We start from the raw sequence: 60,948 nt of genomic DNA on the forward strand, positions 1-60,948 counted from the left end.
GGAACCGCTGAGGCCCCCTCAAGCAGGGAGTGCTCTGGAGAATGCCTCAGGGCCCTCAGCTAAAAGGGAGTCTATAGCTTCTTGATGACAACCTGGAATTGAAAGGCAATGTCTCAAAAAGAAAACTCCCCCCCACCCCCAGTCCTACAGGAAGTCAGCAAATTAACTGGGTGATATAACTATGGCTACTTCCTTGTTTGGATCAAGTGGACTCCACAGGAGCTGATCCTGAGCGCTCAACTCCCGCTAAAAAGCAGAACGGTTCCATGTCAAAGGAACACAGTAAGAATAAAGTAACCTCAACCTGCACCGGCTGCCGCAGTCATCCAGGAGACAGCTGAGGTCAGATCCCTAAAGAATAATCACCAACAGAACCCAACTCAAGTCATGGAAGACTCCCATTAGACAGTAGCTCACGGATTTCAAGGAAGTTTCTGGCCCAATAAATTCAAGTCCAATCAATGAAAGTGTGCAATCCTTAATGTTATAATGAATTTGGACTTGGATATGCTAAAAAAGATAGCAATTATTAGTGATTATTAACATAGGGCATGTGAGAGAACATTTAAGGATCACTTCAGGTAGGAAGACTGCTGGGAGCCATGCTACTCAAGCTGTGTAGCAAAGCTCAGGCTGGAGGAAGACCCCCACAAATCAGGGGCCTTCACAGCTGGCTCCATCTATTACCCACCTTGATTTTGTTATTTTCCATTATACTATTGGCTTTGTTTTTGCTTGCGTTGTTGCCAAGGATTAACTAACCTTTGCTGAGCAGTATGGAAAGGATGAGAACATAAACTTCCCCAAAGCTTTTCAGGACAGTGTTCCTGAAGAATAACACGCAGGGGCCAAATGGCAATCTTAGCATAAAAATACCAAAACCTGCTGTTAGTTAGTCAAACATTGACCACCCCATTTCCACTGAGAATGCCCCCCTTGTTTACAATGCTAGTGAAACTAGTGATGGAAAGTTTTATAGAAATAGAGTCATGAGAAAATATTGAATAGAATAACTCTGTTGACAATTAATCATTTCATGTTTTCTTCCCTCTACTACTTCTATAGTTTGTTTTTCTTCTTTCCTAATCACAGCCCTTTACTAGAATTTGTGCCTCATATGTGAAATTACCAAGTACCATAATTTTCCAGGAAGTAAAGATACCTCAAAACAAGTGCTGGGCATAGAAGCCACGGAGAATAAATCTGCAAAGAAGTGAAAAACTAACCTTTTCAAAGAATATTACTTCTCTCTCACTTACCAGCTTTACATCTCCCTGTATGGCCCTGTAAGATGGCTGGTTAGCCAGAGACGGGTAAGATTCCTCAAGGGAGGAACAACCTAAGACAGGCACAGTCGCAAGGGGGCCATTAGGTGAGAAAAAGGGGGCCAACAGAGGTGAGGCTTAGAACCTCACCCCCCAGTTTTAAGAGAAATCTTCTACACCTGTGGATGTTTTGTTGCCCTTGTTCAGCTTGGATTAAGACCTGGTCCGTAAGCAAAAAACTTGATCATCTACACCTGCCTTCTTACAGTTCTAAATCATGCTTTCTATCTATATCTTGCATTTACCTACTACATTAACATTTTATTAGATTCACATATAAAGTATAAAAATCAAATGAATAATTATACATCATATTTGACTTGTTTATAGTTTAAGGTTTGTAGTTAAAACAGAAACAGTTTCTATGATATGAATGCCCTTGCATTGTTCACCATGTAAGAACTTGTTTAGTCCCTGCAGTAGTGGAGTCTTGGAGACCTGTGTAGGGTATGTCAAGGAGATTTTGGTATCCACACAGAAGAAAGAGAAATGTAGATAAGAAGGGGAAATTTAGTTTGCTGCCTACTGTGCCCTATAAAGGGGTATAAAGTGAAGATATGAGTTTATGATTTTAGATTATAAATTTATTAAAGCCTCTAAGAAAATTTTTGTGGGAAAGAATCCTAGCTAACTGTGGCACTAGGTGACCTGTATTTCACCCTGAGCTGATAGACTCCACAGTCGCTGCTACATACTGCACACTCCTACAGTCACATGCACTTCTTAGAAACTGCATTGCATAGAAACATACAACACAATAGAGTACGTTATAAGAAAAGTTTCAGTCAAAGAACAGAAAAACAATCACCTGTCTAACGCTTGACCAACCATGAATAGATTAGAAAGTAAAAGAAAAAAGCTTGCCTATACTTATTAACCAACTGCCTTTACTAATTAATCATCAGAATAATAAAAAATAATCATATCCTTGTGCAAAATAGTATAAATAAAGCTGTCATCGACACTTTGTCGAGAGACCACCTCCATCTGACTCTGTGTCCTGTCTCTCCATACGCCGACTCCGTCCTGCACCTTCGGGCATCCCACCCCTAGGCTGGAGCTGGACTCCCGCAGAAGACTATATTAGGAGTTGTACATGTTTTGGGGGTGTTATTTCGTAGACAGGGGTGAAAAGTGGAAGAGGCAACTAACATTTATTGAGTGATTATGAGATCGAGCAATCGTCAGCACACCTCATTTAATTGTCACAGCAATCCTACTGAAAAGTAGTAGGGTTTTTGCCATCTTTCAGAGAAGTCACCAACACAGAAAACAGCTGATATATTTGTAGGTAGTATGAGGGTCACACAAGCTGATGTCAGAAGTCACTGTGTACCCTTTCCCTCAAACTATTCCCTCAAACTTACACCATTGCCTATTTTGAGCAAGGGTGTGAGTATTTAATAACTGAGCAAACCCAAGCAAAAGTGTCTTTTTCTCTATTCTCTGTTTTAGTTTGCCATTAAAAAGGAATCTCATCCCGAAACCCTCTATTATCTTGGGAGAGCAAATGAAAATGGGATTTATTGGACTTAGTACAAAACTAGAACTCAGAAAAATTACATCACTTCATTCAGTCATATTACATATATTTATTAGGTGCCTATGATGTGTCAGGTACTCTGCTAACTACTGTTACCTGTCCAAAGTCACAAGGTAGGTAGCAGAGTCAGGATTAAATTTAGGTCTTTCCGATGTCAAAAGCTGGGCATTTTTCACAAGTCAGTGAGTTACAAACAATTTAGAATCAAAGTCTTAGAAGGAATCGCAACAGTTGGAAAACCATATCATGCATCCTCACATGAGTTCTGACAAATGTATACACCCTTTGTGACACAAACTCCTACTGAGATATAACATTACCATTACCCCAGAACATTCCCTCTGGGCTCTTCCCAGTACCTTCCTGCCCCCAACTCCCGAAAGGCAACCACTCATCTGACTTATTCACCGTAGACTAATTTAGTCTGCTCTGCATTCAGTGTCACATTATGTACCATGTGGCATTTGGAAAACTCCACTGTACAGTCATAAAAGAACAAGAGTGAAAAGGCAAGTAACATTTTGGTAATATTATGAAAATACTTTTAACTTTGCAGAGGCCAGGGGCCCCCAACCCAAACTTGAGAATTCTTGCTCTATGGACTTTTTTTTTTTGTAAATGTTTGTATACTATTCTTTTTTTATCTTCTCAAGGCAACCTCTGCAGATCAAGCCTCATCATTCCAGGGAGTACAACAAACTTGCCCCAGGACAGCAGCCACCAAAGCTGACCTCAGTGCCTTCTGGAAAGGGCTTGTGGGCTTCTCAGCAGGACCTCTCTGGGTAGTGCCAACCCCCCATAGCTCTTATATAATTGTATGTGAAGGATGTCCACATGGGGAGCCTGGCCCAGCTTCCTGGCCACCTGTGGTGCTCTATTATCTAAGGCTTCCTTCTTCTCTATGTGACCCCCCAGTTCTGGGTATCTCTTTTCTAGCCCCCATTCTCTTCTTTATCACTGCTGCTATTCCTTTCACCCCAAATGTCCCACATTTAATCTTCCCAGGCTTGAAGGTCAGCCTCACCCACTAGTCTCTTTCTAATTTTATGACCTGAACTCTTCTGTCTACTTTCCTCTGCTCTCCTTTGCTGCTGAAGGGTTTAATTTATAAATTAAAAGAAAAAAAATCACTGCTTTTTTCTCTTTGAATTTCAGGTGTTAAACAATCCAAATTTCCAGCAGGCAGATGCAGATCTTGACACCCTGCCCTTATAATTCTGTTCAATGTCTGTCACCATTGCCCACTTCCACACCTCTCTTCCCACAAAAAATAAACTCCAGGAAAATGGGGACCACGTGTGTCTTCTCATTCACCATGGCATCCTCACCACCTGAGGACAGTGGCTAGTACCCTACAAGTGAACAATAACTTGGAGCTGAATTCTCTTATTTCCTTTGAGTATCAGGTATCTAATAGCCCTCATTTCCACCTAGCAGATGCAGATCTTTCAAACAACCCTAGGAAGTGGATTCAAACATTATTCCCTTTCACATCTGAGGAAATGGAGACACTACTCTGGCACCAAAGCCCTGTACCTAAAGCTACCTATTCAAACTTGTAAGTTCTCATCCCCTGATCTATGCTGTTTCCACTATTTCTGGCAGGTAGCTTAAAACATCTTGGGATTGGCAACAAATAGGAATACCTGAACAACCCTAAGTGCACCAAAGACCAAACTGCCAATTGTAGTAATGACACTCTTTCATTGTTTTGTTTTGTTTTGGAAAACAGTTATTTTTCAAATTAAAAATGTTATTTATATGTAATGGGTTTATTCTATTTTTTGAAGATTTTAAAATGGAGATACAATTCATATAAAATAAAATTCACCATTTTCAAGTGTACAGTTCAATGGTTTTTAATATATTCACTATTGAAAGGAAAGGAGCGACACATAGCAGCAATTCACCGGAGAGTTCCGCTTTATTAGGGAAAGGTGCTGGGTTATATAGGAGGGGGCATGAATTGATTGAGGTGTCACTTCTACGGGGCTGTTGGCTGTTGGCTAGGTGCTGGGATTGGGAGGGGGGCGAGAGGTGATTGGGCTTCAGGTGGCGCCGGCGGGAACTGAGGACCCTGAAGAGAAGCCGGAAGTTTGCCTTCTTACTGGTGGGGACCCTTCATTCCCCCCTTACTCCTCTATGGGTTTGTGGACGTTGCTTTCTCTCTGGCTGCTTCCTGCTGAACAGGGGCGGAGAAGGGAGTGAGGGCTTGAGGATTGGGAGGAAAGGGTTGATAGGACTCCCCGCAGTAAGGACGAGTAGATGTGGACTTCTTCAGGTTTGGAAATCAATGAAGGTTCCCTGTAACCATAGGTTGGCCAAGAGGATATGGGTGTCAGGAGCCAGGCGTCTGCGGCTATTGTTTCCAGGAACAGTTTCCAGTGGAGGGAGGGGTCCATCTCAGCGTGTGGTGAGGAGGTCACCTGAGGGTGAGGGATCTTCTGTGGCCAGAAGCTGGTAGTTCCTGAGTAAAAGCTGGTTGAAAGCTTGATTAGAGATTTTTCCGACTTGGGATTTGATGAACTTTATTATACAGGGTAAGAAGAGACAGGCGAGAAGAATGATTATTATGGGGCCTGCAATGGGCCAGAGCCAGGTGAGGAGGGGGTTTGTTAGTATTGACGAGAATGGGTTGGAATTGGAAGCAGAGTGGAGACTGGAGGCAAGGTCGGTGAGTTTGGTAATGTCAGTTTCTACAATGCCAGATTCGTTGATGTAATAGCAGCACTCTTCCCAGAGGAAGATGCAGGTGCCGCCCTTCTCGGATGTAATCAGATCTAGGGCCTGCCGGTTTTGAAGGGTGACTTTAGCTAGTGAAGTGACCTGTCTTTGGAGAGAGGCTAGAGAATCGGCAGTGGATGTCAGGGCTCCCTCAAGTTTGGCGTTGAGATCTCTAACTGCCTATAGAGAGTGACCCAAGGCTTCTCCCGAAAACCCTGCCCCAATGGCTGAGGTGATCAAAGAGCTACTGACTATGATGGGAAGGAAAGCAGCTCTTTTTGTGCACGAGGGCAAGGGAGGTTGGAGCTCAAGGAATTCTGCCATGCTGTAAAGTGTTAACTGTGGGATTAGGGTGACGAGAATGCAGGGTGTATCGGAGTTGAGAGGCAGTGAGTTGAAAAGACTGCCATTACACTAAAAGAAGTGTCCCGGTTGTGTAAAAGTCTTAGAGCCGGAGGTAGGGGTGTAGATAGAGAGGCAGTGAAGTGCGCTGGAGGGGGGTGGAGTTGGGCTTACACAGTGGTGGATGGTGAGATTATCTGCGTATTCTGGTTCCCATAGGGGTATGTCTGCCAGGGGGCAGAGGGGTTGTCTTTCTGCATGGAAGGAGTAGTTGGAAATATTAAGGGGCATGGCGGCCAGCAGTGGGCGCTGTAGTGATGCGCACAAGAAACAATTGTCTGTGTTAAGGGTGTGGTTGAGAAAGATGGTGGTGTCCTGAATGAGCTGTAATGAAGAGTAGGAGAAATGGGAAGAGGGGTGGGGATAAGAAGATGAAGAGGCACTATCAAGAGTTTGGATAATGACTTTTTCGGAATGTCTGCTATCTGATGCAACTTGAGAGATCTGGGAATGAGAGGGAACATACTTTCGAGAGATATGAAGGGTACGGTGGAGGGTCGAGGACCCCCCGTAGTAAACTGAGGCTGTGACTCTGGCAGCCCATCGAGAGTCCCAGGGATCTGGGATTGATAAGGAGAATGAGCCGTTGGGATATTTCATGAAACGGTTGGAGGAGTAATACTGTGGGTACTGGAAGTTACCTATGTAGTGAATTGTGCAAGACTAGTAGGGACATCTCCTGTAGGTATCTGGCCATTGCCTGCAATAGGCTTGTTTTTGGTCATAGAGGAAGCAGAGGTAGGGAAATAAGGGTAGCTGCTAGTGAACACTTCAGTGGAGGGAGGAAAGTGGAGGTATAAAGGCTCAGAGCAGCTTTTCAGAGGGAAGTCTGGTGTGGCAATGAGGGCAGTAACTTTTGTTTGATGCTGTGTGTAAGTCTGTCTGACTTTGAATCGCCATACAAAGGAGGCTAGGGTGGTGGGGAAGACAATAGGAATGAGGAAAAAAAGCGAGAGAGCAGTAAAGGAGGAAAAAGTCATGATTCGGGTATGGATGGCAAAGGGGGTGAACGGGATTTTGGAGGAAAGAGGACAGTAAGGTCAGGAGTCTGGAGGGAGGGAGAGTCTGTAAACTTTTGTAGGTTAAGAGATCTTTTAGGTGATGTGGGGACAGAATGGTAAGGGGCGCTCTGAATGTCAGTTTATGAGCTTCTTTCTGCAAGAGCTGTCTAGCGGCTAATGCTCGTAGGCAGGGGGCCCATCCCTGAACTGTGGGGTCTTATTGCTTGGAGATATAAGCTACTGGGGCAAAGCATATTGGCCTAGGACTCCTAGAGCTTGACTGGACCTCTCATGAATGTATAATGAGAAGGGCTTCGACAAATCAGGAAGATGGAGAGCTGGGGCTTCTACAAGGGCTTGACGGAGCTTAATGAAGGAGTGTCGGGGTGAGGAGGATAATGGTTTTATAGGGGGGCTCTTGCTGAGGTTGTATAGGGGTCTTGCCAACAGGGTGCAGGGAGAAGTTAGGGATCTACGTTCTAAAATATCTAGCTAGGCTTAGAAAGGGCCTAGAAAGGAAAGGATTTTTGTCTTGGTTTTGGGAATGGGCAGGTCAGAGAGGAGCCATTTTCTGTCTAAGGTAATGGACTTTGTTGAGATAGAAGGAATCTGAGGTAAGTGATAGGAGGGGAAGAGATTTGAGCTTTGACGGGGGATACTCGGTAACTTCTGGAAGCTAGAAGGTTAAGTAGGGAGGCAGTGTCAAGTTGAGACTCTTCCCACGAGAGACTGCAGAGTAGAAGATTGTCTATGTATTATAAGGTGGACTTGGAGTGATCATGATGAAACTGTTTGAGGTCCTGAGCTAGGACCTGTCTAAAAATATGGGGACTATCTCGGAAGCTTTGTGGCAAAATTGACCAAGTGAGTTGTTTAGAATGTCTTGTGTATGGGTCCGTCCAGGTGAAGATGAAAAAATCTTGGGAGCAGGGGTCTAGAGGGATAGAAAAATGGGTCTTTGAGATCTAGGACTGAGAAGTGGGATGCTGAGGCTGTATGGATTTGGAACTAAGAGATGGATAGGGACAATGGCTATGTTGATGAGGCGAAGGTCTTGGACAAGGCGGAAAGATCCGTTGGTTTTTTTAACAGCTAATATGGGGGTATTAAATGGGGAGTGAGTGGGTCTGCTTGAATGATGGGTTGGAGGCCTATGAGGGCTGAAGTGGTTAGGGGGTATTGGGCCTGACAGATATACTGAGAGGGGTCACATAATTTGATAGAGGCAGGGGGACATAGGGCCACGGAGGGGCTTGTAATGTCCCAAACTTTGGGATTTACAGGGTGTATGAGGGCAGAACCGGAGCTTTCTTTGGGTAGAGGGGGGTCGTCGGCTATGAGGGCCATCAGAAAGGGAGTACTGGGGGCTGTGGGAGTGGATATAGTTATGGAAACGTGGAGGAGGGAAAGGATGTCTCGTCCTAGTAAAGGGATGGGACACTGGGGCATAACCAGGAAGGAGTGGGAGAAAGGTATGGGATTGTCTTGGATTGTGCATAAAAGGGTGGGTGGGGGGTTTAATGGGAAAATCTGTTTACCTCCTACTCTGACTATAGGAGTAATGGCTGGCGTGGTAGGGCCCCGGTATTCTCACAAGACTGAGAAGGTGGCTCCTGTATCTAGGAGGAAGGAGATGGGGTGACCATCTACTGTTAAAGTAACCCTGGGCTCCTGTTTGGTGATGGAAATGGTCGGGCGAGAAGCCCCCAGGCCCCATCAATCTTCTTCTGCCAGCCCCACTACGGCGGGCTTAGGATGGGGGTTGTTCGTCCAGCCTCCCCTTTGGGTGGTTGGGCAATCAGACCCCCAGTGGCCCTTTTTGTGGCATCTGGGGCATGGGGTGGTAGGAAATCTGGGGGAGGGGCACGCCCTTGACCAATGTCCCTCTTTTCTGCACTTGAAACAAGCTCTTGGGGGGGCTTGTTTGTAGAGGGGCGCCCAGGTTGTGGTTTTATCAGCTGGGCCAACATCTGGAAATTGGCCTGATCAGCCTTTTGTTTACGGCATTCTTTCTCCTCCTCCCGCTTATGGAAGACTTTAAAGGCCACTGTTAGGATCTCAGTCTGTGGGGTAGCGGGGCCCTGTTCTAACTTTTTGAGTTTAGCTTTAATGTCGGGGTAGCCTTGAGCTAGGAAGTATGTCATAAGGACATGTCTTCCTTCAGGTGTTTCTTGGTCCAGGCTGGTATACTGTAATAGGGCTTGAGTGAGTCTGTCTAAGAACTCGGAGGGGATTTCATCTCTCTTTTGAATTATGTCTTGGAGCTTTTGAAAATTGACTACTTTACAAGCTGCCCTTTTTCAGACCTGCTATTAAGCAGGAGGCAAAAATATCTGGAGAGCGGAGACTCATGGCGGTGTTATAATTTCAGTGTGGGTCTTGTTCGGGGACAGCAGTGGGGCCAGGGGGATAGGTGGGGTCAGTCCTGTGGGTTTCAGTAGCCTGCATTTGGGCGAAGTCCTAAACTCATCTACGCTCTTCAGGGAGGAGAGTATTGACCAGGAGCATGAAAATGTCATGATGTGTGAGGCTGTAAGACTGGAGGGTCTATTGAAACTCCCTGATGTATGTCATGGGATCAGTGGAAAAGGAACTTAGGCGTTTCTCTAGTTAGGCTAAATCTCTTAAGGAGAAAGGGACGTGAACGCGCACGATGCCTTCGGATCCTGCTACCTCCCGGAGGGGGGCGATAATTTTGGGAGGCTCTCGGGACTGAGTCTGAGGGGGACTGAAGGGTTCTGGCTCAGTCTGTGGGGGAGTGACGCGGTCTAGCCGTGCCTAGTCGAGCAGGTCCTGAAGTGTGAAGGGGGGCAAAGAAAATAAAGAAAGATAGAATCGGACCCACATGTCGCCAGCTAGCAGCCCAGCTGCTTGCCTCTGCTGCTTTAGTTGGGCTTGAACTCATGACTCTGAGGTTAAGAGTCCCATGCTCTACTGAGCTACAGCAGCGCTCCAGTTAATTGCTTATGGAATGCGTTGTTTTCTATTCCTGCCACATCGGCAAGTGGGGGAAGGGCATAGCTAAAAGCAGGGGCAGTGTTTCTACACATCTTCAAGGTCTCCCTATTTTCAGAGTGAGGAGTCTTGGCAAGATATGTTTTTGTGGACAGATAACTTCTAAGGACTGCACCAGTTGTTCTCTAGCTTGTGCTTTCCCATGCTGCGTTCAGACATGGGGGGAGGTGCTTTCCCATTCTCTCTACAAACATGTGAGAAGACAAAGGCGGTCCCTAACAGGGGAGAAACAGATGATGAGGGCAAAGACGGAGGAGGCCCCTGGGACCTAGTTAAAGGGGGGCTGAAAGGCTCAGGCTTAATCTGCAGGGAATGAAGGTGGAGGACGTGAGATGGGGGAGGAGATGGTTGGGGAGGAAGGGAGAAGGGCTGTTGTAGGAGAAGAAGGGGAAGGGAGTGAACGGGAGGCTCCTGCGGGGGCGGCGGCTTGCAGGCTAGGAGAACTTGGGAGGGGGCGGGGAGAGGAGGAGGCGGAAAGCTTCCATATAGGGAATCTCCTTCCATTTTTTCAGGCGCTGGCAGTAGTTAAAAAGATCGCGAGTGATGTTAGGATCAAGAGTTCCCCCTGCAGGCCATTGGTTGTTATTGTCTAGGGGGTATGTTGGCCAATCTTGGGAGCAATATTTACGGAGAAGTTTTGGTTTTATATCAGGTATCAGGGAGAGGGTAGCCAGATGCTTAAGCAGGCATTCAAGAGGTGAACTTTCAGGGAGGGATGAGGAGGCTCCCATGGCTAAAGGACAGAGAAGGAGACAAACAGGGGAAGACAAATGTAGATCCTCGGACTGGAAGCAGACCACAAGGAGAAAAAGGGCGTCCCCGATGATCCTTGGTGGTCTGCGGAAACTCGTATACGAGTCGGAATTTCTTGGAAAGTGTGGGTCGTCACCCAGACTTCCCTAAGAAGGCAGAGTACCGGAGTCTCGAGGTACCTAGCGCTAGGCGTTTTCGGCGGACGGAACAGAAGGAGGAGGGGGGGAAAAGGGAGCGTTCTCATCCACAAAGGAGTCACCCCATTCATGGCTGTTGGAGGGGGGGTGCCTGAGAGTCAGCCGCAGCCGTGAAGGCCTGAGGCGGGGATTTATGACTGTCGGAGGAGGGGCCTGAGCGTCCGCCGCAGCCGTAAAGGCCTGAGGCGGGGAGAGTTCCCTCCTCATCCCCGAGCGTCAGGGCCTTGCCGGACGATCACGGTCAATGGCACTGCGATAGCTCGGGGAAGAGTGGCCCACCCCGGGGAAATTTTGCTTAAAAACTTTCAGCACTGATGGAAGGAATGGTGAATGCGTTTGACTGTCGGAGGAGGGGCCTGAGCGTCTGCCGCAGCCGTAAAGGCTTGAGGCGGGGATTTATGGCTTTTGGAGGAGGGGCCTGAGGGTCCGCCGCAGCCGTGAAGGCCTGAGGCGGGGAGCGTTCCCTCCTCATCCCCGAGCGTCAGGGCCTTGCCGGACGATCACGGTCAATGGCACTGCGATAGCTCGGGGAAGAGTGGCCCACTCCGGGGGGAAAACTTACCTAAAGGCCAGAGAGGAGTGGTGAGTGTGATGAGCCAGCGCCGGAAAAAGAGGACGAGAGCAAGCTGCTGCTGGTGTCGGGGGAAGACGGGGCCCAGTTGGGGTGTCCCGTCTCCCGGGTTTCGGCACCAATGAAAGGAAAGGAGCGACACATAGCAGCAATTCACCGGAGAGTTCCGCTTTATTAGGGAAAGGTGCTGGGTTATATAGGAGGGGGCATGAATTGATTGAGGTGTCACTTCTACGGGGCTGTTGGCTGTTGGCTAGGTGCTGGGATTGGGAGGGGGGCGAGAGGTGATTGGGCTTCAGGTGGCGCCGGCGGGAACTGAGGACCCTGAAGAGAAGCCGGAAGTTTGCCTTCTTACTGGTGGGGACCCTTCAACTATGTTGTGCAACTATTACCACTGCCTAACTCTAGACTTTTCCATCACCCCCCAAAAAAATTCCATAAGATAGTCCCAATTCACCAACCCCTTTCCATCCCCTGGCAACCATTAATCTACTTTCTGTCTCTATGTATTTGTTGCTGTAATTTTAGGTGTATTAATACATATTTCAAGTTTGCTTTAATTTCTAATACAGTAATTGTCCACAACACAATCCAGCCAGCGTGGATAGATAAAACCCACATAAACAGAAGATCTTTTGGGACTCAATTTTTAAGAATGTAAGAGAATTCCAAAGCCAAAAATATTGAGAACTACTGGTCTAATGTTGATTTTTCGCTTTGTTTTTAGGTTAGACATAAATGTCTAAATCAGAGTCCTACCAGGAGCAAAAAGATGGGATGATCATCCCTGGTTAAGTTTCTGGAGGGACAGAGAACTACTTAACAGAATATTTAACCTATAGGACATGGGACCTATGTGTGAAGCTTAGCAACAGACTGATGTGTGGAGTACTGAGTTACAAACTAAGGAACATCTGAGCTGGCCTCAACTCAGACATATGCCACCTGAGCTCTGCACCTCACAGGGTGGCTTTGGGCTCTGCAAGAGCTGAGTGCAATGTTGACTGTCCACAATCCAGCCAGTGTGGTCCACACCTGCAGAAGTGATCAGATGTTAAAGCACCACTGACTGGCACTGAAGTCAAGTCCTGAAATGCACAAAACGACCACCCCATCCACCTCGTACACCAGGCGTGCAAAATAACTAAAGACGCAAGAAACTGTAGAAAGATCACTACCAGTCATTTAGAATAACCCTGTTTTCACGCAACGTCTTCCTTATTCATATACTCACTGCTTCTGCCACTCAAATGGTGAAAACTATATTTAATTCAGCGAAATTTTTGGATAAATCAATTAAAGTATCTTCATTGTGTTTGACTCGTACCAATATTTGTAGTGCGAAAATTGGTAAAGCCTCAGGGACAAAGGAGGTGGGAGGCCTGCAAAGTGAGCTCTCATGCCCACCACTTCTGCTCAGTTGCAGACCCCACAGGGAGGAAGAGGACACTTTGCAACTCTATATTGGCTGCTTTACCATCCAGTAGTAGGGAAGAGTTTCTGACTATCCCAGCAACAGCCCAGCCAATGAGAGACTCTTACAATTCAACCCCGTGAGCCCCTATGACAGATGGGACTCCCAGTTTCCTCCAAAGGACGTTTTGCTTAGAACAGTCCACCAACGCTCCCCCTTTCTTCTATAAGAAGTCTCCTCTCCATTGTTCTCTGGACACGGTTGTGGTTTTGCCATAGTTGCTTGAACCGCATCGCAATTCTCTGCTCTTCCAGAGTAAACCTATCCTGCTGGTAAAATAATTGGCAGCTTTATTTGTAAGGTTAACAGTAGTTACTTGAAGGAAGAAAATGAGGTGGAAACTCTGCACTTAAACAAACCTACACCTCAAAACCCAAAAGCCAGAAGGCAAAGGGAGCCCAGTGATTGGCGAGGCTTCACACCTCTCCCACTGGGTGCGGGGACTCCCAGGGTTTGCACAGAGCGCGGGCTACAACGCTTCGGTGACCCCCGTGCGCGCATGCGTCCTCTGCCAGGGAACCCTTATCCTTGAAGGACCCAGAGGCGAACCCTTAGAGGGCGGGATAGTTGTGGGCCGGGGCTTCCGGCGGTGAGGAGCTGGGATTGGTGAAGCCTAGGAGAGGGGGCGGGGCACAAGGAAATTCAAATGGGAGAGGCGGTTCAAAGGAGGGCGTGGAGTGGACGCGGGGGTCACCGTGCAGCTGAGGCGACGCGAGATGGCGGCGCCGACCTCAGGTACCCGAACCTGGCGTGGGCGGGGCGGGGCCCAGAAGCCTGGAGCCTTGTAGGCTAATGCGTCGGAGTCTGGTCTGGGCTCTGGGGCTTGTCCCGAGAGGCCGAATTGGTGCGGGGGCGGGAGTGGAAAGGTGGAATTGTGGGAGTCGCAAGCTGGTCAGCCTTTCAGCTCTTTCCATCTCCTGTTTTCTACTCTGCACGGATCTTTTGAGACCTGGTTCCTGCACTAAAAGCTTCCTTTGAGCCCAGCGCACTTTATCTCTGTACGCTTCTTTGTCTGTAAAATGGGGACAGTGACCCCTATGTTAAGAGATTACCTGAGTAAGCGAGCGAAAAGTGGCTAACACTAACCCTAAGGACCAAAAGAAAGGAACTGGGTGCGCGTTTTGCGGGAAGGGTTCTGTGTATGACGTGTTGTTTGGGTGAGGGGAGATCGAGAGTGTAGGAGGGCAGGCGGAGGTTCAGATGAGCTGCAGCTGTGTGAGAGCTGAACACAAGATGTGCTGAGATCACAGAAAAGGGAAAAAAGGTACTGTTTCCTTTCATTCTAGCCGTTGAAGTCAATGCTATTTTAGGCTGTTAGACATTCATAATCTTGCATTTATTTGTTTACATATGTCTCTGCTCTCTTCTTCTAAACTGTGATTATGCGGGACACAATAGTAATTTGAGTCCCTTACTGTTAGGCCCTGTGGAGAAACATACAGTGTTTGACATTAGTAGAATCTCAAGCACATAACTGAGCCCTTGCTAGGTGCCAGGCACATAAAGTGTCAGCACTTTATGGTGATGAATCATTTAATCTACACACAATGCTATGAGGTGGTTTACTATTAATTGTCCCTGTTTTACAGATGAGGAAACTGAGGCATAGATGGGTTAAAGAGCTTGCTCAAAGTTAACACAACTGGTAAATATTGGAGTCTGATTTTGCACTCAGTTAGGCTGACCTTACCCATTATACCTAAATACATGATATTTCTGCTGTCTGAGCACAACCTTCCCAAGATTCACTGTGCCTCATACACAGTAGGTACTGTAAAAATGCTTGAATGAATATTGTTCCTTCAATATAATATAATAATCTGTTTCAGTAGGTAGTCATGTAAACATCATGAAAAGCAATGAGAGCTATGTATAAACTGCTATGGAGAGTGCAAAAGTAAACCCTCAGGTATTCTGGGAGGATTTCATTAAGGAAGTGATATTTGAGGTGGTTTTCAAAAGTTGGATAGGAGTTTGCTAGGCCTTGGTGGGATAAAAAGACCAACAAGTGTTTTCATATTTATGATGTAAAGAGAGGCCAAAGATGATCTCTCTGGCTCAATTTCTCCTCAATAAAGGAGAGAAGAGTTAAGACTAATAAAATCTGGGGATTGTGGGAGAGAGAAAAATTAAAAGAAATAAGTGCTAACCTCATCCAACCTCGAAGTTGCTTTTAGGGTACACTCTTGTACCATAAACAGTTGTTTGTGTGTGCTTCTCCGTCCCTCCTCCCCTGGACAAACTTTGGGACAAAAAAGGCAGTAAGCCACTTCATGATGAACTGTTTTATGTAAATTCATTCACCAGGTCTTAAATTGTTTAGCAAACAGACTCCCCAAGGGCCTACTTTGTGCCAACCATTGGGGATATAAAGGTGAGCAGAGTAAGACTTGTTTTCATTTGAGTTCAACAGTTAGAGAAGACAGACCAACAGTTACAGTAGAGTACAGAAGATATTCCAGGGAGAGAGAACAGCATGTGCAAAAAGGCCCAAAGGTGTGAGAGAACTTGGTTTGTTGTAGGAACTGAAGGGAGTTCGTTATAGCTGAGAGTTTACAATGCAGGGAAGGAAATGGAGAGAGAATTCTTGGATGGGAGTGAGACTGGAGGCAGAGAGACCAGTTGGGAGATGACTTTGGCAAAGACTGTGCAGTGCAGATAGAGGTGGACTCATTTAAAAAGGTAGAATTGTTTAAAGAAAAAAAAAAGATAGATGTTAATGAATAATTAATGTGGGAGGTGAGAAGGAAGATGGGAGTTAGGAAAGATTCTCATTTTGGGGTTGGTTCCATTCATCTACCTTAGAACAGAAGGAAGGTGAGATTGCAGAAAGATGGGGAAACGTTCAGTTTAGGACAGGTGGAGTTTGAATTACGTGAGAACCATGTAAGAGGAGTGGTCAGAACAGCAGCTTGGATCCAGAGTTCTGGATAGTGCTCTGTTGTGGAGGTTTCCATCAGGAGTCATCAGCTTTCATATGTAATTAAAGCCAAGAGAGCAGGTGACTGTGGACATGAAATGAATCTGAGTAGTGGCTCTCAACTGTTTTTGTTCCCCATGTGGACATTATGGCTTCTGGAGACATTTTTGAGTATTATAATGGGAGAGAGGCAGGAATGTTAACTGCCATTGTGTTTGGCCCTTATGTGCTGAACATTGTACAATGCGCAGGATAGCCCCAACCCAAGCTGCCCAGCCCAAAAGGTCGATAGTGCTGATGTGGAGCAACTCTGGTCTAGAGAGAGGACAGAAGATGCCTAGGAAAAGCACTGAAGGATGGCAGAAAGGAGTGAACAGAGAGCTAATGGGTAGCATGGAAATGAAGGGAAAAGTATATTTCCCAAAGGAAAGCAGATCAAGGGTGTTAATTACTGCTGGAAAGTCTAACAAGAGGGAACAGAAGCATCTACTGGATTTAGCAGTGAGGAAGGCATTGGTGACCCTGCTGAAAGGTGAGGGCAATAGCTAGCTGCTGCTTTGACAAAGGAGTAGCAAAATTGTAATAATCACAACAGGAAACCTTTACTGAACACTTGCTACCAGGCACTGTGCTAAACATTGTATGCTTATTGTTTCTCTGTCTCCCCACAGTCTTCCTAGGGTCTATACTGTTGTTATTTTATAAAGAGAAACTAAGGCTTGAAGAGGTTAAGAAGCCTTCCCAAGGTCACACAGCTAGTAGATGGAACCTGTCTCTGACTCCAAGACCCATGGGGATACAAAGATGAAGAGGCTGAGGAAGCCCAGGGACTCATATAATGAACTTTGGAATTAGACCTTCATTTGAAGCTATCACTAGCAAGCTGTTAATCACCAGCAAGTTAGCTAACCTCTCTATACTGAGGTTTCCTCATTTGGAAAATGGGATAGATAGAAAATAAAACACTTACTGAGCTTACACTAAGTACCAAATGCTGTCCTAAGCACTTTTACATGAATTACCTTATTATTGCCTGAACAACACAATGAGTAAGTATTCCCATTTTACAGGTGTGGAAATTGAGGCACAGGAATAGAAAATCATTTCCCCAGGCTTTTTAGTTAGTTGTAAGTGGAAGAGCTTGGATTTGAACCCAGGCCATCTCACCTTGAATAATGAACCTACCTACTATGTGCTAATTACTGTGCTGGCATTTTACATGTTACTTCTTCTGATCCCCATTAAGCCCTTTAAGGCACACCCCACCCCATTTTATAGACAAGGAAACCAGAGCACATGAATCTTAAGTCATTTGCCCAAAGTCACAAGCTAGTGTTAGAGCTGGAATTTGAATTCAGCTCTGTCTGAACAGAGTCTATACTTTCTTCATCACCGCAGACTTCCTTTCCCTTATATCTATCACTGCGCTTCCTTAAGTGCTTCTGTATCTGCCATCTTTCTCGTTCTCACAAAAACTTTGGGTGAGCTAGGCTATGGGAGGCCCCTGCACACATTTTTGACAAGTCAGTAAACTCTGCACTGTAGTTTTCAAATCTGCACAGGTTTTTGCTTACTTGCTACCGACTTTCAGGATTGTTATGAGGGTCAAATGAAAACCAGATGGCCAATTGCTTTGTAAACCATAAAGTGAGAAGTGTTGTTACTTGCTTCATTTATCAGATGAAGGAACAGAGGCCCAATTCTTGAAACAGGCCATCAGCTTATGGATATGTCTTATTTTGTATAATATTCTTTCCAGGGGTAGTCTGTTCACTTTTGTCTTGGGTTTCTCTGTTGGCCACCACAGCAGCCTCTTGCCTTATATGTCTGTGGTTCCCAACAACCGGCTGCTAACCACCGGCAAAAGAGAAAGAGTCAGAACTGCCAAGAATTTTCTCAATTAGTATATAGCAGAAAGGCAATATGGCATCCTCATTAAAAGCTAGCTTTTGCAGGTGATCTGTTTGAATTCTGCTGCTAGCTACATCTTGGTACCCTCCAATGTAAAACAGAGAAATATCCTCCTTATAAGATACTTCTCAGCTTTCAATCTGTGCAAAAAATAAAGAGGCTTTTTTTTTTTGCTTTTAGTTTAATGTGTTTTCTGGTGATAAAAGTAATTCATATATATTTTTTTTCCCAAATAACTTAGGTTGAAAGAAAACTAAACAGAAAGCTTATAATAGAGAAGGATTTGCATGTCAGTGCCTTTTGCAAACTGAGCAAGGACAGAAAGCGACTGAGGGCTGCCTCTCAACTTTATCCCTTCCAAACAAGGAATCCACAGTGTCTTTTTCTTTTTAATGCAAATATTATAGACATTACAGCATTATAGAACTGGGTAACAGAAAGTAAACCCACATAATCCCCCATCAAGGGAAAACCATTGTTTACAGTTTAGTGTGTGTGTAAGTATGTATCATAAACCTCAGGTAAGAAATAAAAGACACAGAAAAGTCAGGCAGTTCATTGACTGGTTTTGGGTGGAGAGCAAATGTCAACTATTTTAATCCTGAGAGCAACTCTGGGATGTTGGTCTGCAATACCTTGGCAGTCAGTGTGTCCCACCCACAGCATCCACCTTATCTGGGAGTTTGTTAGAAATGAATAATCTCAGGCATCACCCCAGGAACTGAAACCCAATCTGCATTGTAACAAGCTCTTCCAGGTTATTTGTGTACACATTACAATCTACACCCTGCTGGACCTCCTTGTAGAGCAGGGAAGGAACTGAGGCCAAGCTTGGGTTCACCTATACTATAGCTGGGGGAGAAAGCTCCCACAGAATGAGCTGTGGCCATGGCCCCTGGCACTCCCAATGGTCTCCAGGCCTGCTTCCCACCCAGGTCAAGGTTCTGGGGTCTCTAGTTTACTGAGATGCTGGGGTTTGTTTTGTTTGTAGACTATGCTTCTTCCTTCTTTGAAGAGCAAAAGGACAAAATGTAGGCTATGATACAGGACAGTAATGGCCACATGGCCCCAAGAATAAAATACCAACGTGTTCAGAAGAGCTGCTGCACCTCTGTGAGCTTCTTCGTTGGTAAATGGGACTAATAGAACCTACCTCTCAGGGGCACCATGAAGATTAAAGTGTGCCTGGCATGTAGTCAGTGCTTAGTAAATGTTAATGTTTGCTAAATACACAATATGGTTTACAGTCCCTGAACTATACATAATCTCCTCCAACCTCACACCATACTCCTCCTGAGACCACATATTTGATTCATTTTTTTCTTCTCTCCTGCCCTTCTGTGTTCACCCTCACTAACAGAACACACACAGCATGCTGCCTGACCAGTTCCTCGGGGAGGGCATGCTTTCACACCTCTGTGCTTTTGCACATGCCATGCCTTCTGCCTGGAAGGCTTGGCAAGGTCCCCTTCATCCTGATAGAGCTCAGCTGTATTAAGTACCTCTTCCTCCAAGACTTCTATTCTTATCTCTTAGCAAAGCTGGTCCCTGCTTCCTCTGTGCTGCCACCATACTTCATGCCTAAAACTTCTCTTCTCTCTAGGAGCTGGTCGCTGTCGGCTAAGCAAGGTGGGAGCTGGCCGGCGTCCACCTCCAGCTCGAGTAAGGGTGGCTGTGCGACTGCGGCCATTTGTGGATGGAACAGCTGGAGCAAGTGACCTCCCCTGTGTACGGGGTCTGGACAGATGTTCTCTAGAGATTGCCAACTGGAGAAACCACCAAGAAACACTCAAATACCAGTAAGGTTTAGGCCACTCTTCCCTTTCATCCCTCTCTCTCCTGGGTCTGCTCATGCTATCACTCACCCAGACAATTAGTTTCTCAGACCTGCCTCCTCAGGGTCCTTGCTTTTTTTAGCACAGCTTTTTTCCCCACACCTTCTTTTGTCCATTCAGGAAATGTACATGGGTGCCTGCTGTGGCAGGTCCTCTGTGGGCCACTGTGGGGAAAGACTGGAGGCTGAATCAGACATGCCTTACTGACCACAGCCTTGTGCGGGAAATAGGCACAGAGAGGAATGTGAGCAAGGGAGTCCCATCTAGGGTCTGGGGAAGTAAGTGAAAGGTTGGGGGAACACAGCCAGCTAGCCAACCAGGCTCTCACTTGGTGGTGTCAGGGAAGACCACCCAGATTTGAGGACAGAACTCACAAGGGTAGCTACTTTAAATTCCATTGCACATTTAAAGTTCAGGCTCTTGGCCTGTTATTCTAGGCCAGGGGTAGCAAACTACAGCCTCCAGGTCATATCTGACCAGGAGTCTTTTTGTAAATAAAAGTTTTATTGGAACATAACCACACTTATTTGCATATTGTCTGTGGCTACTTTCTGACTATAATGCCAAAGTTTAGTAGTTGCGAAAGGAGCCACATGGCCCACAAAGCCTAACTATTTGCTATTTGACTCTTTACAGAAAAAACTTTGCTGACCCCATTCTAGGCCCTTGATGATTTGGCTTCAGTTTCTTTCCAGCCTCAGCTACACTCCACTTAGACTAATCCATACTGTGGACTCAGCCACAACTTCTCCACCAGAGTGCAACGAATGGGCTATAGGTGTATAGAGTCTCATAACCAGCATCCACTGTTTACTCCATTATGGTGTACAAATACTACTTCCTAAATATACTGTCATGTGGAAAAGATTGGGAAGCCCTGCCCTTTCACACCAAGTCTTGTCTGTGTGCTATTTTTGATACATAGAATATCCTTCTCTTCTCTTTGGCAAAATCCTCCTTTCTCAAGCATAATCAGTTACACTTTCTAGTGCATTCTTATCTTCATTTCCTGAATCATAGCAAAGTATGGATATCTACCTATCCCAGTAAACTGCAGAAATCCCAAGAGCAGGGACCTCAGGTTCATCTCATATTCCTAATACCAATATAGGGAATGGGACAGAAGAGGTTGTTCAGGGGGTGCCTTCTAACTTTATTCAATAAAAGGGACAGATTCTTAAATCTGAGGCCAGTATTCTTTAGGTCTGGGTGAGAATGGCACCCTTCACTAATTCCCTTCTTTCTTCTTGCAGGTTTGATGCCTTCTATGGGGAGAGGAGCTCTCAGCAAGACATTTATGCAGGATCAGTGCAGCCCATCCTAAGGCACTTGCTGGAAGGGCAGAATGCCAGTGTGCTCGCCTATGGGCCCACAGGAGCAGGTGAGAGACAGACAGGGAACAGCTATGGGCCAACTAGGGAGTGGGGAGGAAAATCTCACAGCAATCTCCACTCTCCCTAGGGAAGACACACACTATGCTGGGCAGCCCAGAGCAACCTGGAGTGATTCCCCGGGCTCTCATGGACCTTCTACAGCTCACAAGGGAGGAAGGTGCTGAAGGCAGGCCATGGGCCTTGTCTGTCACTATGTCCTACTTAGAGATATACCAAGAGAAGGTGAGGCCCCACTCTTGTTGGGGAGGGAAGAAACAAAGGGTCAAAATAAGACCCAGTTCTAACATGAAGCTCTGCTCTAATAAGGAGGTAAGACCTAAAAGATGGAGGTTGGAGTAGCAGACAGTACAACTTTTGAGACTCCAACAGAGAAAAGGACACTGATCCCCAGGAAGTAAGCAGCTTTTGTCTGGAGAATTCACCCTGCCTCTCTCTGCTCCAACAGGTATTAGACCTCTTAGACCCTGCATCAGGAGACCTGGTGATCCGAGAAGACTGTCGAGGAAACATCCTAATTCCAGGCCTCATGCAGAAGCCCATCACTAGCTTTGCTGATTTTGAGCAGCACTTTCTGCCAGCCAGTCGAAATCGGACTGTGGGAGCCACCCGCCTCAACCAGCGCTCCTCCCGCAGTCATGCTGTGCTCCTGGTTAAGGTGAGGCCCACTGACAGGCATGAGGACCTGGGAAGCCCCTGGAGCCTGAACTAAGCCTGGGGCCCTTGCTTTTACCCCCAGGTCGATCAGCGGGAACGTTTGGCCCCATTTCGCCAGCGGGAGGGGAAACTCTATCTGATTGACTTGGCTGGCTCAGAGGACAACCGGCGCACAGGCAACAAGGGCCTGCGGCTGAAGGAGAGTGGAGCGATCAATACTTCCCTATTTGTACTGGGCAAGGTGGTGGATGCACTGAACCAGGGCCTCCCTCGTGTACCTTACCGGGACAGCAAGCTCACTCGTCTGTTGCAGGTCAGGCCACCCATCTTGGGGTAAACGGGGTTGGAGAAGGAGTTTCTTAGGTGTGATGGGAGGCTGGGGAACAGCAGTCAAGGAATAAAAATCTGGGGCTTCTGGTCCACCTATTTAGCCCAATCCCCATCCCTTAGGACTCTCTGGGTGGCTCAGCCCACAGCATCCTCATTGCCAACATTGCGCCTGAGAGACATTTCTACCTAGACACAGTCTCTGCACTCAACTTTGCTGCAAGGTCCAAGGAAGTGATAAACCGTCCTTTTACCAATGAGAGCCTGCAACTTCATGGTGAGGACTGGGGTTGGCAGGAGTGGAAAGGCTGTCTCTGGACAATTGGGGAGTTTGCTAAATCCACCAAGCATCAGCACAGAGGCTGATACTATCCCCACTCCAATCATCCCTAGTCTTGGCACCAGTTAAACTGTCTCAGAAAGAACTGCTAGGCCCATCAGAGGCAAAAAGAGCCCGAGGCCCTGAGGAAGAAGACATTGGGAATCCTGAGCCCCCAGCAGTTCCAGCCTCTGCCTCCAGGAAACTCAGGTGAGCAGGCAGGGGGTGGGCCTTTTCTGTTGTGTCTGGGTTGATTGCAGAGCAGCAGTGGGTTTAGCCTGTAAAATCCTTTGCACTGCTAACTTGTTCCTCTCTATTGAATTCACTCAAAATCCTACTCTATTGAATTTACTGAAGTGTGAATATTAATCTCTTATCTTCTGGACTGCTACCTGGGCCCTAAAAGGCTGCCTCTTTAAGCTTCTGGCCCATTCCCTTTTCATTTTCCAATCCCTTTAATGCCATCAGCAAAACCTCACATTTTGGGGCAGCTGTTTTGAGGACAAGCACTTTTGCTTTTGGCTCAAGGAGTAATCTAGGTGAGGTCTCTCAGGTCCAGAGAAGAACAGCAAAGCAAAGGAAACAAGAGATGAAAGAGCTGTGTCTTGCTGAGACCTCTGTTAAAGAGTCTAACCTCTCCATAACTCCAAGGAGCCAGTTGCTCTCCTAACTTTGCCCTGCTTCTACCCTCAATGCAAACAAAGCCTCTCTAAGTCCCTTCTGTGTGTATAACCTCCCTCCCTGGTTCTAACAGTCCTACCTCATAGCCCAGTATGAATTAATTGTCAGGTTACTTCTATTTAGTGGTCGTGCTTTCTCTGTCTGGCCACCTGGCCGTCCCTAACTCTAAGGAGCCAGCTGCAGTTTTAACTTTGTCCTGTTTCTACCCTAATGCCAAATAAATCCTCTCTAAACCACATTAAGTCCTAAGGCCACTGAACAGAAGTGCTTTGAGAAGGCCAAGGATTAGTACAATTTGCCCCAGGGGCTATTATAGTTGAGGAAGGATAGCATACATAAAAAAGGTGCTTGTTCACTCAGAACCCCATCTCTCGATCTTGTCCTCAAGCCATTTGTCAGCAATCCCCTTTCTTATGCACAAACTAGGGAAACATGCACATCTGTATTACATATGAACAGGCAAGATCTCTAACAGATATGCACCCTAGGTAAGCTCAGAGGAAGGGCACATCAGACCTAATCAGATCCTGCCCCTAGGGGCTCACATTTCAGTAGGGGAAATAAGATGGAACATAAGTATATGACACAAGGTAGATAGTAGGAGTGCAGTAAAGATGGAGGAGCTGATTGATCTGGGAGAGCCAGGAAGTGAGAAGTGACTTGTAGCATTCACAAATATTTCTGATCCTGCTCTTCCTAGGCACTTGCACACAAAGAAGAGAGCAGTCCCTGTCCTGGAGGAGTTAGTTCAGTGTAGGAAAGAAGATACACAAGCTGGGCATCATGGGAAAGGTGGCATCAAACTGACTTTAAATGATAATTGAGATCAGATGTGAGGGAAAAAAATTCCAGAGAAGGAATAAATGTTAGGCATTACCACATTTAGGCTAAGTCAGGACTCTGTTTGAATAGGCCTTTCCTACTGCCCAAAGGAGAAAGGTTTGGCATTTGAGGTCTTCAGTGGCTTCCAAAGCCCTGCTGAAGATGACCTCCTCTTTGAAGATCTTCCTGACTGCTCCTTCAAATGGACAGACACAGAGTCCTTGCTGTCACCTTATCATAGTCTCTTACTTTCTATTAGACAGTGAATGCTCCCAGGGCAGGGCAACATCTTAGATCCTGGATACCTGAAACTCAGGTGTTCATTAAATGCCCATTCTCATCTGATCTCCTGGCATCCCTGAGAGGCTATTCGTACAGGTAGTAATCCATCCCCATTCATCTGTGAAGACACTGCACCCAGAGAGAGTGGATGACTTGCTCAGGGCTGCCCAGCAAGTAAACACCAGGGTCTGGAATCCCAGAAAACACCAAGTTAAGGCATGATAAGGGGAATCCTGCTGTTAGAGAGGGTGATGAGAGAGGGATAGGTGGAGAGTAACTTCTTTGTCTGCTCAGCCCCCTACAGAAGCTAAGTAGCATGGACCCGGCCATGCTGGAGCGCCTTCTAAGCTTAGACCATCTGCTGGGCTCCCAGGGGAGCCAAGGGACCCCTCTGCTGAGCACCCCAAGGAGAGAGCGGATGGTACTTATGAAAACAGTGGAGGAAAAGGATTTGGAGATTGAGGTAAGTGTTGGGGAGGTGGGGAATACGATTTCTCCTGGCTTTGAGAAGCAATCTGAGGATCTTCAGATAGGGAAGGACACCCTTAAAGGCAGGACCAATATCATTTTCACCTAGCACCAGAATCTCTGTTCTCTCACTTCTGCTTGAATGTCGTTAACATGGCTGAATCTTGTAAAGTAACAGATCAGATGTGAGGAGGTGAAAGGAAGAAATTCCAGGAGAAAGGCACAAAAGTAAGACATTGCCATCCCCTAAAATCCAGCTCAAATTAAGTTAGGATCCTTTGCTTAAACAGTTCTTCCCTTCAGTGTTTTGCAAAGAGGCAGCCCTGATCATTAGAAGGCTCTTAATTATATTGAGTTCCAGTTGTCTTCTGGTAGCTTCTCCCATTGGTCCTTGCCTTTCTTTCTAGGGCCTCAGAGCTCTGCACACTCACTTACCTAATCCACTGCCCTTCCAGCTGCCCTAAAGTTGGTGCTGGGTCATCTCTCCCCCTGATCCTTTCTAACAGAGGCTTAAGATGAAGCAAAAAGAACTAGAAGCTAAGGTGCTGGCCCAGGAGGCTGCGGACTCAAAAGAGAAAGAGAATTGCTCTCCCACAGTGCTCCGACCCCTGACCCACCGCACAGTCACAGTGGCGAAGTCCTTTAAAAAGGCTGTGGTGATGCCCTTACAACTAAGTACGTTTCATTCTGGGGTCTGGGAGGGCCCAGATAACAGAGCTCAGAAGGGAGGAGGTGTTAGAAGCAGCTGTCCTCATATTACTCATGTCCTTCCATCATATGCTAGCCCCAGAGAGGGGTTAAGAAGCTCTGAAGTAGAGCTGGGTGCTCTGTTCTCAGGCATCTCGTACAATGGGGTAGACTGACAAGTGCATGACTATAGTGCAAGACCACTTGAGATTACTTTCAAATACAGGTAAATGGTGGCGATGTGGAAACATAACAAAAGAAGAGGATAGATACCTTAGGAGGAAAGGGAACTGGGGAGTCAGGAATGGGAGAACCAAGCAGCTTCCAGGGCAGGTGAAAAGCAGCCTCAGCCATGACTCTCGTTCACAATTCTTGCTTTCAGTTCAGGAGCAGGCAGCCTCCCCACATGCCAAGATCCATATCCTGAAGAAGAAAGGCCGGAAGAGAAAGGTGAGAGGAGCTGGAGGGTTAGACCCTAGGAGAAATGGTAGTAAGGAAAAAGGGTAGTGGGCTCCTGAGCTCCAGTGCGCAGAGCACTGGCCATGGAGTTACACAACCTGTCAGAACACTTATCAGCTATTTGCAACTCTTCCAAGTTGCTTACCCTGGGAGGGCAGATACTTCACATTTAGGATGAAATGCAATGATATGATGAATGTACCTAACAGAGTGGGTGCCTTATCACCTACTTTCCTTTCTTCTGGATGGTTCTCACCCTGTCAGTAGCTACTTATTAGATGTGTATAGTCCTGGTCCTGCCCTCTATAAACTTAAGGGCCCCGCGTTTGGGAAACATGACCTAAGCAATCAAGGAATGAAACAACACTGGAAGAACTACCTAAAAACAGAGATGACAGGTTTCATGTGGGGAGGGGGTATGGGGGGGTGCAATTTATTGAGTACCTTTTCCTGTGTGTTTTCCTAGCTGTGAAAGAACTAACTTACTTTTTAGAGAGACAGGATTTTAAGAGTTTACTGTGTGCTTTACATTCATTAATTCACTTGATTTTCACGGCAACTCTGTTACCACTTTTTCACAAGTCAGATAAAAATGGGAATCAGCCCAGAGAGCCACCATAGGGAAGGGTTTTTGGACACACTCTGACAGGAGGAAAAGAAGTTGTCGGGGGCGGGGGGTGGTGGTGCAAGGAGGTAGCTGCTGTTAGGCTCCTATCTTTAACAGAGGAGTCCAAAGCTGTTTGCTGCGGCAAGCTGCAGCGAAATCTGCTTTTGTTACTCACCTCCCCCTACCTCATATAGCTGGAGTCCCTGGATGCCTCAGAGCCAGAGGAGAAGGCTGAGGACTGCTGGGAGCTACAGATCAGCCCGGAACTATTGGCCCATGGGCGCCAAAAAATACTAGATCTGCTGAACGAAGGCTCAGCCCGGCAACTGCGCAGCCTGCAGCGCATAGGCCATAAGAAAGCCCAGCTCATCGTGGGCTGGAGGGAGCTTCACGGCCCTTTCAGCCAGGTAATGGCTCAGGGAGGGCAGCCCTGGAATGGAGTTGGAGGCTTGGGGGGCGGGGGGGCAAAGAATCTGGAACTCCCTAGGCCCCTTCGTCATTGCTACTGTCCTGTCAGGTCGAGGACCTGGAACGCGTGGAGGGCATATCTGGGAAACAGATGGAGTCATTCCTTAAGGTGAGTTCACAGCTTGGCCCCTTTCCTTTGGTCTCTGCTCTGCCCCGGGCTCTAACGCTGCTCTCCCTTCCCTCTTGTGTTGCAGGCGAACATCCTGGGTCTCGCAGCAGGCCAGAGCTGTGGCCCCTCCTGATTTCCAGCTCCTCTCCTGACTCTGCCGCGTTGTTGTTTTTCTTTTTTAAATCCACGGATAACCGCTTGTCATGTAAATACAGTATTTACTCCTATGCTTCAGCCTGATTCTTGAGACTCCGGGGCGGGGCCAAGGCAGAATTGCCCTTGGGAAGGCCCACACAACCTACAGGCTAACTTCTTGGGGCGCCATCTTTGGGAAAACACGAAGCAGCGCAGGATTGTAAATAAACCATTGGAGTGGGGAGGGGGTAAAAAACGGTGGCCGAAAGGAAACAAAAAGCTAACGTGAAAGTTCGAGGACGACGACCGTTGAGGGCACGCGCTTAGTTTAGCTCCGCCTCATCCGTACCCCCGACGCGCGCTCCCCTATTCTCCCGCTCAGCAACGACAGCGGTATTTTGCGCGTGCGCGCGAAATAACGGCCGGTGGAGGGGTGTGGAATCTCAGGGGGGCGGTGAAGAGAAGCTGCACTGTCTCCGCGCGCCCACCACCTGCGCCTTCGTCAGCCAATCAGCGACCATCTCAGGGGTCTCGCGCTCGGGGCGACTCGGGCTGCTGGGTGGCTCCCCCGTCCCTCCTCCCACCAGAGTCCTTCTCGTACCTCCCTCCTCCCGCTGGCCTCGCGCGCTCGCGCTTGCGCTCGCGCCCGCTCCAGCCTCTTGTGTGTCCTCGCGCCCCCCGCCCGCCCTCCCCACGCGCAGTGTGCTCCGCTCCCCCCACCCTCCTCCTCCTTGCCCCCTCCTGCTCGCGGCACACACCTCCTCCCTGGGTTCCCCCTCCCCCACAGCCACCTCCTACTCCTCCCGCCCCAGGGTGAGCGCAAGCTACCTCCCTCCCTCCCTCCGCCATGGATCCCGGCAACTGGAGCAGCTTCATCTTCCAGGTAACAACCCCCTCCCCCCGCCCCACTTCCCACACCCCTTCCCGTCCGCCCTCCCTCCCGTCCCAACCCCCCACTCCGCGCACCCGGTGCGCGCGCAGCTGTCCCCCTCCCTCCCTCACGCCCTCCCCGAGGCGCCGGCTGGGCGAGAGCGCGCGCGGAAGCGCGCGCGCGCGTGCGGCGGGGGCCGAAACAGCTCCCTCGCTCCCCCCACCCCGCCCCGTCAGGCTCCAGCAGGGGCCGCCGCCGCTCGGGCCCCCGCCCTCCGACCCCGACCCCCAGCCCCGCGGGGCCTCTCGCCCCCACCCAGGGGGCGTCGCCGCCGCGCTCCGCCAGGCGCCCTCCTTCTTCCCGCCGGCCGGGTTGCGCGGGCGGCGGCGCGGCCCGCGGGCCATGCGTTCGGCGCGGCCCAGCCCGGCCGGCCGGGGGCGGCTCCCCGAGCCCGGGCCCCGTGCGGCCCGCGCCCCCGGCCCCCGTTGAGCCCCGGGGGCACCGCCGTGACCGAGGCCATGTTCCCCGTGTTCCCTTGCACGCTGTTGGCCCCCCCCTTCCCCGTGCTGGGCCTGGACTCCCGGGGGGTGGGCGGCCTCATGAACTCCTTCCCGCCACCTCAGGGTCACGCCCAGAACCCCCTGCAGGTCGGGGCTGAGCTCCAGTCCCGCTTCTTTGCCTCCCAGGGCTGCGCCCAGAGTCCATTCCAGGTGAGTAGGGGCCGGCCGTGGCGGGCCGGGAGGGCGCCGACCCGCGGCCGCGGCCCACACGGCGCCTTGTCTTCGCAGGCCGCGCCGGCGCCCCCACCCACGCCCCAGGCTCCGGCGGCCGAGCCCCTCCAGGTGGACTTGCTCCCGGTTCTTGCCGCCGCCCAAGAGTCTGCCGCGGCCGCCGCGGCAGCAGCTGCCGCCGCCGCCGCCGCCGTTGCTGCTGCGCCCCCGACCCCGGCCGCCGCCTCCACAGTGGACACAGCGGCTTTGAAGCAGCCCCCAGCTCCCCCTCCGCCGCCCCCGCCGGTGTCGGCGCCAGCTGCCGAGGCCGCGCCCCCTGTGTCTGCCGCCACCATCGCTGCAGCCGCGGCCACTGCCGTCGTAGTCCCAACCTCGACGGTCGCCGTGGCCCCTGTTGCTTCTGCCTTGGAGAAGAAGACAAAGAGTAAGGGGCCCTACATCTGTGCTCTTTGCGCCAAGGAGTTCAAGAACGGCTACAACCTTCGGAGGCACGAGGCTATCCACACGGGAGCCAAGGCCGGCCGGGTTCCCACCGGTGCTATGAAGATGCCCACCATGGTGCCCCTGAGCCTCCTGAGTGTACCCCAGCTGAGCAGCGCCAGCGGGGGAGGGGGAGAAGCGGGTGCCAGCAGCGGAGGAGCCGCAGTGGCCCCAGGTGGCCTGGTGACCACGACCGCCTCCGGAAAGCGCATCCGGAAGAACCACGCTTGTGAGATGTGTGGCAAGGCTTTCCGCGACGTCTACCACCTGAACCGACACAAGCTGTCGCACTCGGACGAGAAGCCCTACCAGTGCCCGGTGTGCCAGCAGCGCTTCAAGCGCAAGGACCGCATGAGCTACCATGTGCGCTCACATGACGGCGCTGTGCACAAGCCCTACAACTGCTCCCACTGTGGCAAGAGCTTCTCCCGGTGTGCACGGGGCCTCCGCCACCGTGGGGCGGGAGGGACAGCAATGGAGATGGCCTGGCCTTGGCTGGTGGGGTGGGAGAAGGTTTCTGAGGATGGCAACCGGGAACCACTCCCAGGGAGGGAGGGAGGAAAGCCTCTCCTGGTTACCAGGGAGCCGGGGGTGGTACTTAGCAGAGGAAGTGGGTCTTTCTGTTGAAGGGAAGTTTGGCGTGGGAGGAGGACTAGCCTGCCTTGCGTCAGGGGAGGGATTTCCAGCCTAACTAGGACTCGTAGGCCAGAAGGCCAGAGCTCGGGAGGAAATGCAGGGACCTTTGGAAAGGCCTGCTGTATACTAAGGCAGATTTGGGGGCATCTCCACACCCCAGGACCCTAACCCCAACCCCAACGTATTCCCAGGCCGGATCACCTCAACAGTCACGTCAGACAAGTGCACTCAACAGAGCGGCCCTTCAAATGTGAGGTAGGAAGTCGTCTCCTGTCCTGGTTTTCATGATTTTGAACCTCATTGTAGCTGTCTGAGTTCAGCCTCTCAGATCCCCTTTTTCTCTCTCTTTTTGTTTTTTCACTCCATTTTCTCATCCCTCCTTAAGGTCTTGTCATTTCATTCCCATTTCCTACAGATCAAAGATCCCCAAGGCTCTGGTTCCTTTAGCCTCTTGCCCCCCTCTCCCCACCTGCTAAAGCTTTAACTCTCCTGACACCCCTCACTCCCCTCCCGCTTCCCCAGAAATGTGAGGCAGCTTTTGCTACGAAGGATCGACTGCGGGCGCACACAGTACGACACGAGGAGAAGGTTCCATGTCATGTGTGTGGCAAGATGCTGAGCTCGGCTTATATTTCGGACCACATGAAGGTGCACAGCCAGGGCCCTCACCATGTCTGTGAGCTCTGCAACAAAGGTACGTGCTGAGGAATGCTGGGAGGGCCTGGGACAAAGGGTGGGAACAAAGCCAGAGGCCTTTCCACAGATGTGGGTTAAAGGCGCTGTAGCTAAGGGCTTATGGCATCTAGAGCACATTAGGAAGCAAATGAAGCAGCACTGGGATGACTGAACATCATTAAGTTCTAAGAGGTCATGGCCGGAGATGGACCTGCCAGAAAGACATGACTTCTGGGTGTGTGTGGGGACAGTGGGAGTGAGACATGGTTGCTCTGGGGAAGGTGTGGTCAAGAGAGCTAGTTGCCACTGGTCAGAAGGCAGAATCACAGCTACGCAGCCACAAGTTCTCATCTTCGGCTCCTGGGGCAAGTGGAGTACATCAACAGGTGTTTAACAAGCACACACAGTGCCCCAGTAGCAAAGAAGCTGCTTTTAGACAGATCCACATTCACCGAGTACCGGGCTAAGATCGTATGGGGTACTGGAGGGAGGGGACACAGCCGTCTGAGGGTAAGCCCTTCAAGTGGCTAGGAATCAGTGTCCTGTCACCCCAGGAGAGAGTCCCCTGCCACGGAGAATGGGCTCTGTGGGTACCAAGGCCAAGAGGCTGACACCACTCAAGCAGGTCCCAAGCTCAGGGCAGGGCTCTGCCGCAGCAGAGTAGTTGGCCCCAGGCTACCAAGGATGTGGTGGGAGGAGGACAAGGCCATCTGAGGAGGGTGTCCCCAGCCTAGGAGAACAGCCCCGTCTCTGGGGTCTCCGCCTGGCTGACCCCCACCCCCCCAATCCCAATCCACCCCCCCCAATAGGCTTCACCACGGCAGCATACCTGCGCATCCACGCGGTGAAGGACCACGGGCTCCAGGCCCCGCGGGCTGACCGCATCCTGTGCAAGCTGTGCAGCGTGCACTGCAAGACCCCTGCCCAGCTGGCCGGCCACATGCAGACCCATCTGGGGGGGGCCGCCCCCCCTGTCCCGGGAGATGCCCCCCAGCCACAGTCCACCTGCTGAGGGGGACCCCTGCACCCACCAGGCAAGGCGTGGGGCAATGGCTGGGGGGGTGGGATGGGGGGGTGGGACGACGGGACTCAAAGGGCCCAATAGGGGATCTCAGGAAGGCGCCAGGGATACCCATCTATCACTCAAGTTAGGAACACTTCTGGGGACAGGGAGGGCCCTTCAGAAGAACTGGATAAAGATGCAGGCCAGAGACTGGGGACCAAATAGGAAGTAAGCAACGGCTGTGTCCCAAGGGAGGGATGGCTCTTGCCATTCAGATTGTGCTGTGATCTGGTGTTTCTCACTGCAGGTACCGGTGAGGTTTGTCCAATGGCGGCAGCGGCGGCGGCGGCGGCGGCGGCAGCAGCAGCAGCAGCAGCAGCAGTGGTGGCGGCCCCTCCCACAGCTGTGGGCTCCCTCTCGGGGGCCGAGGGGGTGCCCGTGAGCTCTCAGCCACTTCCCTCCCAGCCCTGGTGAGCTCCAGGTTGGTGGGGGGAGAGGGGAGAATGGAGGAAAGTCCCTTGATACCATCTCCTCTTCCCCTCTTTTCCCACCAACTCCTCACTACTTACCCCATCACCAAGGCGCCTCCAGAAGGAAAGGAGGAAAAAATGTTTTCTTAGGGGAATTCGCTAGGTTTTAATGATTTGTTTCTCCTGCTCCTCTCTTCTCCCTTTCAGACCTGACCCCACACACACCTGTCCCCTCAGTTGTGTTGAAACCCCTGGACAGTGGGCAGGGGTGGCAGAGGACAGGAGTGGCTATAGCCCTCATGCCCTCTCCTCTCTGTAAGCCCCTGCCCTGCCCTTCTGGGGATTTGTGAGCCTTCTCCCTTGATGGTCCTTCTTGATCTCCTCCTTCCAGTCCCTCCCCACCCCCACTACTGTCTGCTGCCCCTCCTGGGGAGTTGGTGCTTTTTTTTTCCAGGGGGAGGGAGGAGAGGAAGGAGGGGAATCAAAGATTCCCTCCCAAAGGGAAAGGTGAGATTTGAGAAGGGGCAGAAATAAGGAAGGCAAAGTTTGTACCTTCATAAGGTGAGGTTGTTCAAGGTCAGGCCCTGAACATCCTACTTGAGAATCCGTCAGGGGAAAACAAGTCAAGGGGAGCAAAAGGAGGAGCCACTAGGGCCAGAGGCAGGATGAGAGATGGACTCTTAGGGAGCCAGGGTAAATGAGGGGGATCCAGGGACTAGAGGTGCTTCCTGGGAGTGGGGGGAATGCAGCTGCAGTGTATCCCACTTCCCTCTTCCATCCCAGCTCCAGCCTTGGCCTTTTCTTTTCATCCTCCTCTCCCACGACAGAAGCTGTGGCTCTGGCCATGTCATCGTGTTCCTGTGTCCCCTGCATGTTCCCCTCCCTTCACCCCCCCCTTTTCTGCGCGGACCCGATTACAATAAATTTTAAATAAAAACCTGTCTGTGACTCGATTGAAAATGAATTGCTCTTACCAGGCCCCCAGTTCCCCGCCTCCAAGGGGCTTCTACTTGCACCTCCTGTCAGTCCCAGTTGCCCTGCCCAGCTTTGGGGCCCTGGCTCCTCCCCAGAGGCAGCATCAGTGGCTGCAGCCGGATTCAGGGTCAGGGTACGGTGGCCGTGGAGAGCAAGTTCCAGGACCCCCCAGGTCTCTGGGGAATACTCAACCTGGACAGGCCCAGAATAGCCACTGGAGGTTTGAAGAAGCCTGGGTGAGAAATCCAAATGGGCTTGCTGGACATAAGATGCTTCTCACCCCCATCCATACCCACTACCTGCTGCTCAGTCCCCACCCAAATACCTGTGCATCCCTAAGGCTCTGAGGTGGTGGTGGTGGATGTTGCTGCAGGAAGGCTAGGGGAGTCTGAGCCCTAGAACGGAGCAGTGAGGTCCGGAATAGAAACTGCACTTGTCCGTTTCATTCTTGGCACCTTCCACCCTGCGCTTACTCGGGCTCCTCCGCCCCAGCCCCCTCCTACTATTCCAGATTGCCCTTGCAGCCTTGGCCTTGCCGCTTGGAATCCCCTTTCCAGTCCTGGCTTCTTCCCTTCCAGGGACCTTTTCTTGAACTTTACAGTATCCATTTCTGCTGCTACTTCCTTGGAGGTAGGGGGACTTCCTGTTCTGTAGGCTCTCCTGTGAAACCCCACCATACTTATGTGCAGCCCCCCAAGATTTGCCTCCCTTCTCTTTGCTTGTCGGGGTGCCTCCACCCATCCTGCCTGTCTCTGGTTCTGTCTCCTCGCAGACCCCTCCGTTTCCTCCAAATCCTGCGTCTGCCAGGACCCCCGGTGACCGTTGGCGTGAGGGGCCCGGGGCTTGGGAATGGGGCACCCCTTGGAGGCGCGCGTGAGAAGGGACAGGGAGGGGGTATGAGCGGACCCCCGGCAGGTTGCCCGGGTAACGCGGGGCCTGGCACGCAAGGCTCCCTCCCGGTGAGGAGCGGCGGGAGGCGTGCAAGGGGCGGGGGCGGCGTGCGTTGGCGGCGGCGGCGCGTAGGGGAGGGGTGGGGACCTGAGAGGAGGGGAAACCCGCCGCCTCCCTCCCTCGCTCGCTCGCTGACTCGCTCCCTCCCTGCTGCGGCTGCTGCAACGCAGCGGTGGCGGCAGCAGCGGGAGCAGTCTGGAGGCCGACGTCGAGGTGAGACGGGGATGGACTGAGGCCGAGGGTGGGATACGCGCACGGACAGACGACGGGCTCCTAGAGGGCTGCATAAGCATGCGGGCGCCTGGCGGACTGGTTGATGGTGCTGGGCGGGCCACGCCAGTGGGAGAGGTGGCGCCGGTCCCGCGGGGGTGAGGGAATCCCTGGGCGAGGGTCTGAGAAGGGGCTCAGAGGAGATATCAGGCCCTCCCAGGGAGGGGCAGGGGCGTCTGCATGCCCAACACACAGCAAGAAAACCGCACCGGCTGGGCGCCCAGGGAGAGGGGAGGATGCAGAGGGAGTGGAATGTGAGTATCGAGTCATTTGCCCAGTCTGCCTGTCGGAGTGAACGAGTGTTTATACAGCTTGTTGATTTGGGGGTGCTGGGGCATCTTATGGGATCTGAGTATGGGTATTGTTGGGTGAACCCAGGAAGAGACCACGGGAGGGTCCTGTTTACAAAAGGGTTTATCTTCCCAGGGCTCTCCTAGTGGAAGACTGAGCAGAGCACCCCTCCCCTCCCCAGACTGTCCCACCCAAGGCAAAGGAAACCCCAACTTTTCTTCCTCTTCCCAGAGGCAACCCAAGGCTGGCCCTGTGACAGGAGCATAGCCCTCTTGAGCTGTAGTGCTGAGAGCCACCTCTTCCCTCCTCATACCAAGACTGTCTCCTCTTTCAGGATTTGCTGCTGTCTCTGCTGCTCTAACCTCCCCACAGAGGCCCTCTCCCTGTTCCCATCTCAAGATGGCAGTCAGCAGCTCTGAGGTCTCTAAGATGAAGCAGATAGAGGAGGGTCCCCAGACCCAGGGAGAAGGGCCTGGCCATCCTGAAGCCAAAACTGGCCCTCTCCAGGTCCCAGAAGAACCAGAGGCCCTGCAACCAGGCCCAGACATCGCTGGGGACCCTGTGGACTTAGAGCCCAAGGCTGAACTGGCTCCAGAAAACACAGAGACCCCAGCTGGGGCCCCAGAAACAGCCCAGGCCAGAGACCTCAGCTCAGGCCCAGGAGGGGAATCGAAGGCCAACCCTAACCCCAAAGAAGCATGCCAAGAGTCAGCACCCAAACCAGAAGTGAGCAAAGAGGCCACTGCAGACCAGGGTTCCAACCTGGAGTCTGCAGCCTCACTTGAGCCAGCCTCAGAACCTACTCCCCCAGCAGACCCCCAGTCAGACCCTCAGCCAGATCCCCAGTCAGGTTCCCAGCCCATCCCCAAGCCAGCCCTTCAGCCAGAGACCCCTACCCAGGAGGACCCTACCCCTGAGACTCTGACTGAGAGCATGGGGGAAAAACAGGAGAATGGGGCTGTGGTTCCTCTGCAGGCTGGTGATGGGGAAGAGGGCCCAGCCCCCCAACCTCACTCACCACCCTCTACAAAAAAAACCCCAGCCAATGGGGCTCCTCCCCGTGTGCTACAGCAGCTGGTTGAGGAGGACCGACTAAGAAGGGGTCACAGTGGGCATCCAGGATCTCCCCGAGGTAGTCTGAGCCGCCACTCCAGCTCCCAGCTAGCAGGATCTGGGGTGGAGGGGGGTGAAGGCACTCAGAAACCTCGGGACTACATCATCCTCGCCATCTTGTCCTGCTTCTGCCCCATGTGGCCTGTCAACATCGTGGCCTTCGCTTACGCCGTCATGGTGAGCCCCATGGGACCCTGGCCCAGGCCTGATGTGACTCCCAGATTCCGGCCACTGCTAGGACAGAGCCCCAGGAGTAACCTCACCTTCCCTCTCTGCATGGATCTCACTTCCCAATTATGGGGCCTTTGCTTGCCTCTCCCTAGGACTCTACCCTCTGAGCCATGATTGCCTTACCCCTTTAGGTGGGAGGGATATCAAGACATGTTTCACACTGCCTTGCTGACCTGTGCCCTCTTCGCCTTGCCTTTCCAACCCTCCTTCCCTTAACCACTGTCCATGGGGCTGGCCTATCTCCTCTGGATGACTCTTTCACCTGATCCCTGCTGGGCTGGCTTCTCCTGAACTGGGCTGTGGTGCCCCACCCCTCACCTAACCCCAGTCCCGGAACAGCCTGCAGCAGGGGGACGTGGATGGGGCCCAGCGTCTGGGCCGCGTGGCCAAGCTCTTAAGCATCGTGGCCCTGGTAGGGGGGGTCCTCATCATCATCGCCTCCTGCGTCATCAACTTAGGCGGTGAGTGGGGGTCCGGGACAGACTGGGAGGAATGGTAGGGTTGACAAGGGCAGCTTTACTAACCCCTGCCCCTGCTCTCTCCTGTCTGTCCTCCCTACTTCTCCTTTGTCTCTCCTTGTCTCCCCCTCCCCCCTAACCCTCTCTGTCCCTCCCTCTCCTCTCCCACAGTGTATAAGTGAGGGGCTCTGCCCTGCATTCCAAGAGTTTTCTTCCTGTTGGGAGCTGCCTTGGGCCCATCCTCCCCAGGAGGAGCCTAATTGATGGCCCAGGCCTGCACCCAAGGGGACCAAGGGAGCCTGGGCGGCCTTGTTTACAGCTTCTTTCCTGTTCCTGCATCCTGCCAGGCTCCTCTGCCAACATAGGCCTCCCATTTCCCTGCACTGTTTCCAACCTTCCTGCACTTCTGCCTGCATTCCGTCCAGCCTCTTGGCCTCCCATCCCTGCACTTCTGGAAACCTCCTGCACTTCTGGAAACTTCCTTGAACATCTTCCAAACTCTGTTCTCAGCCCCCTTGCATCTCTCCCAGCCTTCCTGCACTTCTTCCAATGCCCTGAATTCCCTGCACTTCAACTCTGGTGTCCCCCTCCCAACTTTCATTGTCTTGGCATATTCCCCCATTCCTTTCTTCCTTCTCTCCTTTATAATTTCCCCTTCCCTCTCCTCATGCTCCACCACTTTCTTCTTCTGCCTCATCTTCCCTCAGCTACCTTTCCTCCTCTCCTCAGGATCCTCTCCCCCATCCTCCTGCCACTGTTTATTCTTCAAAAATTCCAGCACTTAGATAAGACGGGGAGGGAGCGGTGTAAGGAGAGGGCTCCCTAGCCCAGGGCTCCGACTGTTCTCCGACTGTCCAGACGTCCCCCGGGCGCCTCAGGGTCGCACTGCCGGCAAGCCAGGCAGGCCTCTTTGGGGGACTTAGGCAGGGGTGGCGAGCACTGTTTCAAACAGCACTGGGAGAAGGGAGGGCGGCGACTGCTGCCGCTCCCTGGTCAGGCCAGTGGACTTGCCCTACCTGGGCTTCTTAAACCAGTCAACGAGTTTATAAAGGCAGCGGGGCTGTGGTCACGTGCTTTGTAACAAAAGAACCCCCAAAATAGGACCAAAGCTCTCAGCTGCAGGGAGCGAGGGAGGGGTGGGAGCTCTATAATTACTCTCTAAAAGATCGAGGGAGGTTTGTCGCACCCAACAGTCCGCTGGGGAGGCGGGGATCCAGCTATGACGCGATTCGAAGGTCTTTGTTTTCTAAAAAAAAGTGTGGGGAAAAAAACTAAAAAGTCTTAAAAAAAAAAAAGGATACATCAAACTGATTACCCCTTTTTGTATGCCGGATGCTGCATGAGTCTGAAACGTCAATAAACGGAGACTGCATGAGACTCGCCTCCACTCTTAGTTGGTCCTTAACATCCGTCTGCTGTGGGTTCTGGTATCGCCGCCGTTACAGAAGAATTGCGGGGCGACGTGCGCATGCCCCTCCTAGGTCTCCATCTTTACTGTGGGCAGAAGCCTAGTGTGCCAAGCCTACCTGCGCATGTGCAAGCCTCTCTTGCTTACCTCTTCCAAGTAGTTCTGATTAGAGTGGCGCTTCTCGCGCCATCTCTGTGCGCCTGCGTACTGTGGCTCTGCGCAGCCCGGGAGGCGGGTCGTAGTTGCGGGAGGGTACGGCGACTGAGGAGGCAGAACTGCGAGGTGTGGGGAGAGGGCGCTGCGTAGTGTGGAGAGGGGCGGTGTGAAGGTGAGAAGAACGGTTAAGCAGCTCTCCGGCCGGGGACTAAGCGCCTCCTCCTGGGGACAGACTATCTGGTTGCAGGGGCCGCGCTCTTGGAGCCTGATTGGTTGAAGAGACATTCTCAAACCCCTGGGGAACCCAAGCCGCTGTGGGGCAGGGGACCCCCTCCTCGGTTTAGTACTTCTACGCCTCTTATCACAGGGCCCTTTCCCTAGTGGCCTATGACCCTTGTCCGCGGTCTTGGAGACATTGCGGCCACCACAGTGGCGCCTCTGTCTGAAGAGGGGCAAGTGACCTCTGGCCTCCAAGCTCTAGCTGTGGTGGATACCGGAAGCTCTTCTGCTTCGGCCAATAATGCCGAGGAAGAAGGGGGAGGAGGCCGGAAAGAGGCTGAGCCTCAGAGGTCTGGGGTCGAGGAGGTGCAGGGAGAAGTCCCCAGAGCTGAGGGGGAAGAGCAAGCCAAGGGAAAATCCGAGGACTGGTGTGTGCTCTGCAGCGATGAGGAGATGGAGCTGCCCGAGGATGGGCAGCCCTGGATGCCACCCCCCTCCGAAATCCAGAGGCTGTATGAACTGTTGGCTGCCCACGGTACCCTGGAGCTTCAGGCTGAGATCCTGCCCCGCCGACCACCCACGCCTGATGCGCAGAGCGAAGAGGAGAGATCCGATGAGGAGCCAGAGGCCAAAGAGGAGGAAGAGGAAAAGTGAGGGCACACCCTTACACTTGTTTACATCCCTGGGGCTGCACTGCTGATGCCTGGAGGACATTGGGAGGGGAGGTGGTACCCGAGAGCTTGGGAAGTGGAGGGAGGGAGGAGAGTAGAAGAGGAAAAGCCTGCAGGCTGGGGAGAAACACGTGTGTGGGAGCCTGAGGGGACCATCCTCACCCTTCACTTTCTGTCCATTTGTACCAGACCGCACATGCCCACAGAATTTGACTTTGACGATGAGCCATTGACACCAAAGGACTCTCTGATTGACCGGAGACGCACCCCAGGTACAAACAAGAAGGGAGACCTCCACTCCCACTTGGTCAATAGCTGACTCCCTAAAACAGGCCTTTTGGTGCCTTGCTTGCTACACAACTTGTATCTGCAGGAAAGAGCATTCACCCAGTGGCGCCATCTTTCTAGTTTAGATTGATACCCCATTTTCATTTAAGAAGCTATCACAGATAATTCTGTCCTGCTTCCCTTTTATCTCCATCTCCCCAGAAGTCCAGTAGTACTGTATATACACCTCCTAATCTGACCCAATTCCCCACCCCACGTGCCTTCCCTAGAATTTACCCTTGAAGCCATTCTTGATTTCTCCTTTTACCCCAACATTCAAGGCAGCAGCAAGTCTTGTGAGCTCTGCCTCCAAAGCATTTCCAAGTTCATCTACTCTCCACCTTCAACACTGCACCCTCATCACCTTCAAAGCTGCCATCTCTTGCCTGGATAGTTGCAGTGGTTCCTAACTGGTCTTCCTGTCTCCAGTCTCAGCAACCAGAATGATACTTTTAAAATATAAATCTTGTCACTTCTTGGGGGAAGAGCATGTTGGGAGAGAACCCCCCACACACACACAGAGCTTCCAAAGGCATTTCCATCTAAACTAGAGATCCAAATCCCTTATCATGGCCTGTAAATCATTCCTTTGGCCTCATCTTTCACCGTTTCCCCCAGCTGTCAACACTGTCTTTGAACAGATCTCCCTGTTCTTACCCTGGGGCGTTTGTACTTGCCCTTCTCCTATCTGGAATGCTCTTCCCTGGTCTTCACACTACTGGTGCCTTTGCTGCCCACCCCATCTGAGGCCCAACCCTAAACCTCAGAGGCTTGAAAAGTCTTTATGTTTAACATGCTCCCCGAGTACTTAGTAACATCCTGGCAGGTCTGGTGCACACTGCCTCGCTCCCTTCTACATTTTTCATCTTACCCTTCTCTAGGAAGCTCAGCCAGGAGCCAGAAACGGGAAGCCCGCCTAGACAAGGTCCTCTCAGACATGAAGCGACACAAGAAGCTGGAGGAGCAGATCCTTCGCACTGGCAGGGACCTCTTCAGCCTGGACTCAGAGGACCCCAGCCCCAGCAGCCCCCCACTCCGGTCCTCAGGGAGTACTCTCTTCCCCCGGCAGCGGAAATACTGACTGCTGCTGCCCTAACCCTTAAGATGCAGAGCATGTCCCTGGGCCTTGTCCTGCCCTTCCTAATCCAGGGCACTGAGAAACCTGGGAAGAGGAGAGAAACTCCAAGCTCCCAACACAGTACCTTGCCAGAAAGAGAGTATGTGTGTGTGTGTGCTGTTGAACATCTGTTTGGATTTTCTGAATCTAAAATAAAAAATACAAAGTTCTCGTAGAGGAGGAGCTTCAGCTGGAGCCCAAACCATTGTGGAAAGGCAGAATTGTATTTGCTCAGATTGGGAAACTAAAGCCAGATGAGGCAGAGTCAGTCTGCACCTGTCCCCTGTCTTGGACCTTCCAGCTGTGCAGTCTCACTCCAGCACTGCCACCTGGCCGTCAGGCTGAATGAGTTGTAGTTCTTCAGCTGTACCCAGAGGAGAAAAGGAGAACCAGCGGCAAGGGCCCTTTAAATGCCCAAGCCCCACCCCCCAAGCCTGCCCTGCCTGGGACTTTAGGGCTGGCCTGGGCCAGGCCTGTCAGTTTCCTGATCTGAGGAGTCTTGTAGCCGCTGTATTTGTGGATGTGAGTACTTTGGTGTAGCCCCAGAGCCCCAAACCAGTGGTGGGATCTTGTGTCCCTCAAGGCTCTCTTAGCCCTCACCCGCCTTCTGGGAGGGCCTTGTTCTGCTGGGGAAGGTAGGACCTCTGAATGAGAGTAGGGAGGAAGTGGATTGGAGTGTGGCCTCAAGACGTTTTGCTTTTCTTGTTGGATGTTTCTGTCTTTGGAAGTAAGGTAGATCAATTTGTCACCTTGCCAACACCCCTCACCTTCAAAATTTCAGGCCCCTCTGACTTAAGGCTCTCACATCAGAAATAACAGCAGGAGGCCACTCAAACTCTCTTCTGGAGCTAGATTGATCTCTGCAATCTATACTCATCTGTCCCCTTCCCTGGGGACCTAGACTCTGGCCTGTCCCCTTGAGATTTTAGAATGTGACTTATCCCCATTAAGATCACTTAACTATGCCAAATGTTGAGATTTTCCTACTGCTCCACTCAGGGCTGTGCCAACTGTGGTCCTTGCAGATCACTTGACAAGTCATTAGCAGAAGGAATTTAAGGTAGGCTTGATTTCCTGAAGGTGTAGTTTGGTGAGCAAGGCTTTTTTTATTTCATTTTTTTTTCTTTGAGGGGAGGAAGTGAAAAGCAGGAAACCCATTTGGACCCACCAGCCTGTGGTGGATCCTGGATCTGGCGCTCAGGAGTGGAGCATAAAGGGGCGGGAAGTCATAGTGAGGCAGATATCCCTCTGTTCTCTGCTCCCTGCCTGGGTAGACTCCTAGGAAAGGCTGGTTGTCAGGTGCGATGTCAACGGACTCCCTGGAAACTCCTGTTTTAGCCTTTAGCACACAGGGTACCCGCCTGCTCCTGATGAACCTTTCTGAGCAGGGAAGCCCTCCAAAGCCTTGATTAGGTAGGGCAGCCACTTTGAATGGATGATGGTCCAGGGACAACCTGAGGGCTCCAGGGTAACTCATGCCTCTTTGTTGGGTGTTGCCCTCCCAGGTTGCAGAAAATGCTCACCTTTGGACTGCTATTGACGCTGTTTCCTCCAGAGTGCCCAGCCCTAGTTAAGGTCCTTACCTTCTTGTTCTGTGCTTAGTCTTAACACTGCTGCCTGAGAAGCCATGCTGCCTCCTGGTTTGAGGGCTCTGCAATCATGCTACCTGGCGTGGAATTCTGGATCCATTTTTTGATCATTGTGTGATCCTGAGCAATGTTTCTTAACTTCTAGGCTCTTGTGAGGATTAAATGAGTTAATTAAAGGCACTTAATACAATGCCTGACACAAAGTTCTTAATAAATGGGGGCTGTTATTTGGGATTACTTTGAGATTACCAAAGATACAAATTCCAGAATTCCTCTCCTGGAAACCCTGGCCTGGTGGGTCTGGGGTGAGGCCTGGGAAGTAGGACCAACACTGCCGGCTGAGTCCTGTAATTGGACGAGATGAGAAAACATTGATCTGGATCAGGGGTTCTGAAGCCTGGTTCCTAAGTCACTACTAATTGAGGCATCCTCACCTTCAATGACTGACATTAATTGGCAGTGTCTGGGAGGTAGGATGGAGGGAAGGCAAGAGATATCCTGAGTAGGCAGTTTCTGCTCTGTCCCTAGTGAGACCACCAAGCTGCTGCTCTCTCAAAGCAGGCCAGTTGGGCTGGAGTGTTCTAAGATTTTCTTAAAATAAGGGAAACTGCCAGTTGAGCCCCTGTTTATGCTGAACTTAGTATGTTTTCCTAAACCTAAGCTCCACAGAAGTGATGCTAGCAAGGCTGTCACCAGCTTCACCTCCAACTTCAGGCCTGCCTGGGACGTTTGTGTGGATAAGGGGGCTGCTTGGACCTGGGAGAGGTGGAAGGGGGCTGGAAGAGAATAAATGAAATCTCCAGCCCTTGAGGAATTGGCAATAATCTGAGCTCATTATTCCTCCCAGCAACACTTTGATGAGCTCCTGTGCATTAAAGACATCCTCCAGTCCCTAATCCCTTAAAATCTAGGAAACAGGCACTGTTATTCCCACTTCAGTCTAGGAGAGTACAGCTCAGAGCTAGCAAGTGGCCCAGGATTCTGCTGACAGTGACGGAACCCAGCCTTTGCTATATAACCATCTGTGGGAGAGCTTTTAAATATAACAATGCTTGGACCATACTGCAGACCAATTACATCAAAAAGTACCCAGAATGGGTGGTTTTAAAAGATCTCCAGGTGATCATAATACACAGCCAGGGTTGAGAGTGGCTGCTGAAGACCACAGCTGCTCCTTACTTTAATCTGTGCCCAAATCATTGGGGATCTGGTTAAAATATTGTTTGATTTAGCATTTCTCAGTGGGGCCCAAGATTCTCCCACCCATTTAAGCTTCCAGGTAATGGTGATGCTGCTCTTCCTTGAAGACCAGTACACGTGTAGCTGGTCCATTGGGTACCTGATGTTTAAGACTGTGTCAGCCACTCATAGTTGACCCTGAAGATCTCAGATATGTAGATATGTATCTCATGCTCTGGTAAAATTTAATATGTGTACTTTTGAGCCAAGAAGGTCAAGAGCTGCCTCTTAACCAGAGGATGAGCCCAGCTTCTGCTTACAGACTGTTTTGTTCTCTGCTCAGCTGTGCAGTACCCTCCCTTCTTTGTGTGGTGCAGCAGGGGAGCTACTGGTCGCTGAGACTTTGGGTGAAAGTTGACTGGTTCTTCTAGGAACCTCATGACACTTGAGGGAGGTGTGATCAGGCAAGGCTGGGCATATACCCAGACAACAGACTTGTGGGTAGATCTTGGAAGCAAGCACTAAAGTGAAGTCTGGGTAGGTGAGTGGACTTAGGGTATTGGGACCAACCCCAAAGTCTGGACAGGCTCTTCCAAAGGTCAACACCATCTTTAGCGTTTTTTGAGGACCCTGATGTATTGGAAATAAAATGCTCTAACTATTTCATCTGGCAAACCACAAAAACCTAAATCAGATTTGTCACAGACATACAGCCTGACTCAAGTGGTTTCTCTGGATCCCCTGCAAGGCTCTATATTGAAGCTCACTTCTGCAGATGGGGAGAATGAAACAACAAAGCCTGTTCTTGTGTGACTAGCAGGAGGTCTAGGTTCAAGGCACAGCTTTAGGGCATGGTAGGTGGGTGGTCAGAGAGGTAAGACAAGAGTCCTGGTACTTAAAGATAGTTGGCAAGGGGTTGGTCTGGAACAAGACTGGAGCCCAGCCTGATCAGCTATAGAGATGACTCTCAGCTGAGTCACTGAGTTGGGCGAGGCTTTCAGCCCCCCTGACTGGGCCCAGCTGGGGTGACAGATGGTGGAAAGGCCTCAGCCATAGGAGGTGGGGGATCATCCAAAAAGGAGCCATTGGAGGCTGTTCCCGGAGACTGCTTTCAGCCTTGCATGGCCTTTGAGAGTTCAGATCTTTGCTGTGGGACCTCAGGAGACCTGTCCACACCTCTGCCTACAGCCCTAGCCCTTCCTCTCCCACCATCTGGCTTTCTGGCCAGGCTTCCACCCCACAGAGAACCTGGCAAAGGAGCAGCTGGAAAATGCTTCACTTGGCTGTCAGATACACCTTCTGTGCTGTTCTTCTAGCCCCACAGCTGGGACAACAAAAGACTTGCCACGTTCCTGACCAGTAAACATGGAGGGTTAAGGCCAAGATGCCAGATGATGTAGGGAGCCTCTAGTGCTTGCTTCCATCCCCTAACTGGATAGGGAAGCTGGGCCTTGGGCTGTTCCCTGCCTCAGCAGTTAAGACATGCGGTGCTTCTGAAGAGCCAGGCTCTGTTCCAATTGCTTTATGGTGAACCCAGTCCTTATAACTTGGGTAGATGCCCAATCCCCCATAGGTTAGGAAACCGGTATAGGGAGGGCAAGGGACTTGTCTAAAACTATCAAACCAATAAGGGTTAGAACCAAGATCCAGGCAGCCCTAGCTCCAACCCATCTGGGTCAGGGCCACATCAGGGAGCAACTTTGAGGAGTGTCAGCATAGATAACAGGTAGGGATAATAGAGAGGTGTAGGAAAGAAGGTTAAGAGCGGGGAAAACAGCCCTCAAGTCAGAAAGCCTACTCTAGTATTTTCAAACACTACCTGAAAACAACAGAAGAGGGAGCCCTGACGTTAGAAAAGTTACTCCTACACTTAAGGAGAAATGAACTTTGCCAGGAAAGGAGCTACAGGTCAAGGTCAATTCCCATACAAAGTTGTAAGGTAAAAGAATGAGGAGCAGAATAACATCCCTCCTATATGGAAAGTGTACCAGGAAAACAAATCACAATTGTTAACCTCTTTCAAAATGAGGTCAGACATTAAGGAAACACAAAGCAAGGCAGGAAAGTGGTGAATCAGTACTGTATGTAAGCCCAGGCAGTCAGCTGATCTGGGCCCCTAACTACTGTGCCTTGCTGCTACTGGAAAGAGATAGACCAGATGAAAATCTCTATGGTACCACTAGCTTGCTGTGGCCTTAAATGCCTCATTGTCCCACTCTGGGACTCAGCTACTTAGAGCTACACTGTATAATATGGGATCAACCAATCTCATTTGGCTCTTTTAAATAAAATTTTAAATCCTAAATCACACTGGCCACATTTCAAGTATTTAGTAGCTGCGTGTGGCCAGTCCAGAGACAGTACAGACCTAGAATATCTTTTATCATTGTAAAAAGTTCTGTTGGGTGGTGTGTTAGAGGGTTTTAAGCAAACATTTGGCAGGTGCTGAGTGCAACAGCCCATGTGTAAGACAATGGAGTGATACAGACTGTGGTAGGCAGAAAAGCTTGTGTCCCATCTAAAGGGCACAGCTGCTACTCGTCTGTAGCCAGTCTGGCTGGTGGAAATGTAGGGCCTGGTTCCTAATTCTTTAAGAGAAGCAGAAATTTGGAGTTTGTGAAAACACAATTTCTAAACAAAGAAATGAAACTACAGATAATGTGAATCAAGTAAAAAAACCCTGGTCTTCACCTTGATTATGTAATTCCATGAGTCCTGCCTATTTCTCCTGTGCCAGGCCACTCCCTTTTCTTTGCTTGTCATTCTTACCCAGGTTGGTAGTTGGATGAATGGTGGAGTGGATGAAGTGCCATTCCTTTCTGGTCAGGGCCACATCAGGGAGCAACTCAGGGGAGTGTCAGCATAGCTAGCAGGTAGGGATAATACAGAGGTGTAGGAAAGAAGGTTAAGAGCGGGGAAAACTGAGCCCGCAAGTCAGACAGCCTGCTCTAGTATTTTCAAACACTACCTGGTAGTGGTTTCTAAAGTCTGATCGAAGTCTCAGGACAAGGCTCTTGAGTTGCCTAGTAAACTTGGTTCCCTTTGTGTGACTTCAAGGGACATGTCCAAAATCCAAGACTAGCTGAAGGAAGGGATGGGGGTTAGGTGAGAGGTGTGACGTTCCTGAACAGGCCAAGCACTGGATGAAACTACCCAGGATTCAGAAGCAGGTGGGTGGAGTACAGTACTCATATATTCCTTTCCCCCACTTGCCTCTACCCACAACAGCAGGGAGCCAAGGGGGAGCAACAGACCAGAGAGAACTGGAGAGGAAAGGGCTAGATTAACATGTGGTGCTTCTGATCCATTTGATTCTATGGGAGCATCAGTGTTGCCTGAGATCCCTTCCTTGAGAGGTCACCCAAGTCTGAACAGTTCATCTGAGGATCGCTTATAGCAGGAGGGGAGAGAGTCGTAGACAAAGATCATGCTCATGTTTGAATATAGTCGGGGCCCTCTCAATTCCCTGAAATGAGCCTGCCCCTGGAGGAGCCTCAGCTCCCCACAGTGCTGGTGAAGGCGCTAGTACCTCCAGAGATACCAACTCTCCCAGCCTCCTACACCACAGTTGGGAGATTGGGAAAGTTTTGATCTAAAATCCCTCCAGGTGCTGAAGGCAGCTTAGGGGAGGGAAAGTTGATGGGAATGAGGGAAATAAATCAGTGGAGAGCCCTGGGCTACTGTGGTTAACTGCATCAAGCAGTTCTTGACAGGGGTGAGGTCTGGATGGCCTGTGTTGCCCTGGGTGGGAAGAAGAGGTGGATGTGGGAATGGTGAAGGTGGAACAATCTGAGCTGGAGGAGGAAGATTGCATTTCCCAACCCTACCTGTCTTCAGGCTTGTGCTTTGCCTCCTGCCAGGCCCCTGTGTTCATCTTGCATCTTTTCCCCACCTGTCTGTCACTCTGTGCCGCCCTGGTCTTAGGAGTCACCATGGCAACTGAAGAGTCCATCATCCGCATCCCCCCATACCACTACATCCACGTGCTGGACCAGAACAGCAACGTGTCCCATGTGGAGGTTGGGCCGAAGACCTACATCCGGCAGGACAATGAGAGGTTGTTGTAGGGCCTGAAGAAGGGGAGGAGTGGGGTGCCTGTGAGTCTGGCTATCATGACTAGCTCCTTCCTGCTCCCAAGTAGGATTGACTCTGGCCTGGGTGACTGGAAGCTTTCTCTCCCATTTATTGCCTCCTTTGGGAGGGGAAGCAGGGTTCCTCTGGGTCCTCATACCACTTCTCACCCTCCAACAGGATCCTGTTTACCCCCATGTGCATGGTGACTGTCCCCCCACACCACTATTGCACAGTGGCCAACCCAGTGTCCCGGGATGCCCAGGGCTGCGTGCTGTTTGATATCACAGGACAAGTACGGCTGCGACACGCTGACTTAGAAATCCGGCTGGCCCAGGACCCCTTCCCCCTGTACCCAGGAGAGGTTCTGGAAAAGGTACCTGGCTTGCCTCCCTATGCCCACTCTACCTGTCCTGCTACCTTGTTCTAGGGCTCCTCACTGCCTTCTGGAGGGCCAAGGGAAGCAATAAAGGATTACATTCGCTGGTGCTCCCCAGGGGCAGAATTGACTCATTGCCCCTCTACTCACCTTCCGTAAACACCTCTGCCCCCTCACATGTGCACAACAGACTTGCCCCTTTATTTAAAGCTATAGGCCTATCTTACCACATAATCTTCTAGGCTCCAGAGCCTGCTAGAAGCTTCCAGTCAATCTGGCACTAAACAACTTGTGTCACTTAGTAAGCGAGAGTAAACGTTTCATTCACACAGCAACAGCAGATGAGGTCCAGGCTCTAATGCCTGTGACCATTTCACAGGAAGGCATTGCAGGCCTGCAACTTCCAGCCAGACCCATATCCATGCTGCCCTCAAGCCTGGGTCTGAGCAAGTGGGCATCTGCCTTCATCTCCTTAACTGGCCTTCCACCTTCACCTCCTTGATTCTGGAAACATACTAGCATGACCGAGGGAGCTTGGAGACGTTTCCACCTACTACTGAGTTGCAGACACTTTGGGGAAGAAGTTGTGTGTGTGTGTATAAAGTGATGAAGAATAATTAGAACATTTATCCTTGAGGAATCTGAGTGAAGAGTGCAGGGGAATTATTTGTACTATTCTTGCAACTTGGCTCTTTTATTTATTTATTTATTAAGGTATCATGATATACAATCTTATGAAGGTTTCACATGAGCAACATTGTGGTTACTACATTCACCCATATTTTCAAGTGCCCCCACACACCCCATTGCAGCCATGGTCCATCAGCGTAGTAAGATGTTATAGAGTCACTACTTGTCTTCTCTATGCTATACCTGCAACTTTTAAATGAGTCTGGAACTGTTAAAAGCTGAAAGTTACCCATAGTCAGGTCCTACCTCAGACCAACTAAACCCCTTGTGGGTGGGGTATGTGGGATACTCAGGTCGTAGTACTGAAAAGCTCCCAGATGAAGCCATCTGTTAGGGTAAGATCCTTCCCTTATGTAATGCCTACCCTTATCTCCTTCTGCCTACGGGAGCCTCAGGGAGGTTCTCCTCCATCAGGTGGATCCAGGAACCTGACACATCCTTCTATCTCTTTAGGCCTCAAGTATCATTAGGATGTTCCTAATATGTAATGAAAAATAGTGCTTCACTGAATAGCCTTGTCTGTGTGTCCTCATGCACACTATTTTGTTTTTTTAGTAGAAGCTAGTTAAGAATTTCAGCTCCCCACATGTGCACACTAAATCTGTATGGGCTTTTAGGAGTGGCCTTGGGAATCCAGTTTCTAGTGATTCACTGCTTTCTCTTTCTCATTCTTTCTTACTTTTTGATGTACTTGAATATTCTCTGTCCTATTCCCTGACAAGCCTCTGCATCTGGCCCCTGCCCCTGTCTCCACTGAACTCACTTTAGAGGCCCAGTGGACAATCATTCTATGTCTCAAGGGCCCTTGCAACTACACTCATTGTTGATCTGCCCTCATATTGAAACTTGTCTCTGTTTTACTCTGTGGATGTCTTTTTCCATCTTAGTTTTCTCCTCCCCCTCCTCCCCACAACCTGCCACCTTCAGTTTCTTTCCTGAACCTCCTGTGTGTTCTCTCACCCTGTCTTTGCTTTCAATACTTTTTGTTGAAGATGCCCAGCCCTGTACCTTAGCTAGGAGCTATGGACATCCAAGTCACCTAACTGCCTCTAGGAGGCTCTGTCCTGGATGTCCCACAGCCACCCCATGCTGGACATCAAACTTAACACCTTCACTTACCCTCTCATCTGTTCAGCTCTGTATTCCCCTTCTTACCAGATGATACACTGGGTACCCAGTCACCCAAGCTGGAAGCCTGCAACGGTGTGAGGAGCAAACTGGAAAGAGAGAGGTGGTGACCAGGAGACCAGTTAGGAAGATATTTCCATCCATCCGGGCGAGATACATTGGTGGGTTAGGTAACGGTGATGGCAGGAATAGGTAAAGGTAGAGCCAGCTTTGCGATGGAACAGAAAGGAAGTGACAATGGCACACGTGCTCCTCCTGGAATGCTTACCTTCCCCTCCTCCCACACCTCTGTACCCAAAGCCAGCTCTTTCTTTGAGCCCCAGTTCAAACGCTACTTTCGGAGGGCCTCTCCTAACTTCTGCTGCATCTGACCTTCCACAGCCTCTCTCCTTGACATTGCACACTGCCTGCTTGAGAGAGTGCTCTGTGTCTGTCTTACCACCTGCTGGAACTTAACCTCCATGGAGACAGAGTATGTCCTGCCCCCAGCACAACCAGCCGAGCATCATGCATGTAGAGGGTATACAGGGAAGGACTTGCTGGCACCTCTCCCACCCAGTACCTGGTCAGTGAGTAGTTACTCAGTCCTCTCCACTGCAGGGTCACTCTGGGCTGACTAAGAAGCAGCAGGTAGGCTTCCTTAAAAACTGAGTTCAACTCCTGATTCTCTTTCTTGTTAGCTGTGACCGTGGTCATGTCCCTTTAGAACCTGAACCTCTCTTTCCTTGCTTTCCTGCCTCTCTCAAAGGTCAAGTGAAGTCCTATTTTTAGAAACATTTCTACAGACTTCTAAAAGGTCTGGCTGCTTGCTGCTAGGTCCCCCTTTCGTGATTGGAAGGAGACACGATGAGTGAAGTACAGTGGCATTCTTGTGACCATGAGGCAACCTTGAAAACAAAACCACAGACTTAAAGCATGCTTGCGATGACAGTTTGTATCTTCCACCTTCTAGAGAGCACTGTGCACACTAGGCCATGAGATAGTCATTTATCCAGTTTCCCAGTACTTCTCCCACATCTCTCATCAAGCCCTCCACCAGATTTCCCACCTAAATTTCTAATGCAAGACCACTTCTCAGCACTTCCTGTAGAGGAATGTGTCCTTGGCTCATTGGCAGTGGTGTCTTCTTGCTCTGTGAACTTCATCTTAGTTCTTTAGACCAGATGGCTTTGGGACTACCCCTACCTGTACATTCTACCCGGGGTCTTGTTTTGGGATGTGTAATGATTTGGACTCTAACCTCCAAGGTATCAGGTTTAACTCCTGGAGTCACAGCACTGAATGTTCCATAATTCCCTCTTCCCCGATCAGGACATCACCCCACTGCAGGTGGTCCTGCCCAACACTGCCCTCCATCTCAAGGCATTGCTGGATTTTGAGGATAAGAATGGAGAGAAAGTGGTGGCAGGAGATGAGTGGCTATTTGAGGGACCTGGTAGGTTCTTTCCACTGGGCCAGAATTGGGGTGAGAGGCTCCCTGCCTTCCCATTATAGCCCTGATATTTTCCGACCTTCAACCTCTGCTAACCTTCCCTTCCCAGGCACATATATCCCCCAGAAAGAGGTGGAGGTAGTGGAGATCATTCAGGCCACAATCATCAGGCAGAACCAGGCCCTGCGGCTGAGAGCCCGCAAGGAGTGCTGCGACCGAGACAAGAAGGAGCGGGTGACAGGTGGGTCATGAGGAAATGCTGATGAGGGGCAAGCAGGCAGTACCTCCAACTGCCTTGGCTGTAGGGGAAGTGGGGGAAGGTTGGGGATAGCCACCAGCAGCCTGGGAGGAAGAGCTCCCCTGGTATCTTGTAAATTGTTAGGGGCTGCCTGTTGTTTCTTCTCCCATCCCACTGTCATTGTGGGGCCTGGACCTGATCTTGTTATCATGATCATGTTGATAAGATTTTTCCCATCCCTGACACTTTACTATGAGCTGGGGTGGTAGTCCTATTTCTGGATCAGCAAAACATGTGTTCATGTACAATTAGCAGTTTTATTTGACAAATGGAAAGTAGTAAACAATGAGTTAACAAATGCAGTGCTTACTCTGTGCCAGGTGTGGTTCAAAATGCTTTACAAATGGTAACTTACTTAGTTTTCAGACAACTTGGAGGTACTGTGATACCCATTTTCCATATGATATAACTGAGGCACAGGTGTTAGGTTACTTGCCTGGGTTTCTGGCCAGGAAGGCCAAGGCTGGACTTGTACATAGGCCCTTTTGCTTCTCCGGTAAACTAAACATCATCTACAACTCTAATGAGGCAGTTCTGCCCATTTTAGGGGAAGGAAAAAAGTTGGTCCTTGGAACTTAGAGAAGGCACAGTAGCAACTTGGGTACTTAAAAGGGCTCTTTTAATTTTCCTGGGGGTTAGTTTTCCTCTGGTCTCAACAAAAGGAATGAAATCAAGGACTCCTGTGAGGCCTTTCCATCTGGGGGTAGTGGCATCTCCTTGCCTACAAAGTCTTGCAGGTCTCCTGTTGTCTAGGCTGCTGGAATGAGCAGCTGGGAAGGGGGCTGGGTGACCTTTGACCCTCACCTCTCTGCCCTTGGCCCAGGAGAAGAATGGCTGGTCCGCTCAGTGGGTGCATATCTCCCAGCAGTGTTTGAGGAGGTTCTGGATTTGGTAGATGCTGTGATCCTTACAGAAAAGGTTTGTGCTCTGGGGTGTGTGGGTTAAGGGTCCCTGGGGTGGTCCCAGTACTCAGGGTGGCAGAGCATGGCAGCAGATTACATGAAAGTAAAAGAGAAGCAATAATTCTAGAGCCACTAAAAGAAATTCAGAGGTCAGATTATCTGACAGTCATCTGAAAGGATTAAAAAGTCATCCTAGGTTGGTAGAAATTGTCACTCAGAACTGGGAGCATTTAGTGGCCCAATGAGGTTCCCAGACTCGCTAAGGAAGTTGGAGGCAGGTTTTCTCAAACACCACAACATGTTGCTCTACAGACAGCCCTGCACCTCCGGGCTCGGCAGAACTTTGTGGACTTTGGAAGAGTGCTCCGCCACACTGGGGAGGAGTGGCTGGTGACTGTGCAGGACACGGAGGCCCATGTGCCTGATGTCTACGAGGAGGTGCTGGGCGTTGTGCCCATCACCACCTTGGGCCCCCACAACTACTGTGTGATTCTTGATCCAGTTGGACTGGATGGCAAGAACCAGCTGGGGCAAAAGCGTGTTGTGAAGGTGAGTGTCTCCCCCTCACCCAGAGGCATGAGGCCCTCAACCTCTTTCCCTTTTTTCTTCCCACCCCAGATACATGTTCTAGAAGCACCAAGCTTGCTATGTCCCTCTATGCCTTAACAACACTTGGTTCTCTCTTTAAGATAGTGTCCCTTTGATTTTCCTGGCAATGGAGTGCCTCCCTGGCCCTGCCCTGTGCCCACAGACCCCAAAACTCCCATCATATTTCACATCCCTGTTTTAGAAATTTTGTCATCCTACATAAAATGAATAACTTGGTTTCCCTTTGTCTTCACTCCCTGCCTGATCCCTTCTTTGAACTATATGTGAGACTGCCAGTGATTGACAAACTCTGTAAAAGCCTGAATGATGGATATTGTAGGCTTTGTGAGTGGTATGGTTTCTGTTGCAGCTGCTCAAATCTGCTCTTGTACCGTGAAAGCAGCGTAGTCTGCTCATGAATGAACAAGTGCTGTGGAGTCCCGTACATTTTATTTGCAAAAACAGGAGGTAGAAAAAGTAGAAGCAACTCAAATGTCTGTCTATAAATTGGTAAATGGATACAAAATTTTAGTAAATCCATACAGTGGAATATCATTCAGCTATAAAAAGAAATGAACAAGTACTGACATCTGGGAACAGAAGGTTAGCATGTACCGATGCATGCTGCAGCACAGATAACCTTAAACATGCTAAATACAAGAAGCCAGACATAAAAGACCACATATCATGATTCCATTTATATGAAATGTCCAGAATAGGTAAATCTGTAGAGACAAAGTAGATTAGTGGTTGATGGCGAGGGTGGGGACAGTAACTGTGGGGTTCAGGGATTCTTTTCAGGGTGGTAAAAATGTTTTAGAACTAGATAGTAGTGATGGTTGGACAACTCTGTGGATATATTAAAACAACTGAATTATATACTTTAAATGGGTAAACATTATGGTATATGGATTATATCTCAAATATATATTAAAAAATAAAATAAAGGCAGCAGATCAGATTTGGCCCACAGATGAGTTTGCCAACGCCTGGATTATATCATCCCATGCAAACAAAGCATGGGGGAAATGAAGAGCAAAAACAGATTAATTCTTAACTGTTGAGCTTGTGAGGATCCAGATGTTGACCATTCACGGAATTTTTCAAGAGCAGATGAGATCTGTGGGCATTTGTAAAGAGCCTCAGAGTCCAGATAATTCCTCACTGTATTTTAAGATGGAGGTGGGGAGGGTGCTTTGGGGTTCTGTCCACAACACAAGCCTATAGTGCATGGGGCTAGGGGAGGTGCCATGAGAAGTACTTGAAAGCTTGGGTGGCCATTGCTTCTCACCCCATGTCTCCCTACTAGGGAGAGAAGTCTTTTTTCCTCCAGCCAGGAGAGAGGCTCGAACGAGGCATCCAGGATGTGTATGTGCTGTCAGAGCAGCAGGGACTGTTGCTGAGGGCCCTGCAGCCCCTGGAGGAGGGCAACGATGAGAAGAAGGTCTCACACCAGGCAGGGGACCGCTGGCTTATTCGGGGACCCCTGGAGTATGTACCTTCTACCAAAGTGGAGGTGGTGGAAGAGCGTCAGGCCATCCCTCTGGATGAGAATGAAGGCATCTATGTGCAGGACATCAAGACCGGAAGGGTAAGAGCTGAAGGAGGGGGCACTGTTACTTCTGTGGGCCAGGCGGTGGCTTGCCCGGGCGAGCAGGTAGTGCTGAAGGGGAGAGGTGTCTGGTGGAGGTGGGGGAGGGCACTTCAATAGCACTGATAGAAGCACCTGGGCTGGCTTGTAGGTATGAGGGCATCTGCAGAGTATTGAGTATTTGCCTTCCCTTTGTCTTAAATATCTAACTTCAAATTTTAGAAACCCCTAAGGAAGATGAGCCAGGTCTCCACTGCAGATGTGACCTCCAGCACAAAGGTTTTACTGAGGGGTGGCCTAGAGACAATAAGAAATGCCCCCCTCCATGCAGTTTCTGGTGGAATCCATCCCCTTTGCCCTTCACCTGAAACCTTGACCTTGGTCAAACTGAGGACACATCTCCAACCTGTTTTTCCAAAAATCCAGCCAAGAAGTAGAGCTCAGAATCCTAGGATGTTAGTATGTACTGCCTGTTTCCCAGGACTGCATCTGTCCCTGGCATCAGAGGCCAGCTTACCCGAGGAGTGTCCTTCAAGATGCCCCATGAAGGAAAATTCCGGAAGAAACAATATCAAGTACTTACCACTTGCCAAGTTCTCAGCACTAGGCATGGGAGATGTCATTCACTCCTCAGCCCTGTGAGGGGGTCACTATCATGTACATTTCACAGATGAGGAACTGAAGCACAGGGCTGGCAGATGGTGAACCTAAGCACAGCCTCTCTCTGGAGACCATGTTTAACCATGATGCTGTACTACCCCCAAACCAGGTCTGCTTTAGGACCACTCAGTGGGTCTTCCTTGCTTTTACCTCCCTGGTAACGTCGGTCCTCATCCTCATCTCTCAAGGTGCGTGCTGTGATCGGAAGCACCTACATGCTGACCCAGGACGAAGTCCTGTGGGAGAAAGAGCTCCTCCCTGGGGTGGAGGAGCTGCTGAACAAGGGACAGGACCCTCTGGCAGACAGGGGTGAGAAGGAGGCAACCAGGACCCTTCAGCCTCCTGCTCCGCGGAACAAGACCCGTGTGGTAAGCTACCGTGTGCCTCACAACGCTGCTGTGCAGGTGTATGACTACAGAGAGAAGAGAGCTCGGTGAGGGGCCAGCCTTGGGGGGCACTGCCGCGGGAGAGGCTCTCCATGTGTCTGAATCCCAGCTCCCTCTACAGCGTGGTCTTTGGGCCTGAGCTGGTGTCACTGGGTCCTGAGGAGCAGTTCACAGTGCTGTCCCTCTCGGCAGGGCGGCCCAAGCGTCCCCATGCCCGCCGTGCGCTCTGCCTGCTGCTTGGGCCTGATTTCTTCACAGATGTCATCACCATCGAAACAGCAGACCATGCCAGGCTGCAGCTGCAGCTTGCCTACAACTGGTAAAGGATGGGGAGGAGTTGGTGAGGGCTTCTGTGGTGCAGCTCCCGGGGAGTCATGAGGAGGGATGGTCCCTGTAGTGCTGGGCATATAGAGGGCAAAATGCCTGACTATGTGCCAGGGTCAGGAAGGAATATCATCGTGGTCATGCATATCCAGTCTGATGCCCAAGGGGAATGACAGGGAAGATGCAGGCTCACCTCCTGGGACTGGGGTTTTGGGGACAGGGTAGGAAGACACTCCCCTGCTAAACTCTTAGCATGCGTTCAACTAAACACATAACTTCTGTGTTATAAAAATATCAGCTGGACACAACCAGCGGGAGTGGGCAGCATGGGCAGGGGCTCAAAAGCACACACTCTGGGGCTGCCTGTCTGCATCTGCATCCCAGCCCTGCCATTCACTAGCTGTGGATCTAGCCAAGTGACTTGGCACTTTCCTCAGTTTGGCAGTCTGTAAAATGAGATGACACTATAACCATCAACTTCACAGATTACAACTTAACAGTTGTAAGAATGCCCGAGAATTAGAACAGCCCCTTGTATATAGTTAAAGCTCCAATGACAGCGATTTGAGTCAGGGGAGATAAATCCCACATGAAGCAAAGCTCAGCAGCTCCCCAGCATGTGGTGCTCACCTCTTGGCTGAGTGGCCAGGATGTTTAAGAGGCAGATGGGGAGCTGACATCTTTGGGGGCACTACAGCATAACAGCTAAGAGCATAGACCCTGGAACCATACCACTTGAGCTCAACTTTCTGGCTTGCCACATATTGCGTGACTTTGGGCCTGTCACTTAACCTCTGTGGACCTCTCTTTCCCCATCTGTAGGCTGGGGATAATGCTCATCCCCACCTCACAGAGTGGCTGAGAGAAGTGTGAATGTGTATAAGTTTCTCACCTGGCACATGCTAGGCACAAATTGGCATTCTCTATGAGAGACAGTTGCTGTTTCCTGGAGAAAAATGACTTCCCCATTCCGGGCCTCTTTGCTCACAGGCACTTTGAGCTGAGTGACTGGAAGGACCCCCGAGAGATGGCCAAGCTCTTCTCAGTGCCTGACTTTGTGGGTGATGCCTGCAAGGCCATTGCATCCCGTGTGCGGGGGGCTGTGGCCTCTGTCACCTTTGATGACTTCCATAAGAATTCAGCCCGCATTATTCGCACTGCTGTTTTTGGCTTTGAGACTCCAGAAGTCAAGGGGCCTGAAAGCATACCCCAGCCCCGAGACCAGGCTGTCTTCCCCCAGAATGGACTGGTGGTCAGCAGTGTGGATGTGCAGTCGGTAGAGCCCGTGGATCAGAGGACCCGGGATGCCCTACAGCGCAGTGTGCAGTTGGCCATTGAGATCACCACCAACTCCCAGGAGGCAGCTGCCAAGTGAGTGGGGCCTGGCTGCCCACAATGCCTGCAGCAGGCCACTGCTGGGACCTGGGTGATGTGGCATCCCCTGGGAGGCAGCCTGTTGCCATCCTTCTCATATGGTCCCCTGAAAGTGTGGCTGGATGGCAGCCTTGCTCCTGTTGTTACTTGCCTTGCTTATGCTAGAACCTAAACTTGTTTCTATGGTCTTCCAGGCACTTGGGAGCACAGCCCTGCCTTCCCTACTTTCTCTCCCCCAATCCCCCAGGCTCAGGTGCTCCAGTCCCACCAGCTCTTTTCTGCTCCTGACACACACAGCTGGGTGCCCACCTTCAGATCTGGCTCTGGCTGTTCCCTCTGCCCAGAATGCTCTTCCCCTAGAGCACTTCAGTGCTGGCTCCTCCTCTGACCTCAGCCCAAGGTCACAGGCTTGGAAGGCCCTTCCATTCCTCCCCCAACTGAAGCAGCACCCTCTCTGCTCACTCATGTTATTACATCACCCATTTTCAAAGAACTTGTGACTGTCTAAAATCACTCTCGCTTGACTGTTTTCCCCACTTGAAGGGAAGTCATAAAAGCAGGGGCCTCAGTCACAACCACATTCCCCCTGCATCTCGAGGGGCACCAGGCTTACAGTACACACACCCTCCTTACTTTTGTGTGTTGAGTGCCTCTCCTGGGCCAGGGCTCCCAACAGATTGGTGATCTCTGCCCTTGGAGCTCCTAGCCACATGCAGCATTTTACCTGTCATCTCTCCCATCCAGGCACGAGGCTCAGAGACTGGAGCAAGAAGCCCGTGGCCGGCTTGAGAGGCAGAAGATCTTAGACCAATCAGAAGCTGAGAAAGCACGAAGGGAACTCTTGGAGCTGGAGGCGCTGAGGTGGGTTAAGAAATAGAGGAAGAGATGGCTAAGGGTTTTGGAAAAGCAGCTGATGGAGGGGGTCGGGGTGGGTGTGCATGAGAGAGAAAGCTGCCAAACAGAAGTCAGGGTCTGAGGAGGGCGGGGTGGGGCTTTATCCTGGGTCTTGCCTGACTCTGGGCTGTCTCCAGCACTGCTGTGGAGAGCACTGGGGCAGCCAAGGCAGAGGCAGAGTCCCGTGTGGAGGCGGCACGCATAGAGGGAGAAGGCTCCGTGCTGCAGGCCAAGCTGAAAGCAGAGGCCTTGGCCATTGAGACGGTGAGTCAGGGAGGTGCCCATGGAAGGATGTGGCCTCAGGGTCTGGAAGAGGCTCCATCACTTCAGTCCCTGAAGCCAAGCAGGATACCAGGGAGGCTAGCATAGAATCCTGTTAAAATACTTGTGGTTTATAAAGTCCTTTGCTCTCTATCAGTTAACTTAATTCCTGCCTGGAAGGTAAAGACTGTTACACCTACGTGTTATACATACTCAGACAGTGGCCAGCTTTGTGCCATGTGTTACATATGTTTTAAAGCATGATCTTATTTAATACTTAACATCCACCTTACTGAGATTTCATCTTCATTTTACAGATGAGAGAACTGAGGCTTGGATTATGGACTACCCTGGGGCACTAGCTGAAAGGTGGCATAGCCAGGATTTGTACCTAACTGGCCATAAGTGTGCAGTTCCATCCCTTCTACCTCAGTTTGCTCAGGCTTGCTGGCTAGGGTGATTTGATGGACACTTTCCAGGAGCCACACAAGTGAAAGAATGCTGGGTCTTTTCCTTTCCAGGAAGCTGAACTCCAGCGGGTACAGAAAGTGCGGGAGCTAGAACTGGTCTATGCCCGGGCCCAGCTGGAGCTGGAGGTGCGCAAGGCCCAGCAGCTGGCTGAGGTGGAGGTGAAGAAGTTCAGGCAGATGACAGAGGCGCTGGGTCCCAGCACCATCAGGGACCTTGCTGTGGCTGGCCCAGAGATGCAGGTGAGGGCTAGGGGTGTGCAGGGGGATGTGTGTGTATCTTAAAACCATACTTGAAACCAAGAAGGCAGAGCCAATGGTGGAGAGATGGGGACGTGGTGACAGAATTGTCCCTTTATCCTGACCTGTGTCATTGAGCACGGTGTCATATCAGGTACTGTACTGCACTCAGCAGCGAGCTGGAGCTCTGGGGGAGGCAAACAGATGGGACGTCAGTCTGTGTGCTTAATAAGAGATTGAGCAGGGTGATAAGGGGAAAGGGGAGGTGACACAGCAAAGTACTCAGTTGCAGCAGGGTCGCTGAAGAAGGGACACTTGAGTGCTGTAGAGTTAACAAGAGCTTCCCAGGGAGAGTCCTAGAGAGAAAAGAGTGAAACTTGGTGCCTTTGAGGAACAGAACGGCCTGGATGGCAAGTAGAGGGTAGAATGGGGAGCAGTTGGAAGCAGCTGCAGGTGAGGCCAGATATTTCAGGCCTTCTAGGTTCTTGAGAGGATGAAACCCTCAGGCTTCTTTATGCTCCTCCCTGAGATTCCTGATCAGGAGGGTGGCTTGGTCAGCTGCGGGGTCAGATGAGGGAGGATGGCAGTCAAGGAGATAAGGGCCAGGGCCTGACAATCTTCTCACTCTCCCCTTGCTGCCTCCCTCCAGGTAAAACTGCTCCAGAGCCTGGGCCTGAAATCAACCCTCATCACCGATGGCTCCACTCCCATCAACCTCTTCAACACTGCCTGGGGGCTTCTGGGTCTAGCGTCTGAGGCCCAGCCCCCAGCCAAAACAGCAGCGGCAGTACCCAGACCCCAAGAGGGCTCACTTCTTCAGCCCCCTCTTGCCCCTCATGCTCTTGGCAGCAACCATATGGCACCTTAGCTCCGTACTGCACTGACAAATAAAACCAACACTTCTGGGCATTTAAACCCTCTTCTGTTGCCTCAAGTTTGCCTCACAAGGGAGGTTAATGGCAGAGGGGGAGATAAATAACTACTAAAAACCACCCTCATCGGTAAGGTCAGGAGGAAACTGAGGCAGGGAGAAGACTGACCTGAAGTCATGCTGATAGGATTGCAACCCCAGTCTTAGCCATGAGACTGCCCTTCTGGCAGATGGCTTTCCAGACCCCAGGTAAGGGAGGTGATACTGCAGGGAAAAGAACAGGGCCTGCCTGGCCAGCCCCCCTGGGATGTCTCCTTCACTAATAACATCTGTTCTCACTGCTAATGCCTCTATGAGCCCAGCTTGGCCACGAAGGGGGGAATCCAACCATCTGGTTCCAGGTGCATCACCACGGCACTCCCCATCCACAACTTGGGAGGCCCCCTCTGGCGCCACCTTCTGGCCACACCACACAATGGGCAGGCCGGTGCGCTTGGCCCTCTTAGATGAAGATGTCAGCTGCGGGGCCTTACTTGTTGTGTGGCTAGAGAAGGCAACTTCTCTGATCTCTGTTTTTCTTGTGAAACGGGCCGGCAGTTCCCTAATAAGCAGGGTTGATGCCTTTTGTAGGGTCTTATTCCTGTTCCCACACTGGGCCTGACCCGTGGCCCTAGTCTCCTTCCCAGCTGAGCTGCATCTGTGTGGCCAGCAGGGGCTGTTTCCCACTGTCCCTGGGGCCAGCAGCTCAGTGTTGATGGAATGGGCAAGTGAGTCAGTGCCTCCAGCCTCGCTTCCTAACTCTCCTACCTCTTCCTGTAAGAGAGGTAACTAATTTGAAGCTCTTCACCGGGTACATGACACATGGTAAGTGCTGTGTTAGCACAGTTTATTGCCAAGGCCTTCTGGGATGAGTGACAGCCTGCAAGGTTTGTCTCTGATGGGGATGTTCCATCCATCTCAGCTGCTGGCTCCCACGGCCATCCCTTGACCTTGTAATTAATAACCACACCACATCTGAAATCTCAACTCCTGCTACTTCATCCTTGCCTTCCAAGAACCATTCATCCACCTCAAGATTTCAGTGACCTTGACCCCAACCACTTTCTCAACATTGCCTCCGCCCATTTCAGTCTTGCCCAGCTTACATTTTGTAGTCTGTTTTGTAGTGTAATAACTCACTCAAAGCCTCCCTTAATGTGTCCCTCGACCACCCCATGATACTTAGTAGAAAAGCCCCGTCCCTTTTTTTTTTATTAAGGTATCATTGATATACACTCTTATGAAGGTTTCACATGAAAAACATGTTACTTCATTCAACCATATTATCGAGTCCCCCCCACACCCCATTGCAGTCACTGTCCATCAGTGTAGTAAGACACCACAGAGTCACTGTTTGTCCTGTGCTACACTGTCTTCCCCATGACCCCCCCACACCATGTGTACTAATCATAATACCCCTCAATCCCCTTCTCCCTCCCTACCCACCTG

The 60,948-nt window shown here is 50.6% G+C and overlaps 5 protein-coding genes and 2 long non-coding RNA genes across 17 annotated transcripts; 6 read left to right on the forward strand and 1 right to left on the reverse strand.

Annotated features, from left to right (window-relative positions):
• Window positions 1-10,953: 10,953 nt before the first annotated feature.
• On the forward strand, window positions 10,954-12,846 carry LOC140844068 (uncharacterized). The gene is made up of 2 exons (XR_012122233.1): window positions 10,954-11,542; window positions 12,259-12,846. It is a non-coding gene; the product is annotated as an uncharacterized lncRNA (long non-coding RNA).
• A 153-nt stretch (window positions 12,847-12,999) lies between these two features.
• LOC118971421 (uncharacterized) lies at window positions 13,000-37,690 on the reverse strand. Its single transcript, XR_005059841.2, has 3 exons — window positions 37,554-37,690; window positions 25,579-25,728; window positions 13,000-13,274 (listed from the first exon to the last, which is right to left on the reverse strand). It is a non-coding gene; the product is annotated as an uncharacterized lncRNA (long non-coding RNA).
• On the forward strand, window positions 13,621-27,175 carry KIF22 (kinesin family member 22). The gene is made up of 14 exons (XM_037012799.2): window positions 13,621-13,740; window positions 19,440-19,635; window positions 20,925-21,052; window positions 21,133-21,287; window positions 21,511-21,720; window positions 21,802-22,032; window positions 22,170-22,323; window positions 22,440-22,575; window positions 24,445-24,613; window positions 25,125-25,293; window positions 25,688-25,755; window positions 26,566-26,778; window positions 26,889-26,948; window positions 27,034-27,175. Exons 1-14 carry the CDS (start codon window positions 13,722-13,724, stop codon window positions 27,079-27,081), a joined length of 1,956 nt encoding a protein of 651 aa, XP_036868694.1. The 5' UTR covers window positions 13,621-13,721; the 3' UTR covers window positions 27,082-27,175.
• Window positions 27,594-32,890, forward strand: MAZ (MYC associated zinc finger protein). Of its 6 annotated transcripts, XM_037012805.2 has the most exons (8): window positions 27,594-27,611; window positions 27,896-27,966; window positions 28,578-28,664; window positions 28,743-29,596; window positions 29,993-30,056; window positions 30,324-30,495; window positions 31,286-31,510; window positions 31,787-31,925. In XM_037012805.2, the coding sequence occupies exons 2-7, from the start codon at window positions 27,931-27,933 to the stop codon at window positions 31,486-31,488; spliced, it is 1,416 nt and encodes a 471-aa protein (XP_036868700.1). In that variant the 5' UTR covers window positions 27,594-27,611; window positions 27,896-27,930; the 3' UTR covers window positions 31,489-31,510; window positions 31,787-31,925. The 6 variants fall into 6 exon arrangements, with proteins under 6 accessions (XP_036868700.1, XP_036868699.1, XP_036868701.1 ...); XM_037012804.2 differs by lacking the exon at window positions 27,594-27,611 and having other exon boundaries at window positions 27,784-27,966; XM_037012806.2 differs by lacking the exons at window positions 27,594-27,611; window positions 31,286-31,510 and having other exon boundaries at window positions 27,790-27,966; window positions 31,787-32,890.
• Window positions 33,944-37,615, forward strand: PRRT2 (proline rich transmembrane protein 2). The gene is made up of 4 exons (XM_017680499.3): window positions 33,944-34,088; window positions 34,771-35,726; window positions 36,109-36,241; window positions 36,410-37,615. Exons 2-4 carry the CDS (start codon window positions 34,836-34,838, stop codon window positions 36,418-36,420), a joined length of 1,035 nt encoding a protein of 344 aa, XP_017535988.3. The 5' UTR covers window positions 33,944-34,088; window positions 34,771-34,835; the 3' UTR covers window positions 36,421-37,615.
• A 222-nt stretch (window positions 37,691-37,912) lies between the features above and the next one.
• Window positions 37,913-40,311, forward strand: PAGR1 (PAXIP1 associated glutamate rich protein 1). Its single transcript, XM_037012810.2, has 3 exons — window positions 37,913-38,671; window positions 38,882-38,964; window positions 39,901-40,311. The coding sequence occupies exons 1-3, from the start codon at window positions 38,190-38,192 to the stop codon at window positions 40,098-40,100; spliced, it is 765 nt and encodes a 254-aa protein (XP_036868705.1). The 5' UTR covers window positions 37,913-38,189; the 3' UTR covers window positions 40,101-40,311.
• Window positions 40,312-40,519: 208 nt separating this feature from the next.
• Window positions 40,520-59,508, forward strand: MVP (major vault protein). Of its 6 annotated transcripts, none has more exons than XM_017680494.3 (15): window positions 40,520-46,074; window positions 46,765-46,961; window positions 47,156-47,351; window positions 50,484-50,607; window positions 50,714-50,845; window positions 51,726-51,820; window positions 52,117-52,353; window positions 53,702-53,983; window positions 54,832-55,076; window positions 55,139-55,348; window positions 56,344-56,724; window positions 57,472-57,588; window positions 57,759-57,885; window positions 58,404-58,592; window positions 59,239-59,508. In XM_017680494.3, the coding sequence occupies exons 1-15, from the start codon at window positions 46,048-46,050 to the stop codon at window positions 59,455-59,457; spliced, it is 2,778 nt and encodes a 925-aa protein (XP_017535983.1). In that variant the 5' UTR covers window positions 40,520-46,047; the 3' UTR covers window positions 59,458-59,508. The 6 variants fall into 6 exon arrangements, with proteins under 6 accessions (XP_017535983.1, XP_017535984.1, XP_017535985.1 ...); XM_017680495.3 differs by having other exon boundaries at window positions 46,829-46,961; XM_017680496.3 differs by having other exon boundaries at window positions 40,520-40,658; window positions 46,829-46,961.
• The last annotated feature ends 1,440 nt before the right edge of the window (window positions 59,509-60,948 follow it).

Source organism: Manis javanica, chromosome 10 (assembly GCF_040802235.1).
Source record: "Manis javanica isolate MJ-LG chromosome 10, MJ_LKY, whole genome shotgun sequence".
NCBI lineage: Eukaryota > Metazoa > Chordata > Mammalia > Pholidota > Manidae > Manis > Manis javanica.

Coding starts and splice junctions, on each gene's coding strand:
- KIF22 (XM_037012799.2), top strand. Junction 21,721..21,801: donor ATGCTGTGCTCCTGGTTAAG/GTGAGGCCCACT, acceptor TTTTACCCCCAG/GTCGATCAGCGGGAACGTTT. Junction 25,294..25,687: donor GGTGATGCCCTTACAACTAA/GTACGTTTCATT, acceptor TCTTGCTTTCAG/TTCAGGAGCAGGCAGCCTCC.
- MVP (XM_017680493.3), top strand. CDS start 46,675: ATGGTGAAGGTGGAACAATCTGAGCTGGAGGAGGAAGATTGCATTTCC. Junction 51,821..52,116: donor CTGTGATCCTTACAGAAAAG/GTTTGTGCTCTG, acceptor GTTGCTCTACAG/ACAGCCCTGCACCTCCGGGC. Junction 52,354..53,701: donor GGCAAAAGCGTGTTGTGAAG/GTGAGTGTCTCC, acceptor TCTCCCTACTAG/GGAGAGAAGTCTTTTTTCCT.
- PAGR1 (XM_037012810.2), top strand. CDS start 38,190: ATGACCCTTGTCCGCGGTCTTGGAGACATTGCGGCCACCACAGTGGCG. Junction 38,672..38,881: donor AAAGAGGAGGAAGAGGAAAA/GTGAGGGCACAC, acceptor CATTTGTACCAG/ACCGCACATGCCCACAGAAT. Junction 38,965..39,900: donor TGACCGGAGACGCACCCCAG/GTACAAACAAGA, acceptor ACCCTTCTCTAG/GAAGCTCAGCCAGGAGCCAG.
- MAZ (XM_037012801.2), top strand. CDS start 28,473: ATGTTCCCCGTGTTCCCTTGCACGCTGTTGGCCCCCCCCTTCCCCGTG. Junction 28,665..28,742: donor GCGCCCAGAGTCCATTCCAG/GTGAGTAGGGGC, acceptor TTGTCTTCGCAG/GCCGCGCCGGCGCCCCCACC. Junction 30,496..31,285: donor CTGTGAGCTCTGCAACAAAG/GTACGTGCTGAG, acceptor CCCCCCCAATAG/GCTTCACCACGGCAGCATAC.
- PRRT2 (XM_017680499.3), top strand. CDS start 34,836: ATGGCAGTCAGCAGCTCTGAGGTCTCTAAGATGAAGCAGATAGAGGAG. Junction 35,727..36,108: donor CCTTCGCTTACGCCGTCATG/GTGAGCCCCATG, acceptor ACCTAACCCCAG/TCCCGGAACAGCCTGCAGCA.